This window comes from Crotalus tigris, unplaced genomic scaffold (genome assembly GCF_016545835.1).
Source record: "Crotalus tigris isolate CLP2741 ecotype Arizona unplaced genomic scaffold, ASM1654583v1 scf7180000019068.10715455, whole genome shotgun sequence".
In the NCBI taxonomy this organism is placed as follows: Eukaryota; Metazoa; Chordata; class Lepidosauria; order Squamata; family Viperidae; genus Crotalus; species Crotalus tigris.
Genome location: NW_024097358.1, coordinates 999,827 through 1,071,680, shown reverse-complemented (window position 1 = coordinate 1,071,680; position 71,854 = coordinate 999,827). Strand labels below are relative to the sequence as shown.

The following is a 71,854-nucleotide window of genomic DNA, read 5'->3' as shown; positions in this document are numbered from 1 at the left end:
TCCTCAGCAAACATATAAACCCAAATATCCTGATATAACCCACCTAAGATAATATCTTCAGCTTGTGAATTTATTTCCATCTTTATCTTCAGCCCAAGACCCCAAACATCTAAACATGCTGCATACAAAGAATAACAGAGTTGGAATAACAGAGTTAGAAGGGACCTTGGAGGTCTTCTAGTCCAACCCCCAGTTCAAGCAGGAAACCTATATCAGTCCAGATAAATGGTTGTCCAATCTCTTATTGAAAACTTCCAGTGTTGGAGCACTCACAACTTCTCGAGGCAGGTTGTTCCACTGATTAATTGTTCTAACTGTCAGGAAATTTCTCCTTAAGTTCTAGGTTGCTTCTCTCTTTGGTTTGTTTCCATCCGTTGCTTCTTGTCCTGCCTTCAGATGCTTTGGAGAATAGCTTGACTCTCTCTTCTTTGGGGCAGCCCCTGAAACACTGAAACTCTCAGTGTCTTCTTGAGGTTTTTGGGGACAATGCTCCCCAAATAGGGATGTATTGGCAGAAGTTCTGAGGATGGACATAGGCTTAGAACAAATGTAATCTCAATCATTTCATGCAGGTCTCCTGATCCCTGGGAGAAGCATCAGTCCTAAATTCAATGGACCAACGGTGTCCTTGTATTAAGCAGCTTCACCAGGCTGCATGATTTGTTATGCAATCTGGTTTAAGTTCTGCATGGTTATTTTCACTTTAGTACTAGAGAATACAGCCAAAAGAAACACATGCTTACAACTATAATGAGGATTAGCTTCAAAATGCACACATACATGCACACACACGTACAGACCCCAACAGAAAATTGAACTGCGGTCAAAATGCAGACACCATATGAATATTTGCCAACTGTATTAAACAAGAAAAGAGCAAAGTTTGACGTTTCTGGCAGCAGGAGCAGAAAATGGACGGGCGTTTCTTTCTGGCAAATACCTAAAGATACCAATTTCTCACTTAGGTTGTTATTACTATTTATCTAAACAATACTGAATTATTGCTTTGTGCCAATCATCTGATGGTCTGGTTCTCCATTATACAAGGGAAGTTGCTCTCCAGAAATTCATCAGCCAAGCTTAACATTTACTAAGAACATGCTGGAGGAAAAGAAAGGGAGTCGGGGGGAGTGAGGAAAGATGTAGTAATTGAATCCAGAACCCCAGCTATTTGAAAAAAAAGTCTTCAGAAAGGTAATTGATTATTCTATGGTGCAACAGCCACAAATATTAAAAAAGGAAAAAGGAAAGATGAACAAACTTGGTGTTGGAGAAGAAAACAGTAGTCTTAAGATAGTACCTGCATATGTATTGTATCTCAGCTTCACGTTAAAAAAAAAAAACCCAGTGTAATCTTATGGCATATGTGGTCCTGTTTTCTCTCTCTGCATCCAATTTTGCGACAAAACTGATTAGGGGACTGGAGGATAACACATATGAAGAACAGTTGCAGGAATTGGGTATGTCTAGTCTAGTGAAAAGAGCAGAGTTTTAATATTTGAGGAGCTGCCACAAAGAAGAGGAGGCGATCAACCTATTCTCCAAAGCACCAGAAGGAAAGACAAGAAACAATGGATGGAAACTAATCCAGGAGAGAAGCAACCTAGAACAAAGGAGAAATGTCCTAACATTGAAAATAATAAACCAATGGAAGTAGTGCCTTCAGAAGTAGTGGGTGTTGCAACATTGGAGGTTTTTAAGAAGAGACTAGATAGCCATTTGTCTAAAATGGCTAGGATCTCCTGGTTGAGTAGGGGGTTGGACTAGAACAGTGGTTCTCAACCTGTGGGTCGGGACCCCATTTGGGGTCGAACGACCATTTCATGGGGGTCGCCAAACAACGCAGTCTGCCATTTTTTCCCCCCTTTTCCTTAGCTGTGCTACTCCCTTTTATTCTATTGGCTTTTGAAAGCCAATATAATAGATTCTCTTGAATAGAGTCTAATTCTATTGGCTTTCAAAAGCCAATAGGAATTGACCAGGCTGTCTCTGCCCTGCTGAGCCCACCAAAAGTCCCATTCTGCAAACGGTGCTGCACCAGTTGAGTAGTCCTCGACTTACGACCGGTTGGGGGTCGCGGCATTAAAAAGGTTGAGAACCACTGGACTAGAAGATCTCCCAGATCCTTCCAATTCTGTTATTCTGTTAGTCTCCAGACTGCAAGCAGTTTGAAATTTCAAGCAGTCAGAAACTGTTCTGCAATTGTTTTCTTTGCTGCCAGCCTCAACATTCAGGGAACACAAGGAGATGACAATCAACCAGCTAGGTCTTCTTCAGTTACTAACAGAAGAATATTATGGAAACGATCATTTGTTCACTGCCCTTCACATCTGAGCTACTGGACAAGACAACAAATATCTCTACCCCATCCAAATACAAAAAGGAAGGAAAATATAATAATAAATTGCCAGGGGGGCACCCACAATTCTGTTTTGATCCATCTTGGGTGAGTTCATGTGCAGCTGGCATAAAAGAACATTTTCCTGGCTGTTGAAACGGTTGTTTGTTTATGAGTCTGTCATTCTGCTTCATTTAAATGCCCATTGAAAGCTTTGCAGATGGAATGACATAACCTTGTTTCTCAACATATGTGATTCCATTCCTGGCTTCCCAAGCCAACTACTAGAACAATCGGGACGGGACAAGGAGGGGTGGTGGGCCATTATTATTAAAGCAACAGAGTAGCAATAGTGTGAGGAGGGATGGTTAGCATTGCCCCCCCCATATAAGAAAGAAAAATAGATCGCCCAATAGTTAATGCAGCAAATCTCCCTTCATCCATTCAAGGAGCCCTCAACTGGCAACTCTATGAAAGAGAAGAATATATGCTTGACAATATAGAGCAGGGGTTCTCAACCTTGGCAACTTTAAGACTTGTGGACTTCAACTCCCAGAATTCCTCAGCCAGCTTTTCTGGGAATTGAAGTCCACAAGTCTTAAAGTTGCCAAGGTTGAGAACCCCTGATATAGAGAGAAGCAACCTGGAATTAAGGAGAAATTTCCTAACAGTGAGGACAATTAACCAGTGGAACAGCTTTGCCTTCAGAAATCATGGGCGCTCCATCACTGGAGGTTTTTAAGAAAAGACTGGACAATCACCTGTACGAGATGGTGTAGGTTTTCCTGCTTGAGCAGGGGGCTGGACTAGAAGACCTCCAAGGTCCCTTCCAGCTCTATTCTATTCTATTCTATTCTATTCTATTCTATTCTATTCTATTCTATTCTATTCTATTCTATTCTATATTCCATATTCTATTCTATTCTATTCTATTCTATTCTATTCTATTCTATTCTATTCTATTCTATATTCCATATTCTATTCTATTCTATTCTATTCTATTCTATATTCCATATTCTATTCTATTCTATTCTATTCTATTCTATTCTATTCTATACTCTATTCTGTTTTTCTATCCTTTTTTAAAATATACTTCAGAAGCTCCCTTGACATACCAAATTGTGATAGTTGTACATTAAAAGTCAACAGAGTTAACCCCCCGAATTGGTTGGTTCTCCAACCAGATGAACCTCCAAGAGGTAGAGAGCCTTAGTGGTGATTGTATTGACAGAGTGCATAGGAATATTCAGAGAGGGCACCCAAGCTGCTTCCCCAGCAACGCTTCCAATGCGCCATCTCCTCCCTCTGTCATCACCCCTTTATCAAATGCTAGACTGTAATTCCTCAAGGCAGAGACCACTGAACAGCAACTGTAACGTGATAGTTCAGTTTCACGGCCTTTCCAGGGTAAAGAGCATGATAAATAAAAGCGATGACATTTTCTGAAAACTCGTGGAGCAATATTTGCTGGTACCATGTAGCTATCTACCTGGAGAATAATTTATTTTGGCTCCAGCCAGGGGGAAGTTAGCATGGCTGGAATACATGCAAATGAGGTTGGCATCGGGAAAGAGATACAATTTAGAAAACAACATCTAGCCACAACCGAGTAGGGAAACAACGCGGCCTATTGCTCTTCCTCATTCCTGCCAATTTTTATACGAATTGCTTAAACTGCAAAGCTTGGACAGTTCAGGTCTAAACTACAAAGACAAAAATCCACAGTAAAGGACATGACAGGAACAAAATACAAGTAGTCCGTATGACTTAGGACTAAGTATGAATCAGTTCCCGAGTGACTGAATTTTGATGATGCGACCATGGGGTTATTGCAATGGTCTTAAGTGTGAACAATGGTTATAAGTCAACTTTTTTCATGCTGTTGTAACTTCGGTCACTAAATGAATGGTCGTTAAGTCGAGGACTGCCTGTATGTGTAAGTAAGCAAGGCCTACAGCATAAAAATGCTGCCCTTGCTAAAAATCTCCACCAAAAGATACATGACTAGCAACTGCATTCAAATATTCGTTCTTCCCTCTCAACTTTGCAAATCAATTGTCAAGGTTCCGACTAATGAAACACTTCAAAGAACTTCCAGGCATTGTTTATCCTAAAAAGTCTTTAATCATGTGCCGGCACAGCATGATGGATACCAAGATCTGAATTCCCCTCCCCCTGAGCACATAATATTCCAGCATATTCCCTTCCTCTAATTTGCAGTCATAAATCACTGTTCTCCAATTAGTTTGAAGAGCAAAGTTTCCCTTCCCTTCTGCAGTTTCTTATCTTAACTAATCCCCACACACATTCTTTCTCCTCCCCTCCCAGCATCATCTAATTTAACTCTAAAAATACCACACAGCTTATACAGAGAGTGGCTGCCTCTTCATATTTTGTCAAAGCAAGAACATCCAATGCTAGCAGCGTTGACATCAATGCAAAGACAGCTCTGAAGAAAAAAATGAAGGGGAAAAAAAACCCACAAGTATCTGAACCAAAGGAAAAGTGACAGATCCGCCCATCCTCATTTCAGCCCTTCCTAATTTTTTTTTTTTTAAAGAGAGAGTGAGAGAGATTGGAAAGGAAAACATGATGGTCTGAGAATGTTGGGGGGGCCAGGAAGATAATGGCAATGGCCTTTATTATCCCCACGATGGGACTGCGATTTAGAAAGCTTGCACCTCTAGTTTAAGCGTTATTGGGTTTTTTTGTAGATTGGCTCTGCTTAGAAGTTTTCTCCAAAGGCTCCTGAGCCTTTAATAAAAGAGTTGTGCTTCTCCAGAATTCCTGGCTCTCCAGCCAGGGATATTTCAACTTTTGGATCATGCATTTTCCCATTTGGGAAGAATTTAAGTGGGTGATATTCACCAGACAGAATTAAGCTGCACTCTGCCTTTGCCAGCTCAGATGATCACTAATATTTTGGAATCGCAAGGAGAAAAAAAAATAGAGAAGCCCCTCACCCCACACCCACCCACCCCACCAAAAGCATTGAGTTTTCCTACTTTCTTTCTAAGGTATTTCCACAGCAGCCTGGTCCTTACCCACCACCTGTTTCGATTTGGCCCATGGACCCCTTATAAACTAAACGCTCTTTGATGTCCTCACTTACAATAACAGCCTGGTGATAACAACAGATGACATCAGCGCCAGGAGAATATGCTTGACTAATTTATTTTGCTTGACTTTATTCATTGTACAAGAAAGAGAACAAAACTGATAGATCTTCCTGGGACACTTTTCTTGTGTGTGTGTGAGGACAAGAACTTTTAACAGGAAAAAAAGAAATAGTGGATTAATTAAGAGCAGCAAGATCTTTTGGGAACACTTTATTCCTCATTAATAAGCGAGCAACAAATATTTAAGGCGGGAGATCAAGATGAACGCCATCACAAGGAGAACATCAGAAGATCAGCTGGGGGGAGGGGGCAAGTGATCCTCAGGTGAATCTGATACCATCAGGCCCTTGGATCAATTATGTCAGCAGAAACCACACTTGACCACGTTTGTGTTCCCCCCACTCTTTGTTTGTGTTCTTTTGTGGACTCAGCTCAATTTGTGGCTACAGATGATTCATCCCTTTGTGCAGACTTTGGGGGAGAATACAAATGTTTGCATGTGCCTAATGCAAATGTAGAGCAATAAAGTCATACTGTTTATGCCACGGTGCTTTCATTCATGTCCCGCTCATTTAATTGTGGCTTATGTGATGGTTAGATATAGGTGTAGTTTCTGGGAAGCAGTCTGAAAACAGGAGGAGGCGTAACGTGGTTCTGGCAGGGGGCTGAGCCACGAACAGGAATGTGTCTGAAACCGTGGTCTAGAAGGTGGTACGTTTTGCTCAGAGTTTAGAGATGTCTCTCCTTTAATCCTGCATCATCATTGACTCAGTTCATGTTCAGACATGGCTTGTTAAGGAAATACAAGACACATGTCATTGTTCCATACATTTCCATACACTTCATATGTGGAGCTGGGGGGGGGGGCAGTGGTTAGAATGCGGTATGGCAGGCAAACTTTACCCACTGCCAGGAGTTTGATCCTGACTGGCTCAAGGTTGACTCAGCCTTCCATCCTTCCAAGGTCGGTAAAATGAGGATCCAGATTGTTGGGGGAAATATGCTAATTCTTTAAACCCCTTAGAGAGGGTTGCAAAGCACTATGAAGCAGTATATAAGTTTAAGTGCTATTGCTACAGCAAACGTCTTCTATTTTAATGCTATATGTGGGGTCCATGGTATTCTCTGAGCTTGGTTGTTTTCTTGCAGATGTTTCATTACCCAACTAGGTAAACTCATCAGTGTATTGAGGATGTGACCTAGTTAGGTCATGATACATCTGGAAGAAAAACAACCAAGCTCAAAGAGCACCAAGGACCTCACAGTTCAACCCTGAGCTCCAGGGTTGTCTATTGTTACTACTACTAGGTCATAGGAAAAGGAACTTTTCTATCAAGGATGCAAAATTCTTACAGATTTCACATTTCATGCAAGCTGGACATTCTTCTCTTTGATTTGATATGTCAAGGAGAAAAACATCCAGTCACCCAGAAAGGCTAAGTCTTTAAGATAGGGGTCTCAAACTTGGCCCTTTTGTGACTTGTGGACTTCAACTCCCAGAATTGTTCAGCCAGGCACGCTGGCTGAGGAATTCTGGGAGTTGAAGTCCACAAGTCATAAAAGGACCAAGTTTGAAGACCCCTGGTCTGGGATCCAAGCCTGCAGTTTCATCAAAATGGCTGACTGAGGAATTCTGGGAGTTGAAGTCCACAAGTCATAAAAGGGCCAAGCCTGAAGACCCCTGCTTTAAGAGATTTGTCTCTCCAATAAAACTTTAGTGGTCCCTCAAAAGGATCCTGGCATTTCCACCATGACTAACGTAGGGTGGCTTTTTCCACTGGCTATCTATACCATCAGCCGAAGCTAGCTTCCCCACTCTTGAATTCATTTCCAGGAGTTATTTTTGTGTATGGTTTCCCACCGTGGTCTAGATGTTTCATTTCTGGCAAAAAAATGGCTATCTTCATTCCTTCCATCCATCTCTGTGACATGAAAGGGGCTGAGGAATAAGTTATCCACATCACCTGTGATCATTTAGTACCAGCTGACGTCAGTAGACACAGATGGTCGGGACAAGCCATGATGTCATCCTGTACACCATGAAATCACATAAACAATACAGATTATATAAATAACATGATGTGCATCACTCGGGAGACAATACCACTTGTCTTCCTTCAATTGACCCCGCAAAGGTCCAAATTAGCAGAAACCAAGCTGTCCTATCTTTCCTGGAATGTCCCATTCCAAGTTGCAGGATGTGGAAATCACAATTTGAGTATTACTGCATCTACTGAATACAGAGCTTAGCCCAGGCAAAAGGGTCATGCCAAAGAAAAGTCTAATCGACACATAACCTGACTGTGCATAATACACTAAGCTAAAATGCAGCTCTAAAGTGAACCAGTTTAAAGTGTGGTAGTGAAGGCATCAGGCTAGAAACCAGAAGGCTAGTTCTAGTTCTGCCTTGGCCAGCCATTCTCTCTCAGTCCTAGGAAGGAGGCAATGGCAAGTCTCTTCTGAAAAACCTTGCCAAAACTGCAGGGACTTGTCCAGGCAATCAACAGGAGTCAACAATGAAGAAAGAAAGAAAGAAAGAAAGAAAGAAAGAAAGAAAGAAAGAAAGAAAGAAAGAAAGAAAGAAGGAAGGAAGGAAGGAAAAAGAGAAAGAGGGAGGAAGAAGAAAGGGAGGAGGAAGAGGAGGAGGAAAAGGAAGGAAGGAAGGAAGGAAGGAAGGAAGGAAGGAAGGAAGGAAGGAAGGAAGGAAGGAAGGAAGGAAGGAAGGAAGCTGTTAGCTCAGTGCGAGGTATGAACTTAGACAGTTGGATTAATTCAATAAATGTTTGTTCAATTATTTGTGTGTGTCTATGAGTTTAAAGAACAAGCTATTCCATAATATAGTTTGTTTAGTTTTGGCTTCCTATATTTTGTAAACCTAACTTTTACTGTTCAACAGCATGACATAAAATGTGATATGAGAATCTAGTTTTAAAGTGACTTTGACATCAGCCTCTTCTAGCTGGTCAGTTCCCCCCCCCTCTCTCTCTCTCCCTCTCCCTCTCCCTCTCTCTCTCTTACACACACACACACACACACACACACACACACACAACCACGCAAATAACATATGTTAAAGAAAATGGACACTGGGAATTAAAAACGCCATTTTTTCCAGCTGCTTTCTGGAATAATGCAGATCCTCTAAAGCTTTCTCATATGGTCCTTCAGAACATAACAGATTAGCTTTAATTCTCTACAGTCTGACAGACTAACACTCACAGCAACAACAGATGTTTAACAGTAAACCACTGGCAGAAAACAGCGTTTGTGCCTATTTGTTTGGCAGGAGGAAAACCTCCCGCTTAAATGCGCAAGTAAAAAAATTTCAACCAGTTCCTTTGCAACAGAACCACGTTTCATTTCATGACTGCTGTTCAACTGAGACCGGATGTTGAGCGGAGCTGGTTTGTATCACCTGATGGTTCTCTTTCCCATAGGGGATCCTTTTTTGTTGTTGTTGTTGTTTTGGGGTTTTTCGTTTCGGCTGGAGCCAGTGGAGAATTTGAGACTAGAAAGGTAACTCATTTTTTGAGGTATATAAGCCAAAGCAATCCTTGGCGTCAATATCACACGTTAATTCATTCACGCTGGCATGAATACCTGTGGTTTTTGCATACTCAGACTTTGGGGAAGTTAAAAACATATATCAGGCTAAGTTTCATTGGTGTAATCCCAGAATTGCAAATAGTTGTATCAACCTTTATCTAAGGTATGTTCACAATAAAACATCATTTTGTGTTTACCTGAACATGATTTCTTTACTAACCCAGTAACCAAACTATAAACAAATATTGCCACAGAGAAAGCAGCTAACGTACTGTGCCCTTCAGAATACAGAATAGAATATAGCAGGGGTCCCCAACCCCTGGCCCATGGACCAGTATTGGGCCGCAGCATGCCAGCAACCGGTCGGCACAAACAAGCAAAGCCCCATCTGCAGGATGCAGGCAGCACACAAAACCACACACTCTCCGGTCCACGGAAAAACCTCTCTCCATGGAAGCGGTCCCTGGTGCCCAAAAGGTTGGGGAATATAGAACAACAGGATTGGAAGGTCCTTGGGGGTCTTCTACTCCAACCCCCTACTCAAGCAGGAGACCCTATACCACTCCAGACGAATGGTTGTCCAGCCCCTTCTTGAAGACCTCCAGGGATGGAGCACCTACAACTTCTAGAGACAAGCAAGTTCCACTGATTAATTGTACTCAAGGATAAGACATTTCTCTTTAATTCTAGGTTGGAGCTCCCTTTGATAAGTTCCCTTCTGTTGCTTCTTGTTCTATCTTCAAGTGGAGAATATGTTGACCCCTCTTCCCTGGGACAGTCCCTCAAATATTGGAGGACTGCTATTGTGTCACCCCAGTCCTTCTCTTTAGATATACCCACTTCCTCCAACTGTTCGTTGTATATTTTATCCTGCACACACACACACACACACACATGCAATCATCTTTGTTGTTCTTCTCTGAACTCTTTCTGTAATCTAAAAAAAACTTTTTGGTTTTGTGGTGATCAGAATTGGATGCAGTATTCTAAGTCTGGTCTTACCAGTGCAGTATAAAGCAGTATTATCACTTCATGTGATCTTGATACTATCCCTCTTGGTATGTTTATTCAAGCGCTTGGAGTAAACATCCTGCAAACTAGGCATCTGGGGATTTTTTTTTGATTTTGCTTTTTTTTTTTTTTTGCATGATGGACAACCGTACAGCAGAGAACTGTCATTAGAATGGAGGTACAAAAAGTTCTTTGGCCCGAGAATCATTTACTTCTCAAGAGCCAATCCATCAATCTGAATTTTCCTCAGTCTGAGCAGTTTGATACTGGGAATAAGTTCTCTCACCATCCTAGTCACCAAACTGAATTTTTGCCACAGTATTTAATGACAAACACCTAATGATACAGATGGAAGAATAAAGGAGGATGGGATGGGATGGGATAGAAGAAGAGGAGAGGAGGGGAGGGGAGAGGAGGGGAGGGGGATTCTGAATCATTTATGGATAGGTAAGATATAAACTGGCAGCTCATAATATTTTTTTTTCTACAGAAAAAAAAAAAAACAGGTTACTCTTCCACTCCCAAAATTCACCTCAAGGGGAGAAGGTTCTCCAGAGCAATTGTGAACTATTCCATAATTTCCGATCAGGGCAAATTACCTGAGACATAAGAGATCTGAGCTCTGAGAAAAAATACCTGAATTTTTCCACATTTTACCAAGACATCTCAGCCAGTTCCCAAAATAATCTGAAGGAAGCTCACCCTGTTCTGCTGGACTCAAGGATGGTCAGAGTGCTGGTCAGTTGTACTCCAGAGATCTTTCTGGAGACTCTGCTATGACTTCATCCCAACCCTTTGACAAAACCCAGCTTATGTTTCCTTAACATTGTTTTCTGGATGGGTATTTAAAGGGGGAAAAAAAAGAATTAGCATGCAAATTGAGTGTTGTAGGCTAGATTTTGCATAACGTTCATTATTAGAACCAGCTCTTCATGTCAGCCACAGCCTTGCAGGATTTTTCTCAGCCAGATGTGGAAAACATCTCCCTGGTATGTGAAAAACCCAAGGCCATCGTGGAGCAAACTTTGGCTGTACTGAGAAAACCCTGGGGCAGCAATACGGAAGGAACCACTGAACCGGTAAATCCATGGGGCATGGAGCCAACTCTCTCTGTCCAGGTCCTAAAGAGATCTGACGCCAATGCTTAGCTGGTAAACACCATTTCTAAGTGTCAATTTACACTCTTCAGCAGATGTTTCTGTTTTGGGGAGTAATGGAAATTTTATGGACCATTTTCTCCTCTTCCTACCTCTTCAGGCCCAAGCGTTGGAGGCTCAGTAAGACTCGGTCCTTTATGGCAAAACTTGCCAAAATGGAGGCAAGACTGAAAGCCCAGAGAAAACCTGTTGAAAGTAAGGATGATATGAAGATGCACCCGGAAATCCTCCAAGTCTTGGTTCTTTGCGCCCCAATTAAAAGCTATAATCTATGAAGTTACCTCATAATTCAAATAATATATATATATTATAAAGATAATAAAGAGGAAGAAAGAAAAAAGAAAGAAAGAAAAATAAAATAGAAATCCTCCAAGTCTTGGTTCTTTGCGCCCCAATTAAAAGTTTGCAGATTATAAATGCTTTTCGGGCGCTTCAGTCAAGCAAATCTAAGAAGCTATAATCTATGAAGTTATCTCATAACTCAAATAATAAAGAATAAAGATAATAAAGAGGAAGAAAGAAAGAAAGAAAGAAAGAAAGAAAAATAAAATAGAAATAAATAGCTTCTGATTGCAGCAAATATAAGTGCAATTACAAAAAGGTCTTGTATTCTATGTTTACAAAACACACTCTTTTTTCCCCCTATCATCCAGGTTTTGTTCAAATCATCAAAACCAAAAGAGATTATAGGGGCATTTTCCCCCTGCTTCATTGCAGATGACAAACTTGTTGTCTTATTCCTCTTGCAGAAAGGAAACTTGTCTCAACTATCAATGGAAGTTTGATTGTTGTCATTGTTTAAAAAAAATCTATGCTTTTTTCACAAAATAAAGTGAAGGGGAGGGGGGGAATCTGTGCTAATGAAGGTGACCACCAAAATGGTCCATGAAGCTGAAATGGTTCTTTAGCTACTCTGATGTTTATAATACAGTGATCAGATTATTTGGCAAGAATAGATTTTATAGGGGTTTGATTTTCATGAGTTTGTTTTTGAACTGAATTTGAAATCGTCACTTTGGGAGGAGCCGTCACAGGCAATGTAATCAATGGACTTAGTTTCACTGCTAATGACTCCTCATCAAGGTGGCTACACACATACCATAATATACTTAGATTGCATTGTGGGAATCTGGATGTTGTAGCTAGTTCATGGCTAAGCCATTCACGGAGTGAATCCAATCACTGTGAAATCTGGGTCAATGGAGGGACCTGATTAGGGCAAAGAAACTCACTCCATAATTGTGTGGTGGTTTCTGCTACATTAAGGATCAAGGAAGTGGGGCAGAAAACTTATGAACATGGAGCCATTTATCAGTAGGGAGTATACTCTTACATTAGAAACCACCATTTTACATTGAACAGAAATCTTGGAGGACGGGAGTAGGTTAAAGTCTGGAGCAGAAATTGATAAAAAGTTCCATTAACTTTTCTTAGCCCTTTAGTGGTGATCTGGAAAAAAAATAGCTTTACAAATGGCTTTAGTCCCTTAGTTACACAAGCAAAACTGTGTGGGCACTCCTTGAAAAATCTTCCAACACTCTCAAGCAAGGCTAAAGGATCCAAAATACAGAAGAAGAACAAAAAAAAGAAAAAAAGTGAAAACTAAGATGGGTACATTCTCCAAGGGAAGTCATGTGTGAGAAGATCTGGGGGGTGGGGGTTAATTATTTCAAGAATTGTGTGCCCCCCCCCAAGCTTGTGTCACCAGGATTCAGTCTGTCAGGTTACCATCAGGAGTGGCGGTTGTGAAGACAAATGATTCTGTCCTTCAGGTATGTAAAGCTTTGCCTCGTAGATCGTGTTTCATATGCTTCAAATTCACTTTTGCTTTTCTTAAAAAAAGAAAAAGAACAACTAGAAATAAAGTCTCAACTGTTTCTCCAGGACCTTGAGCTAGTCTTTCTTTGCTACTCAGAGGATTGCTCAAGGTTGAGCTCTCTTGTGTTAATGTCTACTCCGTACTATTCAGAAGAAGGTTTCTGATTCAAGAGTTGCAATTTCCAATATCTTATCCAAATAGAAAACACATATCCACCTCACACACAAGTGACAAGTGAACTGAGCAAGGTACGCGGGATTGTCTGGGACATTACACATCCTCTTTACAACCTGTTTTCCTTGTTCCCTTCCGGGAGAAGGGGACTTCGTGGTATCCGAAGCAGAACATCCAGATTCAATCATAGTTTCATTCCATACAGCATTAACCTTGTGAACTCTCAAGTTTCCTCTTCTCCCTATGTATTCAAAATGGACAGTGATTAATATGTATGGGTGTAGCTATACGTATATAGCATATGTAGCATGATCATTTGTGTACTATATACATATGGGTAGATATATACTTTCTTTTGAGAGCAAACAACAGAATTTCATTTTTAATGTGGGCCAGTGTGCCCATAGTAAAAAAATGACAATAAAGATTATCTTGCCTTGCCTTGCTTTGCCTTGCCTCGCCTCATCTTGTCTCATCTCCTGAACTATATCCTGTCCTGTGAAAAGATGCCAGCTTTCTGTTTGTGCTTATGATCGTGTAATGGAAAGGAAATATGGACATGATCAACTCACATGTGGCTTGTTATAGACCAGCTTGTCTCAGCCTGATGTTGTAGACCAGCTTGTCCCAGCCTGGCACATCCTCAGGACGCTGAGATTTACAACTTAGAGAATTCCAAGTTACATGGCTTTTATCAAGGCCTTGCTGGCTGGGAACCCTGGAAGGTGCATCCCAACACATCCAGTTTGGGGAAGACTGTGGTAAACAGATGAAATAAAACCAGGCTTACAGTTTGGAATGGATTTTAGCCTCCATCAAACAAAAAACAGAACACTACCCAGAACCGAGCTTCAAAGGAGAGCTGGTTTGGGAAAAGTTGGTCAGGCCCTTTGAGGAAGAATGACGAAGACCAAATCCAGGGCACAGATGGTCAGGAAGGCCATCTCCCACATTTTGCTACCACAAACCTTTCTCGGGAACAATAGGAAGCCTCTCAGTTGGCTCCCTAGTAACTCTTCTATTTGCCACACATGACACATTTTTTGCAAGACAAAACCACAACCCCTCTTCATTAGCGTTGGTCAAAAAAACTTTGGGTTCTTTTCTTAAATGATGACTGAAGTAAATTAGCTTTCAAACAGCAGTCCACAGCCTTTTGTGTACTTTGTCAAGAGACAAACACAGCTGGCTGTTCAGGGAAAGCTGCCACTTGCTTTAAACTTTCAAAAATCAATCTTTTAGAGAATGTGTATGAATGTTGTGCTGAAATAAATCCTCCAGTGTCTGGTGAAGTTTCTCCCACAACAAAAGATGCTTCTGTTTTTCTCTTGTATTCACCAGATGCTTGCAAGTCTGCATTAGTGATAATTCTGAGCTTGCTTAATTTTTGCAAGATAAGGGGAGAGGTGATCACCCTTGGAATTCTTATTTGGGGCAAACAACCGTGGAGAAATTCCCTTGCAGTTCCTGCACTTGAGACTTTATTGGAAGCACAGGAAAGTAGGGAGACTGTAGATCAGGGGTGGGGAACGATGGCCCTTTTATGACTTGTGGACTTCCACAATAGCTGGCTTAAGAATTCTGGGAGTTGAAGTCTGAAAGTTTAAAAAGTCCAGGAGTTTGGGGAGAACAGTAAAATGTGTAGGAGAAGAGCACAGAGAACTGGTGGGCGGAGTTAGGTGCATCATCAGCTTAGAGTCATTACGTTTCCATAAAAGGTCTAAGTCCAGCCCTTTTTGAATTTCATTGACCCTTATCTAGTGGCAATTTAGCACTGAACATTAGTCGACTAGATTCTTGTGTATAGACTCGAGCATTAAATCTTCTGACCTACAACTTCGTGTATAGCCCTGATCATTTGCACCTGGCAAAATGTAATCAAAATAAGACATAGAAACTTCTTGCTCTTAAAAAGGCCCATCGTTCCCCACCCCTGCTGTAGATGGAAGAAAAGAAGATTGTGCAATGAAAAGCACTGACAGAAACCTTCCTTTTAGATCATCCTAAAATAAAACCAAAATTACATGCTACACATGAGAACTTCACCAAAATGTCTTCAGGGACACTTGCAGGCTAATAACTTTACAGGAACAGACTGGCTGTTAGATTGCTTTTAAAATTAATGTTGTTGTAATTTATTGTTTCTGTTATGGTTTTGTTTCAGGACAGATTGTTTTACTGTAGGTTGCCTTAATTAATTTAATTTCTTATTTTAATAAGCAAAGTTGCATTGCATTGGTTGGATACTACTTGGATTCCTTCAGAAGTAAGAGTCATGCAAATATCATACAATTCAGGAACCACAGAGGTAAAGTAGAGGGGTCATGTAGGACCCATCCAACTTCTGTTTCCCCACAGGAATCCAAATTAAAGCATCCTTCATCAATGACTGCTAGCTAATAATGGTAAAGGCACAAGACTAGAAACCAGGAAATCATGAGTTTTAATATCACTTTGGTCATGAAGTGACTTTGAGCCAGTCACTCTCTCTCAACCCCTAAGAAGAAGCAATAGCAAACCTTTTCTGAAAATCTTGCTAGGAAAAATACAGGGACTTGTATTTCATGAAGGGAAACTTCATAAACTTTCCGGGTGTTTGGCTCAAACATCTATTTGCTATTATTGTTAGGAATTTTTTTGTAGGAGTTAACTAGTATCTACTTTCCTGTAACTCTAAGTATCAAATTCTTGGATGCTAGATAAAAGAATCCTGGCTTTCTTTTGTATGACATTCTGTAATATACTTCATGTTTATGATCATATCCCATCAGCTTTTGCTTCTCACTTTTTCTCTCCAAATATTTCCCAGAATTTCTCTCTTCATATAATTTTTTCCCCAAGTTCCCTGATCATTATCGCTGTCCTCCTCTACATCTCTTTCATATTATCTTGAAACTTCCTTGATATATGGTGCCCAGAACTGAACTAAAAAAGGGCACCCGTGTGTATAATGATGTAGAATAAAATAGAACAATTAGTTTGCACTTTGGAAATATTCACTGATGTTGCCTAAAATGACATTTGTCTTCTCTCTCCCTCCCTCCCTCCCTCCCTCTCTCTCTCTCTCTCTTTGTGCAGCCACATCACACTACTAACTTTCTACTAATTTTTATGTAGTTAATAGACTGGTATATTAATAAATAATAAGGCATTTATTACAGGTCCTTTTCACAGAAATGATCGCAAGACATCATTTCCCTGTTTTACATGAGGGTGTTTTAATTTTATACATTATGTGAATAACATTTTATTTGTCTCTGAATGTTGCTGTAATGGGGGGGTCTCTTATAACAGTCATTGAAAACTTACAGCAATAGCTCATAAAGTTAGTGTGTTGGTCTATATCAGGGGATCTTCAAACTTGGCCCTTTTATGACTTGTGGACTTCAGATATTCTCTACATTCTCAGAAAGTTAGGTTCTGCATCAATTAAACTCTGAGGGGCTAGTTGTCGAATGCTCGATAATTGTTGCTTCTATTTATGCTTCCTGGGCAATGCACAGTCCATCACAAAATTGAAATCCTGTAAGTCAGCACGGAAACCAGCTATTCTCTTAACATCTACCCTGTTTATCCATGAGAATACCTGGAGAGAGGAATGGTCCAAGGTACTTTTTTGTGATCTGACCATTAGTGATCCCTCTATACCAAACCACCTGGTTTTAACCTGACTCATTCTGTCTGGTCAAAATTGAACAGAATTAGGTGTGGTACGGGAAGAAGTGCCTCTGCCGTGTACCATGGGGATGGAAAGATTCCCCTTGTTGTGATTGTGGTGCGGATATGCAAACTATTAAACCTCTTGTGCAAGATTGCCCAGGACGTGTGTTCTCTGGTTCCCTAGAAGATTGGAATGAAGCAACACCAGAGATGGTTGCCTGGACAGCTAAACTGGACATCCAGTTATGAGGCCGCTGCCATACCCCATAGAGGTTTTGTATATAATTATGTGGATTGTGTGTATATGTTTATTTCTCTTTTGTCATGTTCTCATCATATGCTAAGTAATAAATAATAATATTTATGCTTCTATCTTCAGAAAGAGTTCAGGAATAGTTGAAAAGGCAGCTACCACCACCTAGATCTCAACTACCCCGTTGCTACACAAGGCTGTGTCCATCAACTGTAATGTTGTGCTGCAGTTTAGAGGCAAACTTTGTCAGAGGCAAAATGTTCCAACACAGCTGGCTCTCTGGAATTTGTCAGTCTAAATGAAATCAAGGCACTAAAGAAGCTGCAGAATGAGTTCCTTTTGCATAGATTCATTTGTTTAAACAAAGACTTATAAACAAAAAACTTGGAAGAGACGACGACAAACAGGCAGTCCAACCAGGCAAAACTCAGTCCATAAAACATTTATCAGCAGTTACCCACCAGGGACTAAGGTTTTGCTTACTGTCAAAGATTACCAAAATGTGTAAATGCACACTCACGTGTGCCCAAACACCCACTAGGCCCCAATCTATGTCCAGCGTGCCATATAACTTTTGAAATTAAAAACGATGAAAAACAAAACAAGATAAAATATTTTCCAACATATAAAGCTGATTTATCCTAAACCAGTCATTCAAATGGTGGACAGCCATTTGTCTGGAAAGGTTTAGAGTCTCCTGCTTGGGCAGGGGGATGGACTAGAAGACCTCCAAGGTCCCTTCCAACACTGTTATTCTGTATTCTGTAGTATTGAAGGCAAACTCTGTCTGCAGCCTGGAGTTTGATCCTGACAGGGCTCACCATTGACTCAGACTTCCATCCTTCCGAAGTCAGTAAAATGAGGATCCAGATGTTGGGGGAAATATTCAAGTAATGCTTCTATATTATAAACCACCCAGAGAGTGCTGTACGGCACTATGAGGTGGTTACCATCATCATCGTCATCATTCTAGCCATTGTCTCTCCACTGCAGCATGAAGGCCTCTTCCTCATGTTTCCAACTCTTATGGTCCTGAGCTTTCTTTTGCCAATTGGGCCCCCCATACTTGCTGATGTCATTGATCCATCTTGTTTCAGGTCTCTTTCATGGATGCTTTTGATCAAGTGGGATCCATTCTATGACTGCCTTGGTCCAGCTGCCCTCGGTTCTTCTTGCTATGTGACCAGCCCATTTCCATTTCAATTCTCTCCATTTCCATTTCAATTCTCTCTCTCTCTCTCTCTCTCTCTCTCTCTCTTGTATATATTTTATTATTTTTTATAGGGTTAGGGTTAAGGTTAGGGTTGGGGTTTTTTAAAATAACATTCTTAATATTTAGCAAACAGCACATTGTTTGGCTTCATGTATTTAAAAAACAATAAGTAAGAGTTAATTTCTATATTATTGTAATCAGTATGTTAATCACCCAATAGTCTTCTTCTGACTAGTGTATATTCAATGTTACATAGTACGTATCATGTTCCTTTCTCTCTAAAATTCTTTTACTTTTAATGATTGTGTATACTTGTTGTGTATATTTGTTCTCTAATCCATGTGTGAGTCTATCTGGTCTTGTGATGCCAAGGATGCATCTTTCCATGGCTCTTTGTGCCATTTCTAGCTTTTGTCTATGAGGCGGTATCTATCTAAGCCTAAATTTATTGGTATTGCTACTCAAGCTATGCTTTCTGGCCAATACAAAGGATCTAGTGATTTTATAAAAGTCTTGCCACTAATATTCAAACGGAAAGACTCAGGCTTCTCCAAGAGAATTGACTAACTTAGTAGTTAGTAGCTGATGAGGGGAGGGGTGTTCAAGATCACCATACTGCCAGTTTAGAAATAAATAATATCAGATGCTCCTAACCTGAGCAATCTTGACATGTGCAGGGTCCAGCTTTTTGAGTTCTCATGAGCAGCTAGGCTGACTGTAGAAGTTGGAAGTCCACCCATTTGGTTGGGTACACAAGTTAGAGGCGGCTTTTGAAACAGAATAGAATATTGATATGTTTCTACTGTGGCTTGGCATTTCCTCATCTGATCATTGTTATCCTTGAAAAATCTCTCTATCCTGGTTTGTTTGCAAAGGGAACTCAAAAGAAGCCGTGGTGGTGCAGTGGTTAGAATGTAGTATTGTAGGCTAACTCTGCCTGCAGCCAGGAGTTCAATCCTAAGTGGCTTGAGGTTGACTCAGCCTTCCATCCTTCTGAGGTCAGCAAAATGAGGATCCTGGTTGTTGGGGGCAATAGACTGACTCTGTAAACCGCTTAGAGAGGGCTGTCAAGCACTATGAAACAATATATAATTCTAAGTGCTATTGCTATTTTTCCATTGCTGAAGCTTTGAAGCAGTGGCTGAAGATTTCCCATCGAAGTGAGGATGGCTGAAGGTGGAGTTTATCTTATTGCAGAACAGTTGTTCACTCCTCCAGCTGCTGTCCTGGAACAGTCTTGGTCCTGGTTCTTGAGATTTGGGGGGAAATCCAGCCGATGTTGCAATGCCATTGTGAAATGCACAAGATACTTGCATCATTTTGGAAGAGCATTGCGCTCTTAGGAGCACTTTCTTTACCATGTGATCGGCCACAAATTATTGCTCATGCCTTTGAAGATGGCCTAAGCTTGCCGTAGGTTTTGTATTGCAAGAAATAAAATCTTATTTGGGATTACTTTTTTGGGAAGTTAAAATAACATCTCAATTTTAGGGGCTATTTGGGTAAAAAGGATGATTGGTCAAGTGAAAGACCATTCAAACTGATTTTACATAATCGATGCTAATGACCTAAATGACATCCATTGTCCGGTCTGCTTTGGAAACAATGGGAGTGACCATTGCATTTGAAGTTTGCTGTATGGAGATCCAGGGAAGCAACGTTTTACTGTAACTGTTTCCTCCTACCAAGTTTTAGTTTTGTGAGAACAAACAAAGCATCCTTCCTTGGACAACTACGGTATGTCATGTGAAAAGGATTGATCAAGTTAACTCCAATTTTCTCTAGAAAATTCAGGAGGGAGGAGGAGGAGGAATCACCTACATTTTTACTATCCCCTCTCCCCATTTGGCCAGGAATAGCTGAAACCAATGCAATTCAAACAGAAGATTGATGAGCAGAAGATTGAAATTCCTTTTCAAAACCCTCCCTAATTCAGGACCCTCTCCATTCCAGATATAGTAAAGATGCTTTTGTGGAAGCCAGTGAAGGGACATAAGGGGGAGAAGAGTCATAATCACAGAAGAGTTGAAAAATGTTGGCACCAATGCTTGGGCTAGACAATGAAAAGAGAGATCTGTTGCAACAGTCGAAATGGAAGAGGGCCAGAGGACCAGAAATGGAAGGGCTCCTGGATCAATTTTTTAAGCAATGCTTTTGGCATTACCTTGGATGCAGCTGCAACTGGGGACTAGCTCCACTTTCTAGCACAAAGAAGGAATTGGCGAGTTTAAGTGAGTTAAGTCGATGTAAACTCTCCTCCCAGGATGCAGTGATAGCTGACCATAACACTTTTGTTTTCATAACTTTACACTTTCTCCCTGTGTCAATTTCCTCTCACACATCCTGGTGTCTGAAATATCTCCATATCTACTTTAAAAGGGAAACCCCAAGTCCCAAATTCATACTCATTCTTCCTGACTCAGAATTTCAAATTGCAATCGAAGTGGTGCAATGTGTCCTTTCCCAGGACACAAAACTTCCACAGAACCCGTTCCTGATGGTTAATAAAAGAGCAGGAGAGTGTTGGCTGAATCACTGAATTCCCCTTTATCGGAATCACTGAAATGTTCCAGGAAGTAGATGACATGGCTGGTTTCCTCTTGTCTTTGGGGTTTACCCTCTGTTATTGTCTATTTTTCTGTTTGCCTTGGGCCAAGTTTTTTTAACACAGCGATGGAGACACAGGAAATTAGTTTTGGGAGAAGAACGTGAATGCAGAAGAACCTTGACATACAGATGCTCATTTATTCATACTGTTCCCTGGCGACGCTTTCTGGTTTTGCTGTGGGGAAGTTCCATAGAAACTGCTTTCCCCGACAGCTTGCTGGAGAACGAATACATTTCCATTATTGCTGTTATCATAATGTAAATATCAAGTTCCAAATGATGCAGCACCTGAGGAACTCTTTCTTCCAGGAGTCCTTCTCACAGTTCAAGAAGAAACAACTGTCCAGGAACAGCAAGGAAAGAGGCTCACTTACAATTTAACTTCTACTTTATCCAAATGATATAGTCGAAAAGTTCTTGTGAGGGTTGAGTGGTAGGAACAGTCCAATAGTGGCAACACTGGATATTTCTTCCCAGATTATAGTCCAATAGTAGGAAGAAACAGAGCAAGAAGGATTTGGGAGGCGAATTTGAAAAATCATGAATGGAATAGAATAGAATAGAATATGGAATGTAGAATAGAATAGAATAGAATATCTTTATTGTTGTTGTGTAACTCACAATGAAATTAAGGCCTCCCTATGAGGGAGAAAATTTAGAAATATTTTTAGTCCTGAGATATATTCCCTATCTATCGTCTGTCTGTCCATCCGTCCGTCCGTCCACCGACCTTGGAAGGATAGAAACCTAGTCAAGCTCTAGCCAGTGAGAATGCAATGCTGCATTCTCATCACTGTGCTGTCTCACTTAGCAATATAAATTTTGGGCTCAGTTGTGGTCTTAAGTTGAGGACTACCTGTATGTCACTACAGAAATTTTTTTTTAAAAAAAAAAAAGGAGGGGAAAGGAAAAATTAAGGTGGTGGTCATTTTAGCAAAACGCCTTGCTTGCATTTTGCTTACCAACATTGCCAAGAAATGGTAAGTCTAACATGTTGGGAGGTTTCTAAAATGCATCTTTCCCGTCTTTTTTGAGATGACACCCAGAAATCCTTGTGGTTCTCGTCACTGCCTTTTCTTGCAGTTGTCACAAGCCCTCCGAAAGACACAGCATCACATCATCCGGGAAGACAGTAAAACCCAGATGCCATTTAGGCCAATCACAAACCCTTCTTTATCATTCTTCCCCCGCAAAGGTTGCCCCTAGAATTTTGCAGACTAAACAGAAAGGATGTGTAATACCCAAAATTAAAAGGGCAAGAACAGGCAAGGCATTGAGACCGGACATCGCTTAAAATGAGCAGGCTGTCAGTGCATTGGGGGGTGGGGGTGGGCAGGGGGAGGACAAATTAAGTCTATCAACAAAAGAGATGTACTGCTTTGTAAGAAAGCACTGTGTATTCAAGAGCCATCTATGGGACTTCGTAATTGGGCACGCGTTAGTCATGTCTAAATGATAGCTCTCAACTTACGCTCGCTGTCTAGGGGTACCGAAACTCAATTGTCAGGACCAGGGACTTTCTTTACAAAAGGCTGTCCTGTTTTACCCAAGTCTAGCTTAAAAAATAAAGACTAGAGTTGCCAAACATCTGGGCCACAAATAATGCTATATGTCAAATGGTCACAGCCTTCCTTCCTTTTGTTAAGATTCATCCTGGTTCTACTTATGTTTACAGATTGGATTCGTGCATTTCCATGAAATCAGTCTGACCTTTTCTGATTGTGGCTTAGCACATTTTGTGAGTGCAAGCTCAGTGCTTCTATCATATGCAATCAGTGGATGACAATTTTGGGTGAATTTTTCTTTCTTTCTTTTCTTTCTCATTTCTTTCCTCCCTCCCTTTCCTTCTTTCTTCCCTTCTTTTTCCTTCCTTCCTTTTCTTCCTCTTTCTTTTTTGTTCCTTTTTCCTCTTTCTTTTTCTCTCTTTCTCATAGGATTGAAAGAGAGCAGTATCCACCTCTCCATCCATAGGAATGAAGCTGCTTCACGCAATTAACACAACTTTGATCAGCCTTGAGGACCACGCCAGGATCACTGTGGCATGTCATTCTCCAAAAAGCCATTGGAAGAGCGCGCTCAGGAGCAAAATGGGGGCCTTGAGTTTTGCAAGCCTCGTTTGCTCCTTCATACCTCCTGCTAAAAAAAAGGTTGACCCCCCAAAAAAACCTTTTCTGCCCCGGAGGAAATGAGAACCCCAAAAGGAAATGAGGACTCCCCAAGCTCACCACTGAGGTATGGGTCTGCTTGCAGCAGCCATCCAACAGTGTTCCCGGTTCATTCACCCTTGGAGACGGTAACTTCTCAGGCAGATCATTATCCCAAAGTATGGGTCATCACATTTAATTAAAATGCTGACTGGTTACTTATTTTCTTCCAGAAACTTGTCATCTGCTGAGAACTCAACCACCCAGCCTAGAAAAGGGGAGGCATGTTGAGAATGAGGAAACTGCTTCATAGAAAATAAGGCAGGAGAATTAAATTACATGGACCACTTCTCATGCCATTGTACTCATTTTCAGTCGGCGAAGAGTGACAACATAGCCACAGTGCCTCATCCCACAAAGATTGGGAAAATGGCATGAGGGAAACCTCAGCCATTATCTGTTCAGCACAGCAGAGGAGTCCCTGTGGATTCCTGGTTTGCCTCATCAGTGGCTCAGTCAAGCTACGCAAAATGGTGGTTGGGGGGAAGATATTGAACCAATTGCAGAAGAAACCAAACTAATCTCATTCATTTCATGTACGTAATGTTTTGGGCTTTATCTAAAATCTCCAAGATTTAAAAGGACGGAAGCAGGTTGAAATATAGAGGGAATTTCAAAAGTCACAATCCTAATGTGCTCTGACAAGGAGCTTCTGCAAAACACAGGCAGAAATACTTTGTGCATCTAAACATTATGTGGCTAAGGGGTATATCAAATCATGCATGGAAAATGTGAATTCAGAGAGTGTGCCCCTTACAGGGTTAAAACCCTAAGTACTAGTTAACTGATAACAAAGCTATCAATATGATTAGGTCTTTTGTAAAAATCAGTCATATGACCCTGTTCTACCAGCATATCCTGGGAAATATTGTAAAAACAGAAAAGGGGTATCTTGGATGAGCAAAAAATGGACGCAATTATTTTGTGATAAGAGGTAATAATAACACACTTTCTTTAGAAAACAAGTCAAATCCGGTAAGGGACACTCATGTGTGACAGAAATGCATAAGATAATGCAATGTGGGTATGTGTGGGGGGAGGGAATACCATCAAAACAGTAAGAAATATATGATACTTTAAAAAGTTTCTCTAGTACAGCACCTAAACAACCTTGATTGATCTTGGAAAAGCTAAGTCCTGTTAGTGCAGACTTGTATTTCTATGATATTTCTATTGTTATAGTATTTCTACACGAGATCACCAGGAAGGCTCAGAACTAGGTAGAGAAGTTTGGGGGGGAAATAATTCCCCAAATGGAACCAAAAGCCAGTTCTCCACCATTGTCAAGAAAACTTCACGAGTGACCCCCAAATTCCTGACCAAGAGTTGAATTCAACACGAGTCTTCTGAAAATGATTAATACTATAAGAGTATATACTGTACATTCAGACTCGGCTATTGCAAACAAACTCAAGAAAATTTCAACCTTAAAATATTGGAATATTTGTTATAGGATGCTTGATATCAAATTCAAGTCTTCTGATGCTGGCTGATCATCTTTGTTTTAAAAACTATAAGCTCCTCAGCAGCTGAACCACGTTTCTGTAATTGCAAACGTAAAATAAATCCCCCCCAACAGTTTAATTACACCAAAAAGCAGAAAAGTACTCATGCCTCATTAGAAAACTCATTATCAGAAAACAAACCAATTTCTATACAATGGAAGCCAAATATATTTATAGAGGAAATGTGTTACCACTTGGATAAAATGTTCATTAACAGCTTGCAGGTCTACCATTTCTGTAAACAACAATACGCATTCGGCTGAGAAATGAACACAGGAAATACTATATAGAAACTAGAGCATAATTCATGGTGTGGTCTTAGTAAACCAGTAGGAATTGTGTAAATATTTTGCCAAGAGAACCAAAAAAGGTTGGTTTTGTGAAATAGCTTTGGCTCGTTCTTTAAAGAAAATAAAAAAAGTTTGCTTATTAATTGGATGATAGCTTCAAGTATCTGTTACATATTTTTCATGCTAGGAAAATCTAAAATATTAACAAAGAAATCCTTATTATTTTTTTTTAATCTGGTCTGTAATTTCTCACCCCTGGATAGAATATCAGTGTCTTGACTAAAAGAAGTTCAGCCTCATTGTCCTTCAACCTTTTCTATAATATATGGGAAGATACTTCACAGATCTTAAAAGGGCAACTAAAAGTAACAAAAACACTTTGAAATACAATATACTTTACACAAAGTAATCTTTCACTTAAAGTATCAAATGGTGCCACAAAACATGCCAATCACTTCAGAAACAGGTCAAAAGCTGATTTTGCTTCCTGCTATTTTTGTATTATGCAGTTCAGAATTATTCCTTTTACAAAAGGGTTACTGCTTAGTTCATTATTTTATGCTTTTGCTTTTTAAATACGTGCCTGGGGTGTTTCTTTTTTGCTTTTTCAGAAGACTGCAAAAGTCTCCTGTGAATGGGAACAAAAACATGCCACGTGGCTATTTCAGATATATATATATAAAATTTATTGTATTATTAGTTATAATCATACTAATACTTCTGCATTCCGCTCTGGTGATATAAAAAGCCAACATCATCTTGGGGGGAAAGAGATATAGAAGAAAACATCCAACTCATGGGAGTATTTCAGGCACGCCTGACAATGCCTAAGACGTGAAGCTGCAAAGATAGAAGAACTGCTTAGCTGAGAGCAAAGCCACTGAGCAGCTGAGATATTGACTGCCAGGATACAGGTGTTCTCTTCTTTTAGACTGTAACCTTGAAAGTAGGGAATAATTATTCAAATTAGTCATCTTTTCTGAAGCTTTTTTCAGCTGAAGTGGTGAGGAAGAGAATCCCAGACAAGTAGAAAGCACGCAGATAAGAGACTTGGAAATAAGAAAAGCAGGATGAAATCTTTTGGAGCCCTTTAAGGCTAGTAAACAGAAATGTCTCTGATCTGAATCAGCAACCTTCTCCCACACTTTATTCCGATATATCTAGAGAGCAGTTGCTACATCAAAAATGGAGGTTTGCATGCCTTTTTGTGTGTGTGTCTGTGAGGAATTCCAATATGTTTACAGCAATGGGTGGCACTTAAGACTTGGATACCGCTTCATAGTGCTTTACAGCCCTCTCTAAGCAGGTTACAGAGTTAGCATCTGGCCTCCGTCAGGATCAAACTCCAGACTGTGGGCAGAGTTAGCCTGCAATACTGCATTCTAATCACTGCACCACCACAGCTCCTGTTTTGATAGCCTGTTTTAAACGGAAAGCTTATTTGACCCAGGCACCATCTGAACACGATTCCCTCATAGCTCAAGAGTATCTGTGGAATCCATGTGCAGCAACCATACAGTGCCATTGTTTGTGAACCTACATCATGGTTTGATAGTGGCAGCCAGGATCTGATATAGTTGTTGTCCAGTCCCCTTATTTGACTGTGTGATCATAGTTGTTGCCAAGTCCCCTTAATTGACAAGGACATTTTTGTTGCTACAATTAAATAGTACAAGTTTCCTACTGACTCATTTCTCACATATCATGGATATTTACCTTCTGTACCACATAATATCTTGATTTCCACAATGGCGATCTCTAGGACTGAACGATGATCACTGTGCTATGGGAACAAAATAAGCTTAATAAAAACAGTTGTGTTGTGTTTGTCTAATAATATTTCCTAAAAATATGCAACCATCACATACAATCTATAATCTTGAAAGAAAGTCCACTTTGGGGCGTCAGTTTTAAGTATTTTCATAACTACAGTAATGTCAGGACACTATTTTAATTGGAAAGCTTTTAGTAAATGAAGGATCAGGATTTAAATCAAATAGTCGAACTCACATTTCATACTGGCAATTTAAACCACTAATTTAAATCAATTTATTCCATTTATGTAGTCAGTTGCTCAAATTATCAGAACACAAGTGCTTTCCAGATCTGAGAACATCATAAGTTTGATAGCAGTGAAATATCAGCTCTGAAGTAGATGATCATACTTGCTGAATCCATGTTCAATAAATAATAAAATTAAATCATAAATCCAACTAATAATTTTCTAAAAGACAGGCACTGAGATGGCACTTCTCCATCTTTACAGTACAAAATATTCCTGCTTAAAGAATTAATTGGGGGGGGCGCGGAAGGGAGGGAGGGAGAGAGAGACAGAGAGAGAGAGAAAGTCAGAGAGAGAGATGACCAAATTTAAAAGAATTGGGAAATTATTTTAATTCAAAATGACCCAATGGAAAGCCTTACATTACAAAAGGAAAAGCAAAATATATTATGAAATTGCTAACATGGAGAGAGCTGCATGGAAGACAGAACAGGAGACAAAATTGTACGTTATCCTTCCCACAGTGACAGTTGTGACTTGACCAGTCTGAGGTCTCAAATTCTCTTGGTTCACTGTAGCAACCTGACAAGCACGTGATGGCACCACTAAGGAAGCCTCCATCTCAAGTCCTACAGGACTGAAACGAACAGAAGCTTGCTGGAGCAGAAAAATGACCTATTTTCTTCAAGAGAACTTTCAAAGCTTCAGGCAGACCACCGGTTCCCTGATAAACAAGATTAGTACATTAGGAATCTGATCTCCTTACACACTTTCTTGCCCTTCTATTCTTAGCCATAACCAAAGCTTAGCATTACGTCTATACTACTGCTAAGTGTGGTTAATCATAAGCCAAGATTCAGCTCTTAACTAGAATCTGAAATAGGGTTGGAAGCCTGTTTTGCATTAGTATAATAAGGCCTTAATGGGGGAAGGAATTGGGAATTTTATGGGAAGTGTATGTTTTTGTTGGTGTCCTCTTATTTGTAAGCCACAATTTGTAGGGACTAAAGTTACTCCCACATTGGGGTCTTTTCCCTTGTGTTATATAAAAGTATTGAATATTAACAAATATTTGGCTACTATATTTTCATGCTGTCCTCAGAAGGACAAAGTTTTTCATTGCATGAGTAATGAATTAAGCAAAGGGAGAGAGAGAAAGAGAGAAAGAGAACAAATTGCAATCCAAACAGAAGCCTTTGGAACAAACAAATATGGTATCTAATATTGTAAATAGATTAGAAATATGATAATTAAATAATCTAGAAAAACACACTCTGCTGTACATCTATAAACATAAATATTTACAAAAAACTCTAGCTGTTTTCAAAAGAATGAGGTTTGTGGTTTCCTAATGATCCATTTCTTGTCCATTTCTTTGGTGTGCTTGGCAATCTCTGTTCATTAAGAGTTGACAAACATACAAGAAGAGATAACAGGCCCAGCACAGATGCTCATTTTTTTTCCTTATTTTAAGCCCAAACATTTAATAGAAAATTCTCATAATTTTTTTTTTATAAATTATTATACACTTCTTCAAATTGGCAGTCTAGTAAGTTGGATCAAATAAGTTAACATCTACTGTTTCGTAACCCTTCATCCAGTTGAGTTTTTACAGAGGTATGCATGTATAGGGTACATTCTGTCTTCTTAGCCTCAAATTAGCACAGTACATATGCTGTGGAATTCCCTGAACATTAAAACTAAAGAGGTAGGGTGACTACCCAGTTATTAAATAACTCAAGTGCTTAATTTTCTATACAACTGGGACCCAAAGTTCAACCTTCCCTCTTTGCCTTAAACTTTCCAACACAGTTTCACAGACAGGAAGGCATGCAGAGTGGGTGTCTAGGACTTTTAGACCGGTAACTCAATAGGTACTTCATAAAAAACGACTTAAGGATTAAAACATGGGGAGAAACCAAAACATAAAGCTCAAACAAATAAATAAAAAAAGGAGTTATATATTCCATTAAATAGCTCTTTTGTGATCAGCATGGCATTTATATATTTTCTGAAAGTCACAGCAGCAAGACAGAATTAAAAGTCATCTTATAATGGATCTCGGCATCCATAGAGATAACTGGGATGTCAAGAATGCAATAGATCAAGCGAACTGATTCAGACCTGCAAATCTGTTGTGCCAGTTCACAACTTACTTCCTCTGGATTGGACCTGGATTGAAAGTACCTAAAAACTGTAAGAGATTGACCACTGGAGGGAGGGTTAAACATTTCTCAGAAGACTGGAACGTAACAATGCTATTTGCTGATGTGAAGATGGGTATCTTATTGCCTATAGCACTGCATTTACATCTAGTATTATCAAATGCACGCTTGACTTGGCTATGGTATAACTTAAAAGGAAAAAATAAATTAATAGGCCATTTCAAGCAATCGCTGCACTTACTTCTAGCAAACAGTGAAGTATTTAAGGGAGGGAAAGTGCTATTAGCCTGTTACCTTATATACTGAGCCATCAGCTTCTTGCTTGCTTTTATAAAGCCAAGGCTAAATTGGAGGCAACAATTCCCTTGCTTATCACTGTTTCTTAAAAACCCACTAAAAGCAAGAAGAAAGATCTTTATCTGAAGGGATGCAGTGCTGCTCCTATGAACTACGGATTGATTATATGGTAAAACTGATACATGGGGTGAGGGGTACACGTGTATGCCTGAAAACTTTGAAACACTCAAGCATGAAAACCAGCAGGGTTTCTGCAACACAATCCAAGCTAAATCTGAGCTAAAATCCAAACACTTCACGTTTCGAGATCAATAGATGTTGATAGAGGACCATTCAGAATCCCATTTCTGTAACGATCTCAATTCTCGTAAAATAAGAGATGCATCTAAGACAGTGGTTCTCAACCTGTGGGTCGGGACCCCGTTTGGGGTCGAACGACCATTTCACGGGGGTCGCCAAACAACGCAGTCCGCCATTTTTCCCCCCTTTTCCTTAGCTGTGCTACTCCCTTTTATTCTATTGGCTTTTGAAAGCCAATAGAATAGACTCTCTTGAATAGAGTCTAATTCTATTGGTTTTCAAAAGCCAATAGGAATTGTCCAGGCTGTCTCTGCCCTGCTGAGCCCGCCAAAAGTCCCATTCTGCAAATGGTGCTGCACCAGTTGAGTAGTCCTCGACTTACGACCGCTGGAGTCGCGGCATTAAAAAGGTTGAGAACCACTGATCTAAGACATCCGCGGGAGCCGATATTGAGAACTCAGCTGTAATCAAGGATTAGTTTCAAGCTATCAAGAAATTGGCTGTAGCCATATTAAGGAATTGCTTTCCTAGCAGAGAGAATATGGTCTTCAGAAAGGGCACAGCGGTGATGTTAGCTGTGTACTGAATATATAGTCAACCACTTGAGGTTCAACCTACCTACGAAAAGTGAAATATACGCACAGAGTTCACAGGCTGACTATCAACTGAGTTTTACAGAGCTTCCGGTTGATAGTTCAGAGATCGGTGCATGTATAGTTCACAATTTGCAGGTATTTTGAATTGTGAATGATTTTCACATGTCCTGAATAAGTTAAGGAGAGGTTTGCAATAGCCTAAGGCTCTGTTTAGCGTCAAAGCAGCTGGAAGTATGTCAGAGAAACAAATTATGGATCCTGTTTAAAAAAAAAATTAAAAACAAACTGCTAGCTTGGATTGTGATCTGAGAAAACCATAAATTAGCCTGTTGTATGAAAAAAACAAAAATGACAGCTCAAATGTGAGCTGCGGCATTTGAAACTGGATGTCTTTGAAACGAAGGTGGGGATAACAAACAAACAAAAAGAAAGAAAAAAGAAAAGAAAACCCCTTATAAAGCAGCAATTCCAATAGTAACAAACATCACATTGAGGTCAGGATAGGAATGTGTGAAAGTCACATGTGTGATAAAGGAAATAAAAATAAGACAGATAGATTATATTGCACTTGAGGCACTATATGGAAACAGGATATGTCATCTTGGAAATTAAATTTGTTTTCTGTTAATGTTTTTGTAATGCACAGAGACCTAAACGGTATCTGAGCAGTGTAAAACCTAATTAAAAACAGCAGTCCACTCAATACTGGCATGAAAGGAAGAGTAAGAAGTACAATAATTATGCAAAAGATCTAACTTGAATTTTTTTTAAAAAAAAAAAAATGAAGGTGGCAATGTTTTCAACACTCTACTTACATGCCTGAGCCATGATTCTGAAAATAAAAAACAAAAAACAACCCTGTGGGCAGAAAATTACGTCCATGTGGAATCCAATCAATTGTCAACACTAATGAAGCGTAAAATAGGTGCCATATTGGTCTTCTCTCTCTCTCTCTGTGTGTGTGTGTGTGTGTGTGTGTGTGTATGTGTCTGTGTGTGGAAATAGTGCTAGAGGGCTTAATCCACCAATCAGTGTTGCTACAGAAACTGTTCTTTGCAGCAGGATCTGCCTAGGGTTCTCTACCAATAAGAGAAATACAATCGCAATACCACGTAGATGGTGCTCTTAAGCCTGATCCTTATTTGGTTTAGAATTCATTCAGCACTTCGCAAATATTACACATGCTATACAGGGATGGGGAAGACTTCCTCTGAGCAAGCAATGTTCTTTCTTCATTCTTAAAAGTGATGCTAAAACAAAAACAAAAAACCACGTGTCCCCCCCTGCAAAATAAAACCCAACCCCTTATTTGTAACGTCGTATACAAAGCTTGAATCTTGTAAACTTGGACCAAGAATTCAAAACAAAACAAAAAACAACCCCCCCCCCAAATTAAGACCTTCTAGCATTTGGTATAAAACAGGCCCCTCCACCCACCCGCCTGCCCCACCCAAAAGGAATTGTATACCTGCCTTCTGACTTCTCAGGGGGAAAAAAAAAAAAAAATCAGAAATTGCATAGGATATACGTTGTGCAAGGTGACCAGCCTTTGAAAGGTATCTGGAATACAAACTAATCCTGCTTATTGTCCAAATCTTGCAAATGGTCAGATATCATCAAATTTGTGTTTTAAGTAGTCTTTCATGACCTTGGCAATTGGTAGTTCGTCAAGAAGTCTGAGGTTTTGAAGGCCTATACACTGGCGGATTTTAATTCGACAGAGATCTTGCAAGTTCCGAGGCTGCCCTAAAAAAAGAGACACAAGCATTAATAACTCATTACCAGGCTGTGGATTAAAAAAAAAAAGAGTAATTGGAAAAAAAAAACAGACAAGAAGCTGCCAAACTGTAAAACAGAACAGTTAGGGGTTTTTTTTTTTTTTTTAGATAAGATAACCTTTATTGTCATTTTTTTTTTACTGTGGGCACAACGGCACACATCAAAAATGAAATTTAATTGCCCGCTCTCAAAGTGAAACACATACATGACACACAGCTAAACATACTATGTACAACATATATATAGACCAGTGGTTCTCAACCTGTGGGTCAGGACCCCTGTGAAATGGCAACCATTTCACAGGGGTCGCCAAACAATGCAGTCCGCCATTTTTTCCCCTTTTCCTTAGCTGTGCTACTCCCTTTTATTCTATTGGCTTTTGAAAGCCAATAGAATAGACTCTCTTGAACAGAGTCTAATTCTATTGGCTTTCAAAAGCCAATAGGAATTGTCCAGGCTATCTCTGCCCTGCTGAGCCCGCCAAAAGTCCCATTCTGCAAACGGTGCTGCATCAGTTGAGTAGTCCTCGACTTACGACCGGTTGGGGGTCGCGGCATTAAAAAAGTTGAGAACCACTGGTATAGACCCACAACCCTACATGTATGTAACAAATAAATATTAACTACTGCCCATCTTGAATATATAACGGAAGGAGGACGCTTGAGAGTTCACAAGGTTAATGCTGTATGGAATGAATCTATGGCTGAATCTGGATGTTCTGCTATGGATACCAAAAGCCCCCTCCTCCCAGAAGGGAACAAGGAAAACAGGTCGTTTTTTTGTCCTAATAGGAAACATTTTACTTTTTAGTTAAGCTATCAGACAGTCCATTACTGGTAAACGCAAATGAGATGGATCCTAGTGCTTCAACCTAAGAAATCATTTTTGTGGGACACCAGAGAGTAAGCCTGAAAGATCCTTCAAAAAATTAGGTGCTGTACAACAGAGCTGTATACACCATAGCTGCACAAAAAACAAATCCACACCAACTGCAAGGCAAAATAAAAAGACATCAAAACACAATTCCCAAGTCAATCTCCATTATAAACACATCCTTCTGACAGTAGTATATGTTCCAATCCCAGATAACTGTTATAAATGTGCAATGTGGAGAAACAAGTGTACACTAGCTTTAGTAACACACCCAAACAAACATTAGAAGTGAAGCATGTGTTGCCTTATGTAGCTTCGGTGCTTGTTTTCGGCATCCAAAAGGACACAATGAACACTTGGAAGAAAATGGGAGGGTGGTGAAGAAGGGCATCTACCCTTAACACTAAATTCCTCAAGGGTGATTATTAAATGTCCTGACATTTCCTCCTGATAATCTGAACAGCATTTCCTGGGAATGTGCTAATAATGGACATTTCCCGTCTTAAGCACCAGTTGCCACATCCATTGCCCCTCGGTGTCTAGAGCACTTACTCATTCTTGGTTGCTTCTGAATGGACGAGCGGGAGGATTATAGACCACACCAGTGAACTTTCTTATAGTCAGTGTAAAATGTTATTAGTAATCTGGCCACAGCAAAGAAAATAAAGAAAGCGATGAATTAAGCGCTGCCTAATGATGAAGAGGTAATGCGGAGAGCTTCTGCTAAATCTGGAAAGAACCGAGTTGGATTAAAGTAGATTAGGTAAAACAATTAAAAGGCTTCCAAAGCTGACACCTTCCATCCAGAAATACAATGGTGTCAAAGTCTTATGAAGCCGACGCTGCTTGCTCCCAGACACATTTTTGAAGCGCACGTTTAAGGAATGCTTTCATTAGTAAACTTTATCCCCAAATTAAAAAAGAAGAATGGTCAGTGCTTATCTACTCCTATTTGGGTACAATGGAAAAGTCCATTCGAGCTACATTAAGTCCCCCCCGCCTTCCCTCGACAAAAGCAATTTTATGTACTTATAGCCATCCTGTGCAAAGGGTGCCTGGCAATCTTATTTCAAAGAGATAAAACGTGGGAGGTCCCCGTGGCAGATCGTTAGCTTTCAACTTTTTTGTGGGCGGAATGGACAGAAGAGGAACACGGTAAGCTGCAGAGATCCATTTTCATACGTGGCCCTGGTGAAGAACTGTATAAAGTTGGAAATTACGGCAGCAGCAGCATTAAAACTGCAGCTGCTTAGCACCGTCCTTCAAAGAATGCCAGAACAGGACACCGGAGTTCAGAAATGTAATCCGTATTAATTGTCAGCTATTATAAAAAGGAATTTTAAAAGCACTTATTAGAATTTATTAGACAGCTAACAGTGAAGACTGTTTTCACAACTAGTGAGAAATTTACTGGCACACATAAGTTTTTATTTATTCAATTAAGTGATTTATCTACCACCAAAATTCCAGTGTGTGTGTGTGTGTGTGTGTGTGTGTGTGTGTGTGTACATATATATATATATATATATTCTTACATAATGCTACAAAGTAATATGATATTAAGAATACAGCAACAGAGGATTTTTAAAAAGAGGCATTTGTAATTTACAATTTTGGCAATAGTGATCTTTCTTGAATTCCCTTCAAATGTGAAATTCACAATATATATAAAATGTGAACTATAATGGGTTATAACTGTAAAAATAACACAAATGCTATCTGAATGTAGAATAGAAAGTAAAGTTTAGATGGTAAAGTTTAAATTTTGTTACTGATTTCAATGTCAATGCTGTAATGCAATGAAAATTTATACTTCAGTTTGATTTGTTAGTCAATTATTAATTGCTAATGTTTGTAATAGGGGTCCAAGTAAAACCCCACTAAACATAATCATATAAAAATGAGATTTTGCAGGTAGAGTTCCAAAGGAGACAGGTGAAATTTTCAGGCAGCTTAAACTATAAGATAATGGTACACACGGTGATATTAGTAAAACATAAGAAATGAGAAAAAAATAAATTTTAGAGAAGAAAATAAAATTAAAACTGAATGGTGCAGTTTTAAAAGTTAGTCTACATTAAGAAAAAAAACAACAACCTAGAGTTATGAGCAGTGATAAGGGTAAAGATGAAAGACAGATTGGAAGAGGCTGAATATTAGAAATTCTAACAAAGGAGAAAAGTTACAGGGTTTTCAACATACAGCGCAAAATTAGCTGACAGATTTAACAAGGATCAAAATTACAAAATGTATGATATTCATTAGTTTAAATTATTAGATTTGCTGAAAGAGAAAGTAGCAATTTTAAGTCTTAATTATCATCAGAAAAAACAATGTATCAGAAGAATAATAAACATTGGCATGTTTGTATTTCACTTCATTACTAAAAAAAAAACAACTGGCTTGCTGACTGATTTAGACTATTTGTATTTATTCAGGCTATTATAAATGGGCTGCAGGATTCTATTGGTTAGTACATTTCAAACAGCATAAGCAAGTATGTGAAATAATTATTTGATATTGTGAAGGAACTAATGAATTCATTTATTATTTTTAATTTTACAAATCAAGTGATTTGCTATTTGTATGTTTTCTTGACATTAAAGACTTAAGATATGAAAATATCTTCATCTTAAAATAAAAGATATGCCCAACCAGTATTGTAATATATATCTATAAACAGACAAATAATTGTGATAAACTTTTATTAATGGATGATAAAAAGAACTGATAAAATCTGATAAAAAATAACTATAATAAACTGCTCAAAAATCCATTTTGTAATATACTCTATTACTTCAAAGAGGAAAAGAAGCAAACTTAGTAGAAAATTACATTAAAAAACTGAAAGGATATGTAAAAGTATTCAGCACAAATGTATAAATGTTATGAAATGTGACTATACCCAAAAAAATCTTAAACATATATCACCTAAAAAAATAAATAAGTGGGAGAAGTTATTAGTTTATATTCTGAAAGGAAGCTAATCTATCCAACATAGCTGAATATTCAGTAAATCTGAAGAAATTACATAGAAATCTACACAATATTATAAGACCTCACATAATTGAAAATTAAGTCATGCTACAAATCATTCTTAAAAATTCTACATTTCCTACTTTTTTCTAAAAGAATGTCCCACTAATTTAAAATGTGACTGAGACTTTGTCAGGGTTTGTCAGTTTTGCCACAAATTCCTTATCAATCATTAATTTTAGAGTGGAAGATTTGTGAGAAAAATATTGTTTTAAAAAAATCAATTTAAAAAATTGTATTGTCCAATACCAGCACCTCTAAGCTATCGGTATTCCTCATAAGGAAGTAGTTTTACGACACAGGCAACCGTGTTTGTGGGAAAATGTAATAATGTAATTGGAAAATAATACTTGCTCATATACAGGAAGAAACATACATAGGGCTAGAAAATTAAATACTGTAATGCCAATATTAAGATTTTGAGAAATGAGTTGTCTCTGTTTTTAAGGGGTCAAAAAGATTTCTGATAGGTCAGAATAGATGCACAGAATGTACTTAAAAATATAACTCTGTCCCATTCCTTAAGTAATTGGCAAACATAATATACAGTACACTAAATCTGCAAGAATTTCTACAAATGGCTATTTATCTTTAGATCAAGCATGAAACCAGATAGCTTTAGTTTCTTTTACTATTTGTGTTTTCATGAGACCAGTAATAATAGGGTTTGCAGAACATTAATAAAAGTGTTGTTAAAAACAAGAGGCTGATTAGACTACTGTGTACGGTCAGCACAATAACAGAAAAAAGAAATTTTGATCGATTGACAAGAGGTTGAACAAATATTTTTGAACATAAACATTTAATTCTTCCAAATCCAGATGGGTAAGAATCAAGATTTTTTAAAAAATTGAACAAAGCTAAATTAATTGGAGACAAAGTAGCAGCCCTAAATTGCAGAACTAAGATGTGAGTAACAGTAGCACTTATCACTCTTAAATTTCCTTTATGCTTGCACTATCAAAAAGGAAACAGTTACTGAGAAATTAATTGCCCTTTTGTTTGTCTGTTTTTTATTAATTATTCTCTACTTGGAATTATCTCCCTTCTTAGATTTGTAGCAAATAAAATCAGTTCCCTAGCTGATCATTGCTCTATTCAGTATGAAGCATGTCTGCTTTGCAGAAACATTTCAACAGAAGCTTACGTTAACTCTTGCACAAAACACATAAGGGAACTATGTGCACCAAGGTAGTTATTGCTATGCCAACTGGTCCATAATTGGGAAGGCTCAGATTCCTTACTTAACCTCAAAGCTAAGTCATTTTCTCCTAAATCAGTGTCTTTTACAGTACTTCTTAAGGTTTAATAAGGATGAAAGGAGGAGGAGGAGAAATGGTATGTGTCTGCCTCCAACTTCCTCGGACAAAGTAATATTAAAAATTTCATACAAAGATATAATGGATTGGATTAGTATTTCTAGAATGTACATTGTACGATTAAATTCACAACTTCGGCAACTTGTGCAAAATGCTGGAAATCCCACTGATATCTGTATGCATATATTTAAACCAAAATGCAAACATCTAGATGTATATTTTAGGCTAAAATTCAGGTGATAGTAAAATAAAATCTTACACCGTTTCTTTTAATTTTACATTTAAATTTTAAAATGTGTGAATGCATCCATGGGTCACCTTCAGTATGACTATTTGTGATTTTATGTGGAATTTAGCAGTTCAGCAAAAGATTCTAGACTAACAAGGGGGGGGGGAGAAATCTGAAGCTGTTAATTTCGGTGTTTATAGGTTTTCTTTTACCAAGACATTGTACAAATTAATTCTAATCTTGTAAACTACAAAAGCAAAACCAGACAAATCCCCACTCAAAATAAGAAATAAAACAAAAAAACTTTAGTGTTTTTATTGTTGTTTTCTTCATATCCAGCAATCTGCAAAATTTTAAAGTGAGTTCTAGTATACTATACTGGATTTCTTCCCCCTCCCCCCCCCCAAAAAAAATAAGACATCAACTTTTACTTGTTTCTTCATGCTTGCATAACAAAAACACTTAGCATAGCATAACATGGAGTCTTCTTACAGGATGGCAACAGAATAAATTGACAATTCAGGACACAAGCATCTGAAACTCTTCTGCTCGTGATAGGCATCTCCAAAACCTAATTTCAAAAGTTAAATTGTCTATTAGGGAGATAACAGGAATTAAGAGTATCGAACCAAAATATTTATATCATTTCACATACTAATAATTGTATTTATTTTCTTTCCTTGATCTGGACTGCTCCTTCATAAACCCACCATTATTTTAATTGTAGAAAACTAACCATTAAAAATCATATATCTCTCTAATTGCCATATTAGTTGGGAAAATTGCCTGCTGTGGCTTTTCAATATAATAAAGCTTTTTATTAGAAAATTATCCTATTCCCAGGCATATTACTTCAGCAAGGAAAGCAAGTATTTAATTTCAAAAACGTATCAAAGCCTCATTGAAAATGTTTTAAAATCATAAACAATTGTAGTACATTTGCTCTCTGCTATGACAGTTATCTTAATTAAGATAATTTTCCACTTATCTTAAGATTGGCCATTCAGATAGCCACAAAGTTAGGCAAAACAAAAATGTTTTGGAGCTTAGAAGAAACCACAGTGCAATGTAACTGCATAAGGATTCAGAAGCATAAGCATTTCATGAGGCTAATTTTCCTTTTAAAAGGAATATACGGATATGGTACATTTAAGATTGTTTTCTTCCATGGAAAAGATGCTCAGTTTATGTTGCTTTTTGTTTTATTTTAAAGAGCAGTTGATCTATTGTGCTCTTTTGATTTTTCACGATTGTCAACAAAGAGAAAAGACACTGTGGCACACAACCAGAAAGGCAAGCAACAGCTTTTAGGTTTGAATTATGTTCCATTATTCCTAAACACTCGTAGAATTTATCCTAAATAGTTAAGGATAAACACTTAAAAACCCTCAGGCACATACATAGCCCGCATCCCTACTTTCCTTTTCTCGTGCACAAATATTAAAATAAATATTAAATATGTCATGCACAAACATAAAGATGAAAAAGAGATAGGATTTCTTCATATTTTTTAAAGCGCCACCCCTGTGATACGACGAGGGTACTGCAATGCCACACCAGCAATACCCATGGAACATTCATGAATAATATACTTGATTTCAGCTATGCTATCTAACTTATTCCACAACACACAAAGATCTATCAGAACTGGGGGAAATTCCGATGGCATGGCAATTAGCGGGAGCTCTTTTTTGAGAGAATGCAGTTACCACTGGGGGGGGGAGGAGGTGTCTTTAAGGGCCTAGAAAACCCTCTCCAGTCACCTAGAACAGGGGTCACCAACCTCCGGTCCATGGAGCGGTACCGGGCCACGGCAGGCCAGCAACTGGTCCGCACAAACAAGCAAAACCCCATCCGCGGGATGCAGATAGCATACAAAACCACGCCCCCTCCGGTCCGCGGAAAAACCTCTCTCTACGGAACCGGTCCCTGGTGCCCCAAAGGTTGGGGACCTCTGACCGAGAGCTCAAGGTGGTGAAGCAAACAATTGGAGACAGGGGACTGAAGTTGAGGGGTGAGGAAAAAGTAACAAGGCCAAGGATGAGATACATCAGATGAAGAATGAATATATATTTAGAAGTCCCAACTCCCCGGTAATACATGTTTTTGCTCTGATGTACACTTATTGTTTGTTTTCCAGAGTATTGCCTATTTTCTTTCCGTAAGATAGAGGGGATAGTATTAAGACAGTGGCAATTGCTGGGGGGGGGGGTGGTTGAGAGAAGAGACTATGCCTCCCCTCTGCCTCCCATTTAATTTTGGGAGCAAATTACCTTTCCTTGATGACTAGAAGCCCCTGCTTCCATTTGGGGCAGTTGCATGAATTTTAAAATACTGCCAAAGACACCCCCCACCCAAAAATTAAGACTGCCGGCCTTATATAGGGCATATGTCTAGGTAATGAATGCTTTTTGATAGGTGTCTAAGAATTCAACCTCAAACCCAGCTTCAGTGATCTGCAGCTGGATATGACCGATTTAGAATTGGATCCAACTTCCTGTTATATAAAAGCCTCTTTACTGCCAACCCTTTTTTACTTCACTTAAATGCTACCCTAAGAAAACTACAGCTTAGCCGGGTCCTTTGCGCTGTGTTCAAGTCCACTGCTCCATTTACAATTTGTACACCTGATCTTTCCACTTTTATACCTTTGCAGTACCCAAAGACAGCCAGAGGTTTTAAGTCCCTTGAAACAGGGCACTTCGGAGGAGGAGGAGGAGAGTTGGTGGGATTGTCAGGGGATAAACACACAAAAGCATTACGGCAATATCAAAGAAGCCAGCTGAACAAAAACCCTGGTTATATTCTTGAGGCGAACATGCAAGCTTTGAAAATGTGCCTGCAATATGATAGTCAGGGAGTTTGCTTTGACTAACAGTCACCCACCCCAACATACTACATGCCATTCTGAAAGCTTAGCTTCCAATTTCCATGCCCAAGAGAAGCTAAGATGTCACTTTTCTGAAAACGTCTGATCCATCTCCAACATATATAAAAGCCTGTCCCACTCACAAAATATGATTTATTTTAAAGCTGAGATTTGAATATCAGCTAACAAGAGGATATAGTCCACAGATTCTGCAATGCTCAGTTGGAAAAAAAAAACCTGTAATAGATTCAGAACTTGAAGGCTGAACTACATAATCATCCCACACTAGAATTACAAAGCAAGATAAATTCACAAACTTTGACTGAAGAAGGGGATTCTTAATGTAACATTAAGCTACTGAATAGTTCTTATTAAAGGAAATGGCCTTGCAGCTAGAGGTAAATCTAGCAACTGACTACAGAATTATATTTTATGATGGTCTTGGTTTCAAAGCATTGAAATTATGCTGAAATAAAACCTGTAGAATGACTTAAAGAAACAGCACATTTTCAAAGTCATGAATAGCTTCTTTTGATTGTAAGCAAAAGATCTCCTTTTGTAATAACAAAACAAAACCCTTCCAATTATTCAAAAAAGCTTAGCATTTCCATCTGCCAAGCACTACCTCATTTTATATTTTAATTGTGATTCCTATGTGTATATAAAAGTGGAGATTATATACTCATGAACCTGAAGAGAAATATCAGCAAACTATATGTCTGCCGGAAACCAACAGACTGGTTGGGGAGAAGAGTTTTACACAACTGGTGACTAATAGCTGGTAGATTTTAGACGTGAACTAAAAGCCACTGCCTGATATTAAGTCTTAACATCATACATAGTCAGAGCTAAGGAATCTCTATAAATGGCATTTGTTAATGTTAAAGCAGCTCTTAGTTTGATATCCTAAGAAGACGATGGAAGAAACTGGAGAATTCCAAAATAATTGTCTATCTCTACCCACGTAGAGTCTGGGTGATAAGACTTCAGTATACTCCAGAAAGCCACAAGTCCACCTTGAATTCTGTTGACCCTTATCTACTGCCAATTTTTTTTGACCATTAATGATTCAGATTCTTACAGAGAGCTCTGGCATACAATAAACCTACATTCATTCGAATTGCCTGGACTCCTGATTTCCTGCGCTTGACCATGCCATTATCCAAATACTTGGGGAAAATGACATTTATTCCGCACAATACTTTGAATGTTCGAAGCTAAGATAATGGTGCAGCTCTTAAATGGTGGTTAAGCATTAGGTTTATGATCCCGCACAGACTGCCAAAAAAACAGAAAGACCGAATAATCAACTTTAGCTGTGCCCAAGTATAATATACTTAATGCTGCTTTCCATTTAGAAATGTTATTAGAAACATTTGACTGTTTTAATCTTTTTCATAAAACTAGGGTTTTGCCATTGTTGGGTTAACTCCATCTGTTCTGGAAAGTATCTTTAAAACTAATTTAGAGAACGATGCATTGAAAAAAAAAAGATTAAAGAAGGCCAAGGAAGTGATTAAAGAAAGTGAGTGAAATCTCAAAAAGCACCTCTTTATTAGGTGCTAACAAAAGTTTCAAGCTGGTAGCTCATTTTATGTAACTCACTATCTCAGCGATTAGCCCAGGGGTCTTCAAACTTGGCTCTTTTATGACTTGTGGACTTCAGCTCCCAGAATTCTTCAGCCAGGAAGTCTACAAGTCATAAAAGAGCCAAATTTGAAGACTCCTGTTCTAGCCAGACTTAACCACTCTGTTATTGATCATTTTAGCAACAAGATATCACCGGAAAGAGGATATTTTATGAAATAATTTGTTGTTGGGGGGATTCTCAGCAAAGTGCCAGAACAGTTGAAGACAGTGTGCAAATGCAAAAAGAGTGTAGTAACTGGATAAAATTATATGGTAAACAAATTAAGCACGTGAGGTTCAAATTCAAGGAGTCAGCTGAACAAAATATGAGAGATGTGAGCTTTTAATTAGTTTTAGGAATTTATGGGAGCCTAATGATGGCACTGTGTTCTAATTATTAAAAAAAATTACAGGTAGTCCCTGACTCAAGACACCATTGAGCCCCAAATTTCTGTTACTAAGTGAAAACATTGTTAGATGAATTTTGCTCTGCATTATGCCCTTTCTTGCTACAGTTGTTAAGTGAATCATTGCAGTTGTTAAGTTGATAACACGGTTGTTGAGTGAATCTGGCTTTCCCATTGACTTTGTTTGTCACAAGGTTGCAAAAGATGATCACATGATTCCGGGACACTGCAACTGTCGTAAGTATGAGTCAGTTGCCAAGCAAATGAATTTTGATCAGGTGGATGCCACAACAGCCGTGTGAAAAACAATCATAAATCACTTTTTTCAGTCCCTTTGTAACTTCAAACGGTCGCTAAATTAACTGTTGTAAGACAAGGACTATCTGTACAACAAAGTCAGAAGTGTACACATCACTATCTGTTAGACACAGCAGAACAGATTTAGACACTAGAAAATCTGTTTCAGTTTTTTAAAAAGGTGCAGCAAAAAACAAACAAACAAGCCCAACCTAATACAAAAGACAGAATGGTGCTGAATATCAAATCAGTAAATTCTGGAGAAATAGGAAGAAAAACTGCAGAAAAAAATATTTGAGCAAATTTATCCACAGAACAGAAAGTGTACATCCTAAAAATGTGTTACCAATCATGTTCAATTTTTGTGTGTGTGCGTGAGAAAACAGCATCTAGTCCCCAAATTATTTCTTTCCAAATCCCAAAGATTAAAATAGCCAGGAAAAGGCACTGTTTAGTTGAAAACAAAGGGGGAAAATGCTTCAAGTTTCTAAATTAAAAGTGAATGCATGGTTTCAATGAACCACAAGAAGATCTTTCCAATCTGGCATTTTCCAGATTTGTTGAGTAAAATTCCTAGAACTTTCAATCAGCACAAATGGAAACATGCTGCGTTTCCTCCCAAAATATTTCTTAAATGCTGCGTTCAAATATGTATTCATTCCCTAGAGCAAAGTTGCATGCATATTCAACAATCTGTTTTCTCATATTAGAAAAAAATGCAAAATGATTTGGAACTTTTATAGCATTAATAGCAATTAAGTACACGTGGTGCCAACCAGACATCCTACAAATGTCATTTTGTACACATGGTTTCATTTTTCTCCTGTATTTTTAACAGAAGGAAAACTTTTAACAAAAATCTCTACGAGATGCTCATTAAATAATTTTAAACTACTAAAAACACAGGGAGAGTGTGAGTAATGTATCATGCTAACATGATTTTTAGAAGTAGCAAAAATTGGCTTCTTTGTGCATAAAAGAGGTGGGCTACATTGTTCCTTTCTTACCTGACATAACTAGGTTTATAAATTTACCTCTATCAGTAAACACTGTAAAAGACAAGCTTGGGGAAGGAATGAGAAAATGAAGAATATTCAGGAGAAGCTTGCAGCTTGTTCAGCTACTAAAACAATGCCTGATTTTACATTTGTGTTAGCAAGATTTTTGTCTCTGAAATCAATTCACCTAAGTGATCAACCTAGAAGTAAGGAGAAATTTTCTGACAGTGAGAACAATTAACCAGTGGAACAGCCTGCCTCCAGAAGTTGTGAATGCTCCAACACTGGAAGTTTTTAAGAAGAGACTGGACAGCCGTTTGTCTGAAATAGTGTAAGGTGTCCTGCCTGAGCAGGGGGTTGGACTAGATGACCTCAAAGGTCCCTTCCAACATTATTATTATTATTATTATTATTATTATTATTATTATTATTATTATTATTATTATTATATCAAATGGATACTGATTATTTGGATGTAACATTCTCAAACTGAACAAAACCTATTTTATAACCTTTTTTCTGAAGTCATCTAATTTGGCCATGTTCAACAAAGTCTGGAGATGTGGGACAAACTGCTTGACACTTTCTTCGGCAAGACACAAGGGTGGCGTCATTGCACAACGTATATGATCACAGTGCTGACTGGAAGGATCTGGTCTGGTTACAGAAGATCTGGCCCTGCAGCTTCTCCTCCGTTTTTCATCATGCTCTCTTTCCGATGGGACCAACCGCTTCAACAGGTCGAAAGGCAGAAACCGTGAATTAAAGAGGAGTCTGAGCCTGCTGGAAAGGAAATCCCCACAAAAATCTGGATTGACACCCACCGTTCTGTTAAGACAGGTAGTCCTCAACTTGCAACTTTCATTTCGTGAACGATCAAGGTTAAAACGGCACTGAAAAAAAGGACTTATGACCATGGGTCACCTTTCCAACCGCTGCCACGTGATCAGAATTCGGGCACTTGGCTACTGGCGTGTCTTGATGACCGCCGCAGGCGTCCCACAGTCACGTGATCCCCTTTTGCGACTTTAGGACAAGCAAAGTCAATGGGGGAAACCAGATTCACTTAACAATCGTGTTACTAACTTAGCAACTGCAGTGATTCGCTTAACAAAAAAAAGTCATAAAATTGGGAAAAACTTACTTAAGCCATGTCTTGCTTAGCAAAAAGAAATGTTGGCCTCAGCTGTGGTTGCAAGTTGAGGACTACTTGCAACTGCCAATTAGGGAAATTAAGGGAATTAAGGGAAAAAAAAGGGAATTAAGCTATTTTCCAAAGCACCTGAAGGCGGACAAGAACCAACGGGTGGAAACTAATCAAGGAGAGAAGCAACCTAGAACTAAGGAGAAACTTCCTGACAGTGAGAACAATTAATCAGTGGAACAGCTTGCCTCCAGAAGCAGTAAATGCTCCAACACTGGAAGTTTTTAAGAAGAGACTGGACAGCCACTTGTCCGAAATGGTGTAGGGTTTCCTGCCCGAGCAGGGGGTTGGACTAGATGACCTCCAAGGTTCCTTCCAACTTTACTAATATGAACCCCCGCCTCCAACCTAGAGCAAATGTTGGCAAGAGATTTCCCGTATACATACTTGTTACTTCCTGCAAGAAATCCAAACAAGGCCGGCTACTTCCAGATATACTGATTGAAACCGCCAAGGGAGTCTGTCCTTCATAGTTCCTTGTGTTGGTATCCGCCCCGTAATTGTACAACATCTGCGCGCAGAGGACGTCGTCCCTAAGAGCAGACAAGTGCAACGGCGTCTGTCCGTCTTCTAAACGCCCCAAGTTCGTATCCGCTCCTCTCTGGAGGAACATCCGGCAATAAGTGTGATTGCTTTTGATCACGGCATAGCGTAACAGGAAGCCATTCTGAATGTCAATGTTGGCGTTGTGATCGAGGAGGATTTTGACACAACTGGACCGTTCGCGGATAATGGCGAGCTGAAGTGGTGTGGTTCCCTTGTCGCTAAGCGGATCAACTTCAGCCTTGAACTCCAGCAAGAGTCGGACAAAGGAGTCTCTTCCATAATGAGCCGCCACATGAAGGGGAGTCCAACCATCGTTGCTCTTTGCGTTAATAATATCGACACGATAGTCTGATTCCAGCATGAGGCGTGCAATCCGGGCTCGGCCGTGCATAGCTGCATAGTGTAGAGCAGTGAAGCCGCCAATCAGGTCTTTCACTGTAGGATCCGCTGGAGTTTTAAAAAGTGCAAGAAGTTAAGTGTCAGTAAAAGCGTATAAGAAAAGCAATTCAAAATAGAACTCCCCCCCCCACAAGGTTAATCTATAAATTCATCTTTCCAAACAGACGTGACGTGCCACAAATGCTAGCACTTTTAAGACCTGGGAAATTATTGCCATCCATTATTGTTATTTTTTTATATACTTCTTTCCAACTGAAACCAAAGGTTTTGAAAGTTTGCATTTTTCAGTTTCGAAAGATTAAAATGTTTAAAGTGTTAAATCCTTGGTGCCTATAAAGCAATTTCCAATATGCATCTTCCAAGTTAAGCAACATTGTGCATATTGGAAATTGCTTTATAGGCACCAACGGATTTAAGACTGGGGTCTTCAAACTTGGCCCTTTTATGACTTGTGGACTTCAACTCCCAGGATTCCTCAGCCAGCCAGAATTCTGGGAGTTGAAGTTCACAAGTCATAAAAGGGCCAAGTTTGAAGACCCTTGTTTTAGGGGGTTAATACTGTATAAGGTAAAGAAAGCCCTCTGTAATCTATGCAATTGCAACACATGTAAGCTATATGTGAGTTCAGATCGTCTCGATAAAGGCTGTCTTCTATAAAATGAAAATCACCTAGTGTTGCCGTTTCACAAAATGTTATGCTTTGCAAGAATGCAATCATCCAATTTTGAAGACGGGAAAGCAGGATAGGGCAAAATGTCAACATTTCAAGAGCAACAGCTAAGTATTCCTTCCCACACGGAAATCTGGATTCATGAAATATTTTAAAAATTACCAGATGTATAGACCTAATACCATCCTGTCACGTGTAAATGGCTAACGCTATTTATATGGTACCTGGCACTCAATTTTTCCCACTTCTGCTCATGTTATTTGAACATAAAAAGTGATATAAAACCTTGGCCAGGACAGTATGTGGACATAATCATGCAATATTACAGAAATCTCAACCATGAATACCGTTTTAGGTGGAAAGGCAGGATATCATTAAACAAGCGAACTCCTGTTTAATGGAACATTTTATTTGAAATATTCTCTATTTCAGCAAGTGGTTAAAATTGCTTTCCAGATAGTGAGAAATATTAAAATCACAACCCTATTTTATAGCCAAAGAAAATAACTTACATTAACAATTTTTGTACAGACTAACTGTGAACTGGAATTCATCTTGTTTAAAAGCTTTCCCTCTGCTTAAATAAACTAGTGTTAACTTGTATTAAACATCCCACTGTGACATCAATGAATGTCAGTATCTTCACTGCTTTTCTTGGCATTTTTTTTTCATAGATAAAAAGAATCTCTGTAGTAAAATTTAATATCACTTAGTTGTAAAATCTGACATCTATTTATTTTAAGTTAACTCAAAGGGAGTAGAAAATAATCTGGCTGATTAAGTGGGATCTAGGTGAGGTGGTCCCTGAACAATCTTTTATCCAAATTTATAGACAAAATTTCTACAGAAATCCTACAGAAGAGAAAATACGTAGCTCAGGGTTGAACTGTAAAATCCTTGGTGCGCTTATCGTATTACAAGTTACCTAGCTGGGTACACATCATTTGCAAACTTACAACCAGGTTCAATGAGCTCCAAGGATTCCATAGTTTAGAAATCCTCAAAGGAGATAAAGAATAACGGAATCTGGAAAATTAAATGATCTAATTATACACACAAAGGGCAAATTTAAGGTAAAAATCAAATGGAAAAGAAAAGCAACCTAATTTCATGAGAGACAATGACTTAAGATGTTTTGGTGTGCTAAATTGGCAAATCAAATCAGACAAATTGTCACCTATAAACCAATAAACAGCAGCCCGTCTCAACAAATGATTCTATATGTGGTAAACAGTATTTATGCACAGACAGACCCACACACTAAAATACACAGAAGCTGAGAAAACCACAACAAACATCGACAGTCAGGTCTTTTTGCATACTTGGGACCCAGGACTAAGCAAAATATGATATAGATACTAATGGTCTGAAATTGTCAACTGTTTTCATCAGGAATAATTAAGAACACATGAGTTAGTTTTGGAAAGTGCAGCTACAGTAGAATAACAAAATGCCAAAGAAGCTCATGGTTGCCCTGTGTGAATTAAGGACCCATCTAAGGCCCCCATCTAGAATTTGCATAGAATTCTGAAATGCTCAGAGGTAAATTTGAAAAATATTCCATCTATCTGAATTTGAGACAATACACCTGTGAAGCCGTGCCAACTTTACAGTTCTATTGTGGCAAATTCTGAACTAAAAAGCATTGGATAGCACAGATATCAGAGAGTACCTGAAACCATTTCCAGAGCTCCAGAAACCAGCTATTCACCAAAAATATCAGATATGAAAAGCATAATTTGGAAGAGGAAGAGAAGGATACTTCATATCTGTTTTGGAAATATTATACTGCCATCTTCTGGTCATATTCCACATGATGATTGTTAAAAATGACACTACCCATATCTTTTGAGTTAAATTTAAGTCCAGGCGACATCGATGAACTATATATTTTCTGGCAAAATCAAGGAAATAATTTGCAACTGCCTTCTTTTGTTAAAAAAACCCAGTGTTTATAACCAGCTTTTCTCAGAGTTATACTTCCAAATAAAAACCATGTCCAATTACATTAGCTTTTCAAGATCAGCCAAAATTGGCTAAATGTTGCTACACAAACCTTTGAGAATGATTTAATTTTATATACGTGTGTAGCACAAAGTTCTGTTAATAAAACCCAAGTGAAATACCTTCCTTTATCAATAAGCAATTTCTGTTCATGTAACGCCCCGATTCTCTGTGGAAATATTATATAGTATTTGTCCAGAATTTTATCGGGTATCCTGCTTGGGGCAGGGGCTGGACTAGAAGACCTCCAAGGTTCCTTTCAACTTTGTGGCTCTGTATTTTGCTTCCCAGACCTCTTCTTTTATCCTCAGTTGAATAATCAACACCAACTACCTCTTCATCCATAAATGGGACATTATTTATAAATTTAACTGGAGGATGCAGAGATTAAAGAACAGAATCTCTATTTGTTGTATCTTTAGAAGACTTTTATTATTTCATTTTATTTTATTTGTTTACAAATGCAACTTAAAGCAAAGAGAAATAGACTCTAATAGACATTGGAAAATTATTGAGAAATCTAAAACTAAATGCTATTGCCAGAACAATGACAATTCCATATGGCATTAATTTAGCAGAACTGAATTAAGAAGCTAAATTGTTCTATGAACTTACTCACCTTTGTTTTGTTCTGCTACTACAGATACATTTATGTGTATTTGCTAGAAGTGATTAGTACCCTACACCCAAGAATGATTTTATATGTCAGGCCATCTAAATTTACATTACAAATTTAACCACAATATAATTTATAATATACAGTAAGATATTAGCCATCTACTAGAACCAGTCCCTGCAGAATTATGTTGTGAAATGAGTTAGTTTTTCTTTTGTACAATACTGGAAACACACAACAAAGGAGTGCCATCTTGTGGTCGACTCTGAAGTCACATAGCTTGTCTGCTGTTTTTTTTTTCCCCTTTCCACACCCTATTACAAATCTAACAATTTAGAAATTAAATTCTATCTAGATCATGCTGGAAGTGTAAACAGCAGGAAAAAAAGAGAGAGAGAATTCTATTTTTAAAAAAGGAAAACATTTAATCGCCAAGCAACCATAAATTCCTCTATTAGGTCAACTCACCTCCATGTTCAAGAAATACACGAACACATCTTTCCTTCCCTCTTGCCGCTGAGAAATGGAGCAAGGTCCAGCCATTAGCATCTCGGCCATTTGGAGAGTAGCCCTGCTCTAACATTTTGCGCACCGTGTGGACATCCCCAGCGGCCACTGCCGCCTGAATCTGCAACTCTTCCTGTAGCTCAGGGTTCCTCCGACAATGGTGATGTAACATCCTCGCAGAATCTGCCTCCTAAAGAAGGGTCATGAAGTCTCACCAGTCACCTTAAAGTGACAAAAGAATGAAACACAAATAAATCATTGGGCGTTGGGAGAGGGGACGCTCCTCCTGACTGTCAGCTAGAGCAGTGTTTCTCAACCTTGGTCACCTTAAGACCTGTGGACCAACTCCCAGAATTGCCCAGCCAGCCATTCTCCTAAGTCCACAGGTCTTAAAATGGCCAAGGTTGAGAAACGCTGAACTACAGCATCAGCCACATCCATTAAAATGAGCTGAAGAGCTGTACACCGTGACCTCTAGCCCGACGTTTTCCATAGCCCATAGCAACAGGAAAATCCAACTGGGAAGACAAAGAGACCAACAGAATACCAACAACGTAATTTATATAAGTGATTACAGTAGTGGCCAAAATTGTGGAAACCTTTTGGGAAAAGTGAACTTTTGAGGTTTGATGGCTAATAACACCACTTTTTTGGGGAGTAGTACCATAAAATTATATATCAATGGAAAGATAATTTAATCAAGAATGTAATGCCACAAAGTTTGTTCAATTATCTGTACTGTATTCTATGAAATGTTATAGCCAAGTAACCAGAAAAAGGAAGCACAACTTGTTTAGGTTGATGTCAGGTAGCTTTCCTTCATCTGACTGTAGCCAATGAGCGTGAATGTTTAGAGAGCCAATCAGGTGTCATTTTGTTTTGGCAATGAGCCAATCAGATCACAGTAGGATTTGGTTATTGACGTCCTGTATTGAAGCTGAAAGGAGGACATTGGTCAGTGTGTTATGTGATGGCTATCAAGTTGGTTGAGGTTTTTTGTGTTCTTTCATTTAGTGAGCTTGTAAAAGGTAATAACATTAAAGTAATGGTGCAAAGAAATTAGAAGAACAATTGGTGGAAACTTAACCAAAGGTGGTATTTCTACTGTACACTTTTCCCAAAAGGTTTCCACAATTTTTGGCCACTACTGTATGTCAGCTTAAGTAAGTAGCCACAAATATGTATTGTAAAGAGCCAAGACTGTTCCTATCTTCAATTCTGGTTTGAGACAAGTAACTTAGGGAGGGTAAGGACAGCAAGATCCTACTGCACGAATATAAAGCTTTCAAGCAGTTGTCTCTAAGGTTCTGACACAGAAATAAATAAATAAATAAATAAATAAATAAATAAATAAATAAATATGTAACAATTCAAGGCTCAAGCCAACTTTGGCAGGGTAACAGGCTAAAAACAGATTTGCAGGGAAGAGACAAAATAAATGATCTGGTCAACAGGAGCAATCCACCCCCAAGGAACTAAGGAAAGGAAGGTGTTTTTTCTCCTTCCCCTATAATGTTACAGGTAGTCCTCAACTCACAACAGTTCATTTTGTGATCGTTCAAAGTTACAACACTGAAATGACTTATGACCATTGTTCACACTTACAGCCGTTTGCAAAATCCCCGTGGTCATGTGATCAAAATTCAGACACCTGGCAAACGACTCCTATTTATGATGGTTCTAGCTTCACGGGATATTGTGATCACCTTTCTGACAAGCAAAGTCAAGGGGGAAGACAATAAGTGTCTCACTTAGCAAAAGAAATTTTGGGCTCCATTGCGGTCGTAAGTCAAGGACTACCTGTACTTGCAAACAATGAAATCTGCTTAACCAATAACTTATCACCTCTAATTAATGCCTATGAGAATTATAAGAACACATTAGTAACAATTCCTCTTCTGTCTTGCAAACACAGGCAGAAGGGGAAAAGGGGGAGAGTCTTCCATTTAAATGGAGCAAGAAATAGAAAAAATGTATTTTGCAAGGATTGTGTTGATCCTTGCATGGGGGGGGGGGTGTTGGCTCAAAGTCACCCAGGTGGGTGACTAACAGGGAGAATCAGAACTCATGGTCTGTTTTAGTCAGGTGCCTTAACCATTATATCAAAGTATTTATTTATTTATGAGACTTATATACCGCTTTAAATGCGAGCACTCTCTAAGCGGTGTACAGCAGTAAACAATGTGTGTGTATATATATATATATATATATATATATATATATATATATATATATATATATATATATATATATATATATCTGAGGTTTTCGCGGGTATTTGTATATAGGTCTTTGGTTGTTCGGGTTTTCTCCCGCGTAAAATTGGAAGTGTCTTGGCGACGTTTCGACGAAGTCCCATTCGTCATCTTCAGGCTGGTGTTTTCAGCTTCGTGCTTTGAGCAGCAATGTGTGGTTTTAGCTGTTTCTTCCTTTTAACTGCCAGTGAGGGTATGAACTGATTGGATGGGAGCTTGGCTGTGTTCTGATTGGGTGGAGGTGTGTTCTGAATGGTTAGGGGCTTGGCTGTGCTCTGATTGGCTGGGGGAGTGTTCTGTTTGGTTGTGCTCAGGTTAGTCTGAGTTGCAGAGGGGTTTAAGATTTTGGGGTTAGGGAGTCGTTTGTCAATAAGGGCAGGTTTCCAAATGGCTGGTAGGCGGGAGGTATCATCTCGCTTGTTCATGCTGTGTGGGCGTTTTTCTATCTCGATGGCTTCTCTGATTATTCTGTTATTAAAATGTTCACTTTTGGCAATGGTTCTGGTATTTTTAAAGTCAATTTCATGTCCTGTGGCTTTAAGGTGTTGGACCAGGGAAGATGTTGGTTCCTCTTTTTTGACTGAGTTCTTATGTTCTTCAATGCGTGCACTTATTCTTCTGTTGGTTTGTCCGATGTATGTGGTGGGACAAGTGGTGCATGGGATTTCGTATACTCCTTGATTTTCTAATTCAATTTTATCTTTGGGGTTTCTAAGGATGGTGGATATTTTTCTGTTTGTGCAGAATGCTGTTTTGATGTTGTGTTTATGAAGGATCTTACTGATTCTGTCTGTGGTGCCTTTTATGTATGGGAGGAGGGCTTTGCCGTTTTCTTGTTCTTTGTCTTGGATTTTAGTGGGGGTTTCTTTTTGGATTAGGTTTGTAATCTTATTTCTATGGAATCCATTGGATGTTAGTACATTGGTGAGAGTGTGTAGTTCGGGTTTTAGGTGTTGTTCGTCAGCTAAGCGTTTTGTTCTGGAGATGAGTGTCTTGGCTACAGAGTTGATCTGTGCTGGGTGGTGGTGTGAGAGAGCGTGCAGATAGCGGTTTGTGTGTGTTTTCTTCTGGTAGATGGTGTGTCCTAGGGAGCCATTGGATTTCTTGTAGACTAAGACATCCAGGAAGGGAAGTTGGTTGTTAGCTTCTGTTTCCATGGTGAACTGTACAGTTCACCATGGAAACAGAAGCTAACAACCAACTTCCCTTCCTGGATGTCTTAGTCTACAAGAAATCCAATGGCTCCCTAGGACACACCATCTACCAGAAGAAAACACACACAAACCGCTATCTGCACGCTCTCTCACACCACCACCCAGCACAGATCAACTCTGTAGCCAAGACACTCATCTCCAGAACAAAACGCTTAGCTGACGAACAACACCTAAAACCCGAACTACACACTCTCACCAATGTACTAACATCCAATGGATTCCATAGAAATAAGATTACAAACCTAATCCAAAAAGAAACCCCCACCAAAATCCAAGACAAAGAACAAGAAAACGGCAAAGCCCTCCTCCCATACATAAAAGGCACCACAGACAGAATCAGTAAGATCCTCCATAAACACAACATCAAAACAGCATTCTGCACAAACAGAAAAATATCCACCATCCTTAGAAACCCCAAAGATAAAATTGAATTAGAAAATCAAGGAGTATACGAAATCCCATGCACCACTTGTCCCACCACATACATCGGACAAACCAACAGAAGAATAAGTGCACGCATTGAAGAACATAAGAACTCAGTCAAAAAAGAGGAACCAACATCTTCCCTGGTCCAACACCTTAAAGCCACAGGACATGAAATTGACTTTAAAAATACCAGAACCATTGCCAAAAGTGAACATTTTAATAACAGAATAATCAGAGAAGCCATCGAGATAGAAAAACGCCCACACAGCATGAACAAGCGAGATGATACCTCCCGCCTACCAGCCATTTGGAAACCTGCCCTTATTGACAAACGACTCCCTAACCCCAAAATCTTAAACCCCTCTGCAACTCAGACTAACCTGAGCACAACCAAACAGAACACTCCCCCAGCCAATCAGAGCACAGCCAAGCCCCTAACCATTCAGAACACACCTCCACCCAATCAGAACACAGCCAAGCTCCCATCCAATCAGTTCATACCCTCACTGGCAGTTAAAAGGAAGAAACAGCTAAAACCACACATTGCTGCTCAAAGCAAGAAGCTAAAAACACCAGCCTGAAGATGACGAATGTGACTTCGTCGAAACGTTGCCAAGACACTTCCAATTTTACGCGGGAGAAAACCCGAACAACCAAAGACCTATATATATATATATATATATATATTTTTTACATTGCCCCCAACAATCTGGGTCCTCATTTTACCTACCCCGGAAGGAAGGAAGGCTGAGTCAACCTTGAGCCGGTGAGATTTGAACCGCTGACCTGCTGAACACAGTCAGCTAAAGTGGCCTGCAGTGCTGCACTCTTAACTGCTGCGCCACCTCGGCTCATTTATATATACAAACTGTATCTGAATTTTTTAAAATGTTTTTTAAATATGGATTATTAATGCCCCTTTTGAAAAGTGACAACTGCAACGCGTCTGTGTCATTTAATATTTAATATCTTAAATCATTTCACTTTTTCCTGAAAACTACTCTTAGAAAGAAATTAAAAACAAATGCCAATTTCATGATGTTTCACTCAAATACGGGATATTTACGCATAAAATTGCCTTTGGGAGGGAGCACTAGAAAAAGTGATCCCAGATGACCTCCCTGATAGTTCCTTAGTAAGATGCAGGTAACATTTTCCACAAAGAATGATTAAGGCCCTCTGTTAAGAAATACCTTATAGGCAAAAGTCAGTTTTTGTAAGCTGTGTTTTCCATCTTCACTGTACATTACTTTGTCTGCAGGCATAATACAGCAAGCAAATGGTTTCTCCTTGAAATGAAGAAGGTGTTTGTTAGATCAAAGCAAGCAAGAAGCAAGACATGTTGTTCCTCTAATCTCAGATACTGTGTGGCTTGTAAGACAAAGTAGAATTGTGGATGCATTTTTTTGGAGATACTCCTAAACTAGTGGCAAGGCAAGGCAGAAAAGCAGGCAGAATACACAAAGGGCAAATAAATATGCACAGATCTGTGTTTACAAACAAGCAAATAGTAAATGCATAAGGAACCCTTCCATCTGCAAAAAAAGATAGCTGAACAATAGGCCTCTTACAATACACTCAGACGTTATTTGGACAAGCAAGTTACTCCTACCATTTCTATTGTACATGTTGAATTGTTAATTAATTGGAAAATATTATGCAATGGCAATGTCATTCCTAGATTTAAATAAGCTTATATACCCAAAGGGCTACATTATAAATGAATGTAGGACAACTACATATCAGAGCATGTAGCATCCAGCAGGGCTGCCAAGAACATTATCTTCTTTCTTATTATTCCTCACCTGAAGGTTTATTCCTTCTGTGATACTGCTTTAATCAATATAGTGGAATTTACAATTACAATTAATTAATATATTTCCGAATGAAAGGTTGTTTTTTTTTTAAATTCCACTATTGTACATATCCACTGCAGGGCTATGCAAAATGTTTGGTCACAGGACATCCCGACTCTAGAACAATACATTCCTAACAATGTTCCAGAAGAGGTCCAGAGAACTTCACAGAATATTCTGATCTTTTATAAATGGGCTGACTTCAGAAGACTTGGAAATTCTATACGGACTTCTTTTCAGTTGAAACATTTTATGACAGAACATTTTGCACCACCCTCAGCCCATTACTTTTCCTTCTCTGTGTGGTTATTTCTTCCAAGAAGAAATATTTATCCTAACAGCACTGATGTTTTGTTACAGAGATGATCAGTCATTCCTTTGCTTCCAGTTTCAGCAAGGGAAAATGGCCTTACATAGGGTGTCCTTCTGTTTCTCTGATCCTTCTTTACCATGCATTTTCTTTTATGGGTATTCACATCTTTCTGTATCAGGGGTCTTCAAACTTGGCCCTTTTATGACTTGTGGACTTCAACTCCCAGAATTCCTCAGCCAGCATGCCTGGCTGAGGAATTCTGGGAGTTGAAGTCCACAGGTCATAAAAGGGCCAAGTTTGAAGACCCCTGTTCTATATCATACACCAAGGTTTAAGGAAGTATATCTCACAGGAAAATACAATAGAGTCACTGAACTCCATACATACACACACACACACACAAATCTGTAGAAGGATGAGATTTGCCCTCTTCTACAAGCTACTTGGAAAGTAAAATGTTGTTATATTATGAATGCAGTTGCCAAAGTATCACAAAGTATTTGAACTTGCTCTCAGAATCAACATAAATGATTGCAATGTAACAATTTTTAAACACAAACATTTGACCCTAAGATTGCCATTGGAACCAGCAAAAACACTCATCTAAAGTTCATAACGGTTCAAATAACAAAAGCAATATAAACATTTAAATGTATTTGATCACTCGGCTGTAAATATTAATGGTTTTTAAAAGCTCATCACATTTTGAAAACCTAAAACTCATTTCACCTTAGGAACACCACCAAGGCTAATATATTCCACCCTTCGCTGTTTACCTTGCAAATTGTTTCTCAGTGACATATTTTCAAATGCTTGTAATCACAAGGAGCCCCTGAAATCATACTGAGCCTCACTGAAGAAAAACAATATCTGACTCTTTTCCTACAAAACTATCAAAGGGGACCAGTAAGTAAACTTAAAAGAGAACATTTAATTTCATAGACTTGAATGTGGAAATTTTAAACATACAGTATGTATCTCAGCTTAGTAAGCAAAGAGTCTACGTGCTATATTCTGATGACATTCTTCCTTTAAGACACTATGTTTATCACGGAAAATGTTCAATAAAAGATCTCTAAGTTGCATGTGATACGGTTACTTTGGTCAACTTTAGGATCCTAGAAAGCATAACATCTGTTTAATCTGCAATAGAAAACAATTGAACACTTTCTGGGTCAACTATGAACAGGGAAAGAGAAGTAAAAGACTGAGTGAATGGTATAAATCTTGTGTGTTTCTTAGTTTATTAATCCAAAACATGTATACCCAAACTGGGCCAGTGTATCTAATTCAAAGGAATTGATTCTCAAAAAAGGGCAAACGAATTAGAAATCAGACTGCTACAATGTGCTACACACACACACATAATCAAACTAAAACAGTTGCCTTCGCTAAGCAGATATTACAGTTTGTCAAAGTAACTAAGCTACGTTGACAATCCAGTGTACAGAGTGTCTTCTATGCTTCCCAATACATAAATGACACATCTTGTTTGTAACTTCTAACAGAACAGAAGTCATACAAAACATCAACCATTATCAGTAATAATCTTACCAACGAATGTTTTAAAAAGTAGATCAGTTACCTGGATACTTGGTTCTTCTATTACATTTTTGCTTCTTGATTTTTATTTTGCATTCAAAGTTTCCTAATTTCTTATATAGCAGCATGAGCCTGGAAAAACAAGCAGAACAGATTCATAATAAATACAGGAGTGCTTCCTTATGCCTTCCAACTTTATTACATTTTCCCTTATCATCCAAAAAGGAGTGCAGAGCAGATTACACTATCAGCCCCAGATCCCCAGCATTACTCTAGTCAAACACCGACCCTATGATATAATTTATGGTGAAAGATGATGGGTTGACCAAAAACTTCAGAAACTGTAGGGAATGAATGGGAATTTGAATCTAGTCTTCTCCCAATAGTTCAGTATTATGACTGGTTATACACCACAGTTCTTAATAATTTGTAGAATTTTCTCGCTTTACACATTATTCCAACCTATAAGCTATGATTTACAAATAGCAAAGGCTGGATTCACAGGCTATGCTAAGTTAAACCAAACCACATTAGGGCTCAGAGTCATACAGAAAGTTAAATATACTATATAATTGTATTAAAGTCTAAAAATGGGATCCTTTATCACACATTTTAAAGATGGTCCTCCCTCTGCTTTAGATGATCAGCAACCTTCATCTTCCAATTCTCTGCACTATGGTGAATAAAGCATTCTCCTTACATAAATCATGGAAGTTTTTTTTTAAAAAAAAATCTACGGTAGCTTAGATTTGGTAATAATTAGCTTCATCTTCTATTGCCTCTCCAATGCCATCTTTAGAGAAGACACAATACAAGTTTTCCTGTCCTTCTCCATCTTATAAGGACAGTATTTCTTCCTTAACCATTCCAACTATTTGTTTTGTCACCAATGTTGTTACCCTTTCAGAATAAGAAGATACCCCTTTCCCCCCTCTAAGGAGCTTAATAACAAAATCCTTCCAACTTGCAACTCAAGCCCTGGGGATACCAACATAAGCTGCACTCTCCCTTTTTCATATAATCTTTCCGTCTCCCAGATCAAGCCATTCTGATCTTTATAGACATGAGGAAGAGGTGAACTTTGAAAAACTCACCATGGGTTTAACTTTGCTTTTCAACAATTTCTCAACTTTGGGGTCACTAGCTCTCAACTCCCATCGTTAATCTCTTAATATTAAACCTGAAGTTATCTGATGAAACTGAACAGTGAAAGTTTCATACCAGATAAAAGGAGATGTCCCACACAGCATGTTATTAACTGATGAAATTTGCTATCACAAGATAAAGTGAGTCCTGCCAACCTAGACGGCTACAAAAATAGACAAGTACGTGGAGAATAAAGATATCCATGAATTGTTCTATATTACCTTCAGCATCACAGCTAGGGTGTTTTTGAATCACTGTTGCAGGGAACACAAGTACTGTAGGAGAAAGCAACTTACTCATATTCTGATAGAGGTTTGACAAAGGATCTGACTGGCCACTGTGCTGATCAAATGGATCTTTGATTTGATCCAGCATGGTTCTTTTTTTATCTATTCTGTTATGTTCCCAACCTTCCAAGATGAGTTTTCATTAATTGTTTCCCATCTAACCCTCATGATTCTGTCTTCTGTATTTTCTAAAGAATAAGTTCTACCTATTACATTCCTCTCAGCAATAGAAATTAAGTTGACTTGCTTCATACATTCTCTCTCCACACATTATCAGAAGAAACAGAAATCGGCCACTGCCATTTTAAATTTGCTAACCAGTGAATATATCCTGTTGAACAGAATGGAATGTACTTTTGAGTAAAAGAAACATGTACAGAATGAGAAGTAATTTTTTTTTCTTTTTGAGGTAAAAAGAAAAGAAAGTGTTTGTTTTCATAATTGTTGAGAAAATATATTAATCGTCCTGAGGTATAACTTAGAAAATGTACTTCAAAGAATGCTGCAGCATTGTAATGGCTACATTTCATCAGAATAGTTGTACAATATTATTTTTTAATGGGCTGCAAAGCCTTAATGAATGCTACAGTTCATACAGGAGACATAACAGTCAATTCCAAACCGAGCAGTTGCATTTACATAAGATGTTAAGTATGGTTAATTTAACCCTAAATGGGTTTTGAATATGTATGTATTTACCATGTTATATAGACAACTTGATTGATTTATTAATTTATTTGCATGGGTTTCTGATTTAAAGTATTATGCAAACCCATGCAAATAAATTAATAAATCAATCCAGTAAACACACACTCCTGTCACATAATCAGGAAAAAGGTGCTAAACAAAGAAAGGTTGGTCAAACCATACCTAAAATATTGCATCCAGTTCTGGATGTAGCATTTTAGGAACGACATTGACAAATCGAGAATCTTAAGAGTGGAGCAACTGAAATGAGGATTGAATGATTGGAGTCATTGACTATGTGTAACACGGAGACCTGATACAAGATAGTGGTCTTCAAATATATGAAGGATTATGTAGAAAACAGGGCAGGATGGTTGCAGTTGTTCCTGATGAAGAAGCACAATGGACTTAAATTAAAAACACTCCAGTTGGGCATTTTGATTAATTTCTAATAAGAGTTCTTCAACAATAGAACATACTGTCATGGGAAGTATTTGAACAGAAACTGGATGGTTGATAGGGATGTTAGAGCAGGGTTTTGACTAAACGATATCCAAAATATTTCTACTCTTTGTATTCTATTATTTTACAGACCTATGATGGAAAAATAAGTTTAATTTTTTTTCTTCCGTTCAGTTGGCTGGCTGAGGAATTCTGGAAGTTGAAATCCACAAGTCATAAAAGGGCCAAGTTTGAAGACCCCTGTTTTAGGGGGTTAATACTGTATAAGGTAAAGAAAGTCCTCTGTGATCTATGCAATTGCAACATGTGAGGGATTCTGGGAGCTGAAGTCCACAAGTCATCAAAGGGCCAAGCTTGAAGGCCCCTGATGTATACATTAAACCTAGTCTAATGGTTACATTTGCAAAGTCACCCCAAAAAGTGACTTACGACCGTTTTTCACAAGACCAGGGGTCTTCAAGCTTGGCCCTTTGATGACTTGTGGACTTAACTCCCAGAATTCCTTGCTGGCTGAGGAATTCTGGGAGCTGAAGTCCACAAGTCATCAAAGGGCCAAGCTTGAAGACCCCTGGGGTAGACTCTCCCTTGCTGCTTCCACAGGAGAGGCCACCACGCATCCCAATCAAAGCTGCAACATAAACCCAAGTCCTCCCCAGCCTCAACCGCCGCATCCTGGCTAGTTTACCCCAGCTCAGCCCAGATTCTCCAGCTCGGGCGGGCCCGGGGATTGCCAGTTTCTGGAGGTCGGCGGGCCCGGGGAAAACGGGGTGCACCGGGCAGACCCCAACCCAGGGTCGTGGGAGTTTCAGAGACCCCCAGCCACGGCAGCGTCGGGGGTGGGTGGGTGGGGGGCGCCCCGGAGGGGGGGCTGCCCAGGCAGGCGCCCCTTCCCCCAATTGTCGTGGCTCCCCCCAGCGCCCCCCGTTGCTCTGGGGGCGGAGCCCCACTAAGCCCCGCCCTCCCCGCCGGCCGTTACCTGTCTGTCTTTCCGCCTCCCTCGCGCTCTCTCTGTCTCTGTCTCTCTTCGCTTCAGGGCCCGGCCCGGCCCAGCCGCGGCCCTACCCCCGGGCTCGTTCCCTTCCGGCTGCCGGGGAAGCCAGGGGAAGGGGGGAAAGGGGTGCCCGGTGCGGCGGGCAGAGCAAAGCGGGGCGAGCGCCGAAGGAAGGCAGCAGGAAGGGAGCCACTTTGCACTGACTGACTGACTGATGGAGTAGGAGCCACCTCCGCTCCTTCCTCCGGGGTCACCGGGCCTGGGCTGACCCCGGCGCGCGGCCAATCAGCGGGCGCGCTGGCCGCGCGCCGCCGCCCACCGCCTCTCCGGATTGGGCGTCGCGAGAGGGAGGGGGGGTCGAAAGGCCACGCCTCTCCCCGCCTCCCTCCTGGCGCTTCCTCCTCCTCTTCTTCTTTTTTCTTGGCGTCTCTCCTCCTTCTCGGCTCGAGGCCCCCGCCGCCCTTACAGACACTTCCGGCATTGTCTGGACAACTTTTGGTTCTCGAAGGCTCTCCGGGGGAAAGAGAAAGGAGCCCTGACCATAGAGGTGCGGGTGGGCAGATCGGCGCTTACCCGCTTTCTCTCCTCCTCCTTCTCCTCCCTCCTCCCCCCTCCCCCACGCACACAGGCCTCCGACGCTGGATCGGCTTTCCTGCCTTGTGCCGGAAGTCGTTTGTAAAACTTTTATTTCTACCGGAAGTCTCGGTAGCCGGACTGGGACAGCCCGTCTGGGCCGCGCGGAGGTCCGCAGCTGCGCTGGAGGCGCCGAGGAGGGCTTGAGGCTTGCCGGGGAACGTCTGGTCGGCTGGCCGAGAAGACTGAAGGGATGGTTGATGGAAGATAGATAGATAGATAGATAGATAGATAGATAGATAGATAGATAGATAGATAGATAGATAGATAGATAGATAGATAGATAGATAGATAGATAGATAGATAGATAGATAGATAGATAGAGGCAACAGATCTATAAAAAGCCCTTCTCCAGGGAACCCTACCTTTCCATTCTTCTCTGCATACATTCCAAGATATTGTGTGGGATTGTGTGTGTGTGGGGGGGGAAACGGTCCTATTTCCAGGAGGGACGATTTGCGAAGAAATGTCACACACACACACACACACACACACACACACAACCCGATTTGACTATATAAAGAATCCCTGGATATATAAAAATTGCTCATAATGGGGACTTACTTTCACGTTCTTCAAAAGATGTATAATGATATAATTGCTGGTGCTTTGTTAGCCCAAGATAGTGACAGTTGTGCAGCTCTTCTAAATCCTTCGGTTTTTTCATCAGCCAAAAATCATGAATTATGTGCCTGTCGTTTTTTTTCTAAGTTGCATGCTAAGATCTCTTCTGGTCTAGACTCAATAAACCACGAACATGATATTTCTAAAAACTGTTGCCATCTGAATACACGGGAAATTATTCTGCTTCAGTTAACTTTGATCAAGATGATGCATGCCAAACTGCAACTGCAAGAGGTGGCTGCTGAAATAAAGCAGAAATACATTGAGATCCTGAGAATTCTGGAAGAATCGAACATTGTCTCTGAATTAGTAAGTTTCCCAAAGGTTACGTTTTTCTTCATTAAGGTATCTCGTAGCTACAACTTCTTTCTGTTTCCATTTCTTCTAGATTCCTCTGTTAGGTAGTTCAGATCAACAGCTCTCTCACATGGCTTCCAAAACTTTGGCCTCCCTTGTGCACTTTCAGCTAACAGAAGATGTAAGTCAGAAACTGAGCTTTGGAGTTGTTACTATTTAAGCGAATGTATCCTTTTGTGGTTTGTTTTGTTTGGTCTGTTTTCTTTCAAGAAAGCTACAAATGCAATGTAGCTTTCAACTTTTAACAATTCAGGATTTTGTACAACGGGCACGCAGCACAGAATGTAACTTAATCTTTAATGTTATAAGTCTCCACCCAGCAAAAAATACTAATTACTTCTCATGCACTCTCAATTCAGCCTGTTTTGTTCTCCTAGTAAAAAAAGAGGTAAGTTTATACCTGGTGGTACCATCTGCTACCCCCTTCTAATTAGATTGCTTTTACTCACTTGGCTGGCTGGACAGATGTCTCTGCCTTTCTCATTGGGCCTTGTACTTTTCTCCCAAAGATGGCCAGATTTTTTTAAAATGTAAATACTATAAATTCATACATGACAAAGCATATTCTTTAAAGAGACATTCTTCATATTTTATACTGAAGGAAATATCTCTTCCGCTGAATTATACTTTTTGTGGATATGTATAGCTACCGGTAAATGTTTGTAATGGTGTATCTATTTCTACCACCATTTTTTTTAAATGGGGTAACAAGCCAGGGTTTTTTTTAGCTAGTTTATCTTAAAAATGAATGAATTATCTCTCAGTCTTTCCCTACCCAATAACAGTCTTTCAAGATGAATTTTATCATGTTTTCTTGTTTTCGTAGGAGAATATTTTTTCCCAAAAGCAGCCAGGAAAACCTCTTTTGAGTTTTCAAACTGAGGGGGGGGGAGCTTTTCCAGTGTACTTAGATTAGATGTACTTAGTTATTTGGTTATCATTCTGTTCATTTTTAATTCCTTATTGCTTTTTTCTCCTTATGCAGCTTTTGCACTGCGAGCTTTTAATGCCATGTTTGCGTTTGATTGTTTACAACCAATACTTATATAGAACTAGAACCCCTGGAATGAGACAGTTAAAACACATCTCAAAATTCTGTAGCCCACCCTCATAAGTGGCTTCGTTTTTTTCACTGTCTCACAGTGCATTAATGTTTATTAGTCTATGCATATAATTTTTAGTTATTTGTGGCGTATGGTTGGTTTAAAAGATGGGGAGTGGAGATAATGATTGAATGTTCTTTACATATATCATTAAAATATGAGGGAAAAAAAATAGGAAGATGGTTGTTAGGTTGGACATTTTGTTTTAGACTTGCTGCTTTTCATACCAAATAAATCGTTGGCGTCGACAATATTGTTAAGTATAGACACTCTGTATACCTGTGCAACTGTACCTCATTGGTTTCCTCCTGCTACTCAGTGTCATAGTGCAGTACTAAAATAATCAGATAGAGGGCTTCATAGGATAGGACAAGAGAAATTGCATTTTGGATGTCCCCGTTTAAATTGCATGCAGATTTTCCTGCAGATCTAGCGTATGTATGGGAACTACTGTTTACAATAACCTACAATCAGAGCTGAATTTTTTAGCCTGAATTTGACTGAATGGAAGCAATGGTAGTGTCCCACCCAAATCCATGTCCTTTTCCACCCAGTGTACTTTCCCTTAGGATGGAACCATTCCTCTTTCTTTCAGTCCTCAAAAATTGCCAAGAAGGTATTTACACCTCATTTAGCATACCATTTAGAGAGACTTTGCTGCTTTATGAGTTCTCATTTTCAATCTGAATTAGTTCAGCATACAACTGATTTTATCCTGATTAAATAAGGAGGCCTATATGTGGATTAATTAAGTAAGGGGGCCTATAGACCTAATCCTCACAGTATTGTTTTATGTCTAAATATATTTGCCAATGTTGTATGGCTGTAGTATTAGTATTATCATCCTTCTGATCTTCTCTACTACCTCCTCTTATTAGTGTCATATTAAGCCGAGGTGGCGCAGCAGTTAGAGTGTAGTACTGCAGGCCACTTTAGCTGACTGTGTTCAGCAGGTCAGCGGTTCAAATCTCACCGGCTCAAGGTTGACTTAGCCTTCCATCCTTCCGGGGTAGGTAAAATGAAGACCCAGATTGTTGGGGGCAATGTAAATATATATATACATTGCTTACTGGTGTATATCGCTTAGAGAGTGCTTGCACTTAAAGGGGTATATAAGTCTCATAAATAAATAAATAAATAATATGATGATTATTATTATTCTGTCGCTTTCCATATACCTTGAGAACTTCTGCACCATAGACAAATTCCTTGTGTGTCTAATTGGTCAAATAAAGTAGTCTGTCTATTCTATCTACTCTTCTGTTTTTATGACTGGTAAAGCAAAGCGTTGAGCAATAAAGCTCTAAGGATTGGGTAATAAAATATACAGTCCTTACTTTGTAATACTGGTTTGGCTGGCTAGTCACTTGCTAAGGGAGCAAAACGATGAGGAAAGCCATCATTGCCAATGCCAAAAACCTTTGGAATAGTTGCCTTTTTCGTGCTTCTCCTTTGTCTCAATTTTTTTGTGTGACATTTGTTCGGTATAACCCAGAATAATATGCATCCTCTCTCTTTTCCCAGAATTCATTAAACAGTGCCTGGATTGCTTTTTGTGTAGAGACTTTATCAGGATTTCCCAGTAATAGTTCAATAGCAGGATGCCTCTGGACTTTGACTAGTCTAATAAAAGAAATGTTGAATGATGACAACACTCACAAAAGAGGTACTGTTTCAATTGGCATTGCATTGCAAGCAGCTAATAGAAGATCAGTGTATAGTTAACTCTTCGGGAAACTACTGATATGTTCATATTATTATGGATATATTGCTTGTCTTGTAAATTTTCATGGAAGAAACGAAAAAGTTTTTTAATGAGAAAAAGTTCTAATTTTGATGGATAATTTAGTTAAGGCCTCCCTGTCATATTTAAGCCCTGCTTGACACTGGTGTTGTTGTTATTATAGGTGACCTGAAGAAACTTCTAACTCCACTTGACAATGTACTGGAGAATTTTTACAGCTCCATCCTTTCTTATCATTTAACTATTCACCATGTTCCACTATCTACAAAATCAACAAACAATTTGAATAGCTTTCTAGATCTCTTTGAGCTGCTGGCAGCTGCCAGGATTCAAATACCACTCAACCTGGGATGCCAGAGGATATTGTTTTTGAGCTCTTACGATATCTGCTGCCTTGCCGCATCACCCGTTCACGGTTTCATCAGAAAGAAATCAATCATGTTGCTTAAAAACTGCATCTTTCGCAAAGCTGGTGAAGACCTAATCAAGACAAAAGTGCTCCCTTCCTCTGACTTGGACCCTCATTTTGACAATGATCAATTAGCATTGGCCAATACTGTACTGCTGCACTTTGTGAATTCTGATGGGCTGGGGGGGTTGTGTGTTAGTGGAAATCTCAGCCATTTTGATGGCAGCACAGTTGAACCTCAAGTACATGTGAATAGTAACTTTGACGTCGTGGTCTTCCGATCCTTAAGCTTGCTTCTGCTTAAAGCGTTAGAGACGAAGATCCCGGATTTTGCCTACAGAACTGAATCGCAAGGTAATTTTTCTTTCTAAAGTGCCTTAAAAGTGCTTCACGTTGTTTTGTGAGTAGACTACAAACATGGTGAAAACGAATGGGGTTGCCACTGTAGTTTTGAATAGATCTTTTTCCTTTCTGAAGTGACAGCTGTTTAGGGGAATGGAAATTAAGACTTTATTGGGTGGAAGGGAAAAATGAGTTAAGTCTGCATATCCACCAGTTTTTCTCTCCTTCGTTTGTTGAAGTGCTCCTCCTTCCAGTATCCTGAAGAGGATTTACTACCTACTTATAAGTTACACCTGCTTTGAGAAATAATTTTTCCAGACAGACCTGTGGGTTTATCATAGTTATCCAAAAGCTATCTAGGAACTTTTGTTCCATAATTTAAACCACCAGCCTTAGCTATTAGATTATGGAGTAACTAAAATTTTAAAGTTGGTTGCCTTGCATTGCCTAGAGAATCTAAGCAACCTCAGAAAAGAGTAATAATAATAAGAAAATATTAAAAGATGGGTGTTTTCTTATAACAGCACATAATAGATCTTAAGGATCAAACCATAATGATGTACTGAAAGAACTGCAACTGCAGAATGGGTGTGCAAATTTTGGTTTCGCAGACACTGGAGAAATAAATTACTTTTAAAAGAAGATGTCATTTATTCATCTGTCTGCTATTTCAGTAAAACATTACTTCAGAATATTCCCATCATAGCACTGAGGTGTATATAGCAAAGCAGCTACATTGTACAAGATGTGGGAGGATTGTGTTTAACCTGAGCAGATATGGTAATCCAGAGGTTCTCTAGAGAATTTAGATGTTCAGTGTAGTGTGTAATTTGAAATTCAGTTTGATTGTGTCTCCAACTTAATTAAGAAGTTGCACTCCCAGAAGTCTCGATATACAGTCAATAAAAGATTGGGCTCAGCTAAAGTGGAGAGCTTTTAGTGGAGTGGATAATTATATGTATACATGATCAATTTTCTGGATTATGGAAGCTGTAGGCATGAATACTTTTAATCTTTGCAGGAGCAGAAAGTTTGTGCCACATGGAATTTGAAAGTGGATCCTTTCTTCCCTCTCATTTCAGAAATGATTTCCTTACAAAATGGAATTTTTAAACTACTGTTTTTCATTCCCTTTGAAATGTTTTATTAGTACGGGTAATGCTAAAACAATCATTGTTCCTCAGATATTGTAAATTTTTATCAAAAGCATATATATTTATGTAGTTTTGATTTCCCCCCCTTCATTTTAGTTCATTTGGAGAATCTTATGGGTCTACTCTTGACAGTCTTAAAAAGCCACCTGAAGACTTCTGCCAGTATCTGCTTATTTGAACACCCTTGTACGTGGATTTCTCTGTTTGTAGAACAAGATGATGAGATAGTAGAAGCTGCAAAGTCATTATTGGCAATTTATTTAAACTTTGAAAGGTTAGTGCCCGTTTCCCCATAAGCCATCAACTTCTATTTGCTAAAAATTATGGATTGTCATAAATATCAGGAAAGTGAATGCACAGTTCAGCCAACAGTGTTCAAACTGAAACTCCCATTCGTTCTGTTTCATTTTGCTTCCAGCATATTACACTCCTTCTAAGACAAAATTATTCCCAATTCCTTCAGTCCCTGAGGTAAGTCTAGCAAGCTTACTTGCTCCTCCCAAATACTGAAGCATGTAAATAATGTTTGCATTTAGAATAAGGTATTATCTAGAGTTTCTTTTCTTCCATATACAAGGAATTTGACAAGCAGTACAAAGGTGATGTGCAGGATTCTTCCATATCATAAACGAGATAAGCAAATATGCACCTCTTCTTTAAATAGACTGTAGAAGCATTGACAGAGAGATCAGTAAAATAAACTCCTGGTCCATAATTGCTCTCAATGAAACAGAATTGTATTCTGAAATTTCGACATAGTTCTTCAGCTTTGTTGTAAATTCAATTCATTTCCCATTCAGTAGGGAAGAGAGAAAAAATGTTTAAGAGGTAGGTCCGAAACATGTTTTGAACTGAATACCAGGGTGTGGGGTTTTTTTGCAGATTTTACTGCAAAATATGTGATCTTTTCAGGTTTTTTCCAACCCAGTGAGAACAGTTAATCAAAAGTTGTGGATGCTCCATCACTGGAGGTTTCCAAAAAGAGACTGGATAGCCATTTGTCCAGGATAGTATAGAGTAGTAGTAGTAGTAGTAGTAGTAGTAGTAGTAGTAGTAGTAATGTTGGAAGGGACCTTGGAGGTCATCTAGTCCAACCCCCTGCTCAGGCAGGAAATCCTATATACCATTTCGGACAAATGGCTGTCCAGTCTCTTCTTAAAAACTTCCAGTGTTGGAGCATTCACTGCTTTTGGAGGCAGGTTGTTCCACTGGTTAATTGTTCTAACTGTCAGGAAATTTCTCCTTAGTTCTAGGTTGCTTCTCTCCTTGATGAGTTTCCACCCATTGCTTCTTGTCCTGCCTTCAGGTGCTTTGGAGAATAGCTTGACTGTCTCTTCTTTGGAGCAGCCGCTGAGATATTGGAAGACTGCTATCCTGTCCCCCCTCATCCTTCTCTTCGTTAAACTAGACATACCCAATTCCAGCAACCGTTCCTTATATGTTTTAGCCTCCAGTCCCCTGATCGTCCTTGTTGCTGTTCTCTGCACTCTTTCTAGAGTCTCAACATCTTTTTTACATCGTGGTGACCAAAACTGGATGCAGTATTCCAAGTGTGGCCTTACCAAGGCCTTGTAAAGGGGTATTAATACTTCACGTGATCTTGATTCTCCTGCTTGAGTACGGAGTTGGACTAGACGATCTCGACGGTCTCTTCCAACCCTATTATTCTATGTTCTTAGTATCTTGGAAGTCCTGCAATCCATCCGTTTATGCCAGTTGCCGGAAACCTCCTACTTGGCCCTAGTTACTTCATGCTGCCTTATTTTTGGATTTCCTTAATGCAGGGTATGGAAGACCATTGCATACTGAGTCCTGCTCAAAATTTTTACCTGAAGGCAACCTGGATTTGCATTCATATACAGCAATGGGTTATCCCCCTAAACTAAGCCTTTCCTCCCTTTATTTCAGTGGCACACTACAAAATATTATTCTCCAATGGTTTGGAGGCAAATATTTGTTATTTGTTATATATCTAAACCATACTTTGTGTCCACATGAAGACCACAGAGTGATCAAGTCCTCCTAATTAGTAATTACGAATTGCTGATGCCTTTCTTTTCCATCTCATGTAAATGTCAAATTACAGTTGATGAAAGTGAAAACAAGGGTATTCTCTTTTTTCCCTTGTCCAACATCCCCCCCCCCACTTTATTCTTTTAATGTGCATTGAATTAGAGCACACAGTGGGAGAGAATGCTGGAGTGCCGTCATGATTCTAATCGTCTTGATTTATTTGGCCAAAAATAATAAATGGAAACTCAGCTCTACAGTTAGAGTTCTTAATAAAACGATTGCTGGCTTAGAGGTCACAATTTAATTTTCTATGTTCTTGGTTATTTTTATAGGTTCCGCCACGATGTTAATTTTGCCCCGTGCCATTTAGATGACGGGAGCCAGGACAACTGGACACACCAAAACGGCTACAATGCCCACTGTATCTTCTTATGTCTGTTAAGAAGCATTGCATTTGACGCCACGGTTCTTCTGGACTTCTTGATTTCATCTGAAACCTGTTTCTTGGAATACTTTGTACAATATTTAAAACTTCTTGTGGAAGACTGGCACCAATTTGTACAAGTTTCCAGGTGCTTTACGTTCACCGTTGGCAAAGATCTCAGAATTTGGGACGAGAATTTGCCTTGCCAGCAAAAATATGTCCGCAAGTCAGATCTCACCATGCAGACCACTTCATATGATACACAGACTTCTACAGAGGCCTTTTCATCTTCCTCATTCAATTTGTCTACACTCCCTCAGAGAGGCGATCAAACTGTGCAACCCAACAAGTCTGATTTAGTAACAGCATCGAGTCACCAACCTTTATTGGGGGCTTTTCAGAAGCTGGTTGATTATGACAGCTCAGAAGATTCTGATGTAGAATGTGTAAGAGAAGAATCTTGGACAGACACAGGACAAGAAACTTTAAATTATCAATCCTGTACAAATAAAGCAACTCTTGATGATAGTGCAAAATCCTCCAAGCAAGATGTGCTATCTTTAACTGAGCAGGAACTGAATATTTCAACATCCTGTTGCAGCAAACTGTCCCCCCAAAAATGTAAATTAGCAGGTGAAACTTTCCAGAAAGCGACTACATGCTTCCAACAATTGCAAAAGTCAGTTGCTAGGCTACATGCAAAAAGTCTCTTTCCATACAATCCAAATGCTCTCTTGAAGCTCTTAAATCAAGTTAATATAATTAGTAAAGATCATCGAGCTGTTTCACACTAGTCAGAATCTACAGAAATAAAGTGTTTCAGGTTAAACCCATATATTTGTTAGCATTTGAAAGGATGTTCCAGAAAATTAATATGCATTGAAATATGTGGGCCAAATGCATTCTTTGGGATTGAAGTATATGTTGTTTATGAATTGTCTGCTTGGTTAAAAACACTGTAGTTTCTAATCCCTTAATACGTTTAATTCCAAAAGGGAGTTGCAATTTTGTCTGTGCTGTGTTTGAATTTTCCCTCAGAGTTTTTTTTTTTTAAGGCAGTAAATTCTGAATTTTATTTTTGGCACCTTGCTCTGTCTGAGGTAATTTTGATATGAAGGATGTATGTCCTTAGAGATAATTAATTCCTGCTTTTAAAAAGAGGATAGAATAGGTCTGTGTTTCCAATTGTATCATAATTAAATAACTTAAAGCTTTATGAATTGGGAAAAAGGGGGCTAAAGGGCAAAAGATTTGACTTTGCAGCTAGAACAATTAACCAGTGGAACTACTTGCCTCCAGAAGTTGTGAATGCTCCAACACTGGAAGCTTTTGAGAAGAGATTGGACAACCAGTTGTCTGAAATGGCATAGGGCTTCCTGCCTGAGCAGGGGGTTGGACTAGAAGATCTCCAAGCTCCCTTCCAATTCTGTTATTCTGTCTTTACATTGTATGTTTTGTTATAACCTTCCACGTTGCAAATTAATTTAATTTCTTAAGAAAAATCCATCTTGAAGGCCATTGTGAGACATCTTGCTCATTTCTTTGAATAAAGTATCCAGTTGATTTTAATAAAGCTGAAAATACTTTCTAGGGCTATTGCTTTAATTCTAGCCTCTAAGCCAGAATGGGCATGAGTGGTAGGACTGAAAAGTCAGAGGTTGGAGTAGAAGATCCCTTTTTCAATCCCTTATAATTCTATGATTTTATGATTCGTTCATTCCTTATAAGAATCTGGTCTTTCTAACACTATAAATAAAGACCGAAAGCCTTATTGGTTTAAGACTAGATGATATTAGAATGATTTGAGCATGGTATTGCAAAATTGACTACATGTTTTCAATGTATTTGTGAAATCAGTCTGTCTTTTCAATTCAATGTTCACGTGTTAAAATATAAAGTATTTCTGGCATCAAATCTGTTTCTGGTAGACATCACTTCCCCCCCCCCCAAAAAAAACTAGAGCTATTCATTTTGGACCTGCTTGTTGATGCACTTGCTGCCCAGTTACTTATTTTTATCCCTGTGAATTAGGCTTTATTTTTTCCTGTAAAAAGGGACCTTTGAAATCAATTAACATTGGTCAAAAGCAGGGTTTGATACACTGTTCCATCTAGGTTAATGACTGCAATATTTAAAATTCCTCCCGCAGTCTCTAAAACACCGTAACCCCATGATAGCTATTACAATGATACTACGATGGATATTACATCTGGTTTATTTATTTTTTTCAGTTT

The 71,854-nt window shown here is 39.0% G+C and overlaps 2 protein-coding genes and 2 long non-coding RNA genes across 8 annotated transcripts; 2 read left to right on the top strand and 2 right to left on the bottom strand.

Moving 5' to 3' along the window:
• Positions 1–12,591: 12,591 nt before the first annotated feature.
• Positions 12,592–29,865, bottom strand: LOC120315203. The gene is made up of 3 exons (XR_005558621.1): positions 26,613–29,865; positions 13,737–13,920; positions 12,592–13,405 (listed from the first exon to the last, which is right to left on the bottom strand). It is a non-coding gene; the product is annotated as an uncharacterized LOC120315203 (long non-coding RNA).
• LOC120315204 lies at positions 19,322–25,435 on the top strand. Its single transcript, XR_005558622.1, has 2 exons — positions 19,322–20,027; positions 22,832–25,435. It is a non-coding gene; the product is annotated as an uncharacterized LOC120315204 (long non-coding RNA).
• Positions 29,866–29,966: 101 nt separating the features above from the next.
• Positions 29,967–61,059, bottom strand: ASB7 (ankyrin repeat and SOCS box containing 7). 3 transcript variants are annotated; one of them, XM_039359022.1, is made up of 6 exons: positions 60,803–61,050; positions 57,288–57,376; positions 54,727–54,822; positions 49,600–49,860; positions 45,284–45,889; positions 29,967–32,002 (listed from the first exon to the last, which is right to left on the bottom strand). In XM_039359022.1, the coding sequence occupies exons 4-6, from the start codon at positions 49,808–49,810 to the stop codon at positions 31,863–31,865; spliced, it is 957 nt and encodes a 318-aa protein (XP_039214956.1). In that variant the 5' UTR covers positions 49,811–49,860; positions 54,727–54,822; positions 57,288–57,376; positions 60,803–61,050; the 3' UTR covers positions 29,967–31,862. The 3 variants fall into 3 exon arrangements, with proteins under 3 accessions (XP_039214956.1, XP_039214957.1, XP_039214958.1); XM_039359024.1 differs by lacking the exon at positions 29,967–32,002 and adding an exon at positions 37,903–38,063 and having other exon boundaries at positions 60,803–61,059; XM_039359023.1 differs by lacking the exon at positions 54,727–54,822 and having other exon boundaries at positions 60,803–61,051.
• Positions 61,060–61,534: 475 nt separating this feature from the next.
• Positions 61,535–71,534, top strand: LINS1 (lines homolog 1). Of its 3 annotated transcripts, none has more exons than XM_039359021.1 (6): positions 61,535–62,383; positions 62,463–62,552; positions 65,059–65,200; positions 65,442–66,041; positions 67,280–67,369; positions 69,529–69,700. In XM_039359021.1, exons 1-6 carry the CDS (start codon positions 62,003–62,005, stop codon positions 69,564–69,566), a joined length of 1,341 nt encoding a protein of 446 aa, XP_039214955.1. In that variant the 5' UTR covers positions 61,535–62,002; the 3' UTR covers positions 69,567–69,700. The 3 variants fall into 3 exon arrangements, with proteins under 3 accessions (XP_039214955.1, XP_039214954.1, XP_039214953.1); XM_039359019.1 differs by having other exon boundaries at positions 61,556–62,383; positions 67,280–67,457; positions 69,529–71,534; XM_039359020.1 differs by lacking the exon at positions 62,463–62,552 and having other exon boundaries at positions 61,550–62,383; positions 67,280–67,457; positions 69,529–71,534.
• The last annotated feature ends 320 nt before the right edge of the window (positions 71,535–71,854 follow it).

What these genes read in the sequence shown, in the direction of transcription:
- ASB7 (XM_039359023.1), bottom strand. Translation starts at nt 49,810, where the DNA reads ATGTTACATCACCATTGTCGGAGGAACCCTGAGCTACAGGAAGAGTTG. An exon ending in TGTATTTCTTGAACATGGAG is followed by an intron (nt 45,890 to 49,599) that starts GTGAGTTGACCT and finishes TTAAAACTCCAG; the next exon opens with CGGATCCTACAGTGAAAGAC. An exon ending in TTTCTTGCAGGAAGTAACAA is followed by an intron (nt 32,003 to 45,283) that starts GTATGTATACGG and finishes CTCTTTTTTTAG; the next exon opens with GGCAGCCTCGGAACTTGCAA.
- LINS1 (XM_039359019.1), top strand. Translation starts at nt 62,003, where the DNA reads ATGGGGACTTACTTTCACGTTCTTCAAAAGATGTATAATGATATAATT. An exon ending in CGAACATTGTCTCTGAATTA is followed by an intron (nt 62,384 to 62,462) that starts GTAAGTTTCCCA and finishes CATTTCTTCTAG; the next exon opens with ATTCCTCTGTTAGGTAGTTC. An exon ending in TGACAACACTCACAAAAGAG is followed by an intron (nt 65,201 to 65,441) that starts GTACTGTTTCAA and finishes TTGTTATTATAG; the next exon opens with GTGACCTGAAGAAACTTCTA.